This window comes from Stomoxys calcitrans, chromosome 2, assembly GCF_963082655.1.
Source record: "Stomoxys calcitrans chromosome 2, idStoCalc2.1, whole genome shotgun sequence".
Taxonomy (NCBI): Eukaryota; Metazoa; Arthropoda; class Insecta; order Diptera; family Muscidae; genus Stomoxys; species Stomoxys calcitrans.
In genome coordinates, this window is record NC_081553.1 from 197,134,767 (window position 1) to 197,206,855 (window position 72,089).

Here is a 72,089-nt window from a genome sequence, read left to right on the forward strand (position 1 = left end):
TTCTTTGTTTCTTCGCGTGTGTGGGGTTTGGCTCTATAGATACACAAGGAGTTCATAGATATGCTGCGCGAACGTGCTGACTCCATAGATCGTCATTGCCGTTGGCATGATATCAAAAAGAAATTCGAAATGGATCCCCGTTATCGTGCGGTGGAGAATTCCATGTATCGTGAGGATTATTTTCATGATTTTCTGCGTATCATGAAGGAGGAGAAGCGCCGCCGGGAGAAGGAGCGTGAAAAGGAACGAGAGCAGCGTGAACGTGAGCGCGAGAGGGAACGTGAAAGGAAATCGGAGCGTAAGAGCGATCGCAAGGACAAGGATCGTAAGGACAGGAGCCGCAGTCGCACCAAGGATCGTACGGAGCGCGATGGCAAGGATAGTAGCAGCAAGGAAAAGGAACGAAAAGACAAATTGGATAAAGACAAGCATGAGAAGAAGAAACACAAGGACTATGTTAGTAAAAAAAACTAAAACTTTGTTAAGTAGTTAATTTTTTTTATAAATTTTCTTGGTTTTATTTTAGGAGGAGGGAGAACATCATTCCGAAGAGGAACATTCTGCGGCCAGTGATCACAATGAGGAGGAACAGGAAGTGGAACGCCTGCAAAAGGAACGTGAACGTCAACTGCGTGCCGAACAAAGCATCAGGGAACGTGAGAAGGAGGTCCAAAGAACCTTGGCTGGTCATTTGCGTGATCGCGATAAGGAACGTGAATTGCACAAACGCGAAGAAGCTGTGGGCCATTTCAATGCCTTGCTAACCGATTTGGTACGAAATCCCGATTTTACTTGGAAGGAAGTTAAGCGCCAGTTGCGGAAAGACCATCGCTGGGAATTGGTGGAATTCTTGGATCGGGACGATCGTGAAAGGTAAGATATATAGAATTTCAAACCTAACAGAAAATTGGGAGTTTGTGGTTATTCATAATTTTCATATTGTACATCTTTTTATACCCTCCACCGTAGGATGGGGGTGTATACTAATTTCGTCATTCCGTTTGTAAGACATCGATATATTGATCTGAGACCAAACAAAGTATATATATTCTTGATGGTGTTGACATTCTAAGTCGATTTAGCTCTGTCCGTCAGTCTGTCGAAAGGACGCTAACTTTCGAAGGAATAAAGATAGGCATTTGAAATTTTGCACGAATACTTCCTATAAGTGTAGGTCGATTGGGATTGTAGGAAAACCGTACCACACGAAGGCGAAAGATTTTCGTCCTAATTTTCGGTCATCCTTTATGCTGAAGACTCTTGAGAGGTTGATAGAAACATAACAAACACGGCAGGCTTGTGATCAGTGGATCTAAAAAGATGGGCCAGAAAAGGAACACCTCGAGGAGGTGTACTGTCTCGTCTACTTTGGTATATAGCCATTAACAATATATTACTGTCTCTGGAAGAAAAAGGTGTAAAAGTGGTTGCGTATGCTGATGATGTGACAATTGTGGTTAGGGGAAAATTTTCCAGCACTCCAAGAGATATACTTCAGGAAGCTCTAAGTGCAAGAACGAAGTGGGCTACCGAATGTGGTCTAGGTATAAATCCTTGCAAGACAGAAGTTGTTCTTTTCAGCAGGAAATACAAGTTGCCCACAGTGGAACCTGTCTCCTTTGGAGAAGAGAATCTTTCATTTTCAGAAAGCGCAAAGCATCTGGGTGTTTTGCTGGATAGGAAAATGAACTTCAAATCCAACATTTGGAAAGGGCAAGAAAGGCCTATACACCTGCAAAAGAGCCTTTGGCAAAAGTTGGGGGTTAAGACCGCGTATCATGCATTGGGTATACTGTAGTTGCCAGACCTATTGTATAATGCTATATGGTGTTGTGGTCTGGTGGACGGCGCTTCAAAAATCCACCTACTACTCAATACTTAACCGGACCCAAAGGATGGCTTGTTTGTGCATCACAGCCGTACTGAGGACGACACTGAGGGTGTACTCTAAAGATCTAGAATTGGTCATATCGACCACTTGGAACTACGATATCATTGATAATAGAAGTTACATAGATTTCTATACGGATGGTTCCAAACTAGACGACCAGGTGGGCTTTGGGGTGTTTTCTAAAGATCTAGAATTGGTCCTTTCGAAAAGGTTACCCGACCACTGCAGCGTGTATCAAGCGGAGATCCTTACAATTAAGGAAGTCGTGGAATGGCTAAGATACAATGTCATAACGACGATTGGCGTTAATATTTTCTCAGACAACCATTAAATCCCTGAAAAAACGTATTTCTGAACACAAAAACCGCCCTCGACTGTCGCAGATCTCTCAACGAGATGGCTGAACAGTTCAAAATTAACCTGTTCTGGGTGCCAGGCCACAGAGATATCCCAGGGAATTCTAAAGCGTACGAGCTTGCGAGACTAGGAATTACCCTACATATTCCAGGGAAACTGGAATCTGTGGGTATGCCTCTAGCGACATGTAAGCAAAGTTTTCATGACCAGGCCCCAAGGAAAACGAATGACAGATGGTCACAAAGAGGGGGCGTGAGCATTCCAAAACTATGTGGCCTAATCTAGACTTGAAGAGGTCCACCGCTTTGCTGTCTGAAGAGGTCCACGCTTTGCTGTCTGAAGAGGTCCACCGCTTTGCTGTCATTGCCTAGAACTGACGTCTTAGTCATTGTGTCCGTCATGACAGTTCACTGTCTAATTGGAAAACATGCTGACAGACTGAGGGTTGCCAGTAATGACTTTTGCAGAAGCTGTGAGGACATCGAAGATGAAGAGACCATAGAACAACTTCTGTGTGTGTGTGCCACACTAGCCGTCACAAGGAGTTCCACGTTACGTTCTCATTTCTTTGAGAACCTGTCTGATTTAGCGGATGTGAAGATTCGCAAGAGAGGTTAGCATGTCCGCCTATGAAGCTAAACACCTGGGTTTGAATCCTGGCGGGGCCATTAGAAAAAATTTTCATCGGTGGTTTTCCCCTCCTAATGCTGGCAACATTTGTAAAGTACTATGCCATGTAAAACTTCTCTCCAAAGAGGTGTCGCACTGCGGCACGCCGTTCGGACTCGGCTATAAAAAGGAGGTCCCTTATCATTGAGCTTAAACTTGAATCGGACTGCGCTCATAGATATGTGAGAAGCTTGCCCCTGTTCTTTAGTGGAATGTTCATGGGCAAAATTTGCACTTGAACATTCGCAAGTTATTCAGCTTTTTAAAGCAATCTGGATGGTTCAGCGGCAGGAACTAGAAGGCATCTTCCTTCTTCTGTTCCTTTGGTATCACAATGGACGAAAATGTCTAAGTGAGTCGGATGGCAGACTGCCACTTAAACCTAACCTAATAGCATAGCAATTCTTATCGATTATCCTTTGTTTGCCTATTAAGACATATCGGGCAAAGAACTTGACAAATGCCATCCATGGTGAAGGGCCCGGCCGAACTTGGCACGCTGCTGCTACTTGTTTATATTCTTATTAAATACTTTTTTTACAGAATTTTCAATGAACACATCGATAGCTTAATGAAGAAAAAACGTGAAAAATTCCGTGAAATGTTGGATGAAATAACCACCCTTGAGTTGACCAGCATCTGGAAGGACATTAAGAAACTAGTCAAAGATGATCCACGTTATTTGAAGTACAACAACTCGGAGAAATGTGAACGTGAATTCCGGGATTACATAGTCGACAAACAGTTGGCGGCTAAAATTGCCCTCAAGGAATTGCTGAAGGAGTGTAAACTTATCACCCACAAGAGCCATGAATTAGTTAAGGAAAATCCCAATCATCTCAAAGAGATTTTGGATATTCTAAAAATGGACAAAAGGTATGAAAATAAATCTTTCAATTTTTTTCCATGTTTCTTTATAACTTTTCTCTTAGGTATCTGATACTGGAACATATAGCGGATGAACGAACCACCATAGTAGTAAACTATTTAGATGAATTGCATAAACGTGGTCCACCACCCCCACCAACAGCTTCAGATGCCTCGCGGCGAGTTAAGTAAAAAAAAAGTCATGGCCAGCATCGGCAGCATTAACTGACTGACCATATACATACATTTTATCTTCGTTCATTAGGAATTGTCTCCACAATAATATTTTGTGTTATAACAATTTTATTAAATAAGTTCCAATCAATTACAAAAAAAAAAACTATTAGGTTTATGTATCATTTATTGTAATGTATAATTTGAGATTATTTTCCTAACATTTGGCAATGTTTTTTAAATTATCTTAATAAAGAAAATACAAGAAAAAAATATTTTGCACTAAGAAAAACATTTTGAATTGGTTATCCTTTCCAGAAATTTTGGTTTCAATTAGTTAAGAAAGGATTCAGGGGAACCGATGTTGGTAGTCATCGACCAAAGAAGAGATAAAACACAAGGAATAAAGATAGAAGTCAGTCATAGTGTGGTGCACATCTGTAGAACGAAAGAAGAAGGGAAGGAGGAAAATAACGCGCAAGGCCAAAACTAAGGGAATCAATCCCAAGGCAGCCCGTTGAACGAACCGGATTGACCCGATGGAGTTCTTCATCGGCAAAGGCTGCCGCCTCAGTGTAAAACACATTGCTACACCAACAACGAAGGGAACCATGCGGATCAGAGAGGGGTTTTTATAATGTTCTGAAAGTCAACCAACTTCAGGCTTCTACAGTAGTCCATCGCAGTAAAATCAGGCGACACGGAGATCGAGCTATTTAACATATTGTGACTGGGAAAGTAGCCCATGCTCGTTTTCCTGCCCATGTGTTTATGGTCATTTAGTTTTAAGTCCTCAAGTACGTATTATTGAATTATTATCCATTTTGTCGCGAAACAGTGCATCGGCCTTTTTGTATGGCAAAAACAAAACGTCAGTGGAATTTTTTGGCAGTAATATTGGCAACAACACCACCCAGATGTGAGTTTCAACATTAGCCAAAGTGGACAACACCTAAACACAGGCTTTAGCAGCAGAGTCAATTGTGGTAAATAAAAAGGGCAACGCCAGCTTGAGAAGGGACAGTCAATTGTGAAGTGAAGCTGAGGCAATATTAGGTAAGTGAAGTAGGAAATTTTATAGGTTTATTATGGATTGCCACCCAACTTCAGTTGAGTTGTCAACGGGCAAATTTCTTATAGAAATTACCATTTCTGCATTGAATTGCCTACTTTTTTACTATTTATTTAGTAGTTGAACTTTCAAAACACTGATATCGAATGAAACTGACAAAAATGTGAAACTTTATACTAATATTTAGTTTATGATTTTTTTATTTCCTGGCAACGCATTTATAGTTGAGTTGCCATTTATAATCGATTCCTTAGTGTGTGCTGAGCCTGGGTGTCAGAGCCAGAAATTAAAATATTGGGTTGCCCAAAAAGTAATTGCGGATTTTTCATATAGTTGGCGTTGACAAATTTTTTCACAGCTTGTGACTCTGTAATTGCATTCTTTCTTCTGTCAGTTATCAGCTGTTACTTTTAGCTTGCTTTAGAAAAAAAGTGTAAAAAAAGTATATTTGATTAAAGTTCATTCTAAGTTTTATTAATAATGCATTTACTTTCTTTTAAAAAATCCGCAATTACTTTTTGGGCAACCCTATAGTTGCCAGCGTTTTGCCAGGTGCAACTAGATATGGGAGCCAGTGACCAATCTTCCGACCCACCACCTACGAGCACGTTCAGTTGACCTAGTACCACAGTCACGCCGTGAGTTACTCACGAATCGAAGATCCACATAGCCAGCAACTTGCCTTTGGCTTTCGGACATAAGAGCCGATGAGCCCGCGAACATGCCGCATCCGACCCACCCGCTTACGACCGCCCTCCAGTTATTTTAGTGCCGTAACCACTCTGTGAGGAAATCATATCACATAGCCAGCAGCCGCCTTTTTCCTTCAGACATAAGAGCGGTTTAGCCCGCGAACAAACCGCCACACCGTGATTTAGTGCCGTATTCTCGCCGTGAGTGAATCACGTCTTGGAGATACACGTAGCCAGCACCTCGCCATTGTCCAGCTGAACCCGCGAGTCTCGGAGATACCTCCCGGCTTTGCCCTTCAGACATTAGAGTCGCTGAACCCGCGAACATACCCTCGTGCCATCTTATTACGACCGCCACCCCGTGATTTAGAGCCGTATCTACACCGAGTGACTCACGTCTATGAGGTACTCATAGCCAGCGCTTCGCCTTTGCCCTGCAGACATAAGAGCCGCAGAGACCGCGGACAGACACTTGTGTCATCTGTCTACAACTCTCTTCTCTCTCCTTTGTCCAGCTGACTTCGCGAATCACGACTCAGAGATACCCCCGGCTTTGCCTTTCAGACAATAGAGTCGCTGAGCCCGCGAGCAGACACTTGTGTCATCTTTCTATGACTGCCAACCCCGTGATTTACGCCATGAATGAATAACGTCTCGGAGATACTCGTACTCAGAACCTCGCCTTTGCCCCAAATAAAGAAATACAGGTTAATTGTGGTAAACAAAAGGGCCACGCCAGCTTCAGAAGAGACAGTCAATTGTGAAGTGAAGCTGAGACAATATTCAGGTAAGTGGAAGGGGAAATTTTAGTGTGTGCTGAGCCCGAGTGTCAGAGCCAAAAATTGAAATAGTCGCCAGCGTTTTGCCAGGTGTCAACTAGATATGGTGACCGCGTCCAGTTGACCTAGTACCACAGTCACGCTGAGTTACTCGCGATTCGAAGATCCACATAGCCAGCAATTTGCCTTTGACCTTCTCACACAGGAGCCGCTGAGCCCGCGAATATCCTGCATCCGCCCCACCTGCTTAGGACCGCCATCCCGTTATTAAGTGCCGTAACCACTCTGTGAGTAAATCACATCTAATAGATACAATAAGCCAGCACCCCGCTCTTTTTCTTCAGGCATAAGAGCGTCTTAGCCCACGAACAGACACTCGTGCCATCTTATTACGACCGCCACCCCGTGATTTAGAGCCGTATCTACACCGTGGGTGAGTCACGTCTCGGAGATACACATAGCCAGCTGCCTTTGTCCTGCAGACATAAGAGCCGCTGAGACCGCGAGCAGACAATTGTGCCATCTGTCTACGATACATCTGTGCAGTCATACCACCCTTGCCAGTGGACCTACTGAACCGGTACAATGTCCACTATCTTGACTATATACAAACTTAAAAGCCGCAAGATCTACACTCGGCAGTCGCGGACAATCAGCGGTATCATAATATAGCATAGCATAAATACTGAAGTGCCTATGATGCTGAAGTAAGCAATGTATAATAATCATTGAGCTTTAACTTGAATCGGTCAGCACTCATTTATATGTTAGAAGTTTGCCCCTGTTCCTTAATGGAATGTTCATGGGCAAATTAGCATTTTAATAACCAATAACTAACCCGCAGCGGTCGGTCTTTTGGGCCGGAAGCTTGACCTATAGAAGCTTGACGGGGATCGCCACCTACACATGCAAACTTGGCTACAACAACAACAATGTTCTACACTTAATGCTTGAACGGGCACATCTGAATAGTCCCCCATTCTAAAATTGGCTTTTATCCCGTTGCATTGCAAGTCGTATTGCCGTTTACAAATATCCTAAAGTAATTTTCCTAACTAAGGCAAAGACACTGCCCAATATCTTGACTCTTTCCAAACTTAGAGAAGAACAATTATCGCTACTCTGGGAGACTGTTTGTGTTCATCCACATTATCTCCCTCTTTAAAACCTCCCAAGACTCCCCATCAATTATCCTGTTTCCCACCATGATTGCACACTCAGTATACCTTTTTCCATGGTTCATATCCATTGTCTTACAAATCTCTTAAAGTGATCTTCCCCCTAATCAACAGTTGCTTTACGCTCACAGATTGCTGCGGTAGTCGTTTCGGCGTGAAACAAGATCCTCCCCACATGAACTTTCGGCTTTTTGGAATTGCTTCCTAGTGACATTTAGCGCATAGTTTCCAGCTAGGGGTCCACCACGTGGCCTTACTTGGTTTGGCGGTAGACGAATATCGGCACATACGATGTTTAGGTGCTTCCCCATAAATTGCTGAGATTAGTCGTTTTGCTGAGGTAGTCGTTTCGGCGTGAAACGAGATCCTCCCCATCCGAACTTTCGGCTCTTTGGAATTGCTTCCTAGTGACATTCAGCGCATAGTTTCCAGCTAGAGGTCCACCACGTGGCCTTACTTGGTTTGACGGTAGACGAATATTGGCACATAGGTTACAGTTGTTTAAGTCCTTCCCCTTAAAAATTACGTATCATTTATTAATAAATGATGCGTCCAGTGTTTATGAGGGTATTATTCGAGGGTGTCGAGGGATCACATCGAGATTGATATTTATTTGACATATGTCCTGTATACTCCGAATCGGACTGCATTTGTCAACAGGCCAAATAAAATTCATAGTACTGAAAATTAAGAAATCGTGTTAAAAAATCAATTTTATTGAGCTCAAAAGCTAATTCGGAAATTGGTGTAGTAATATTATAGGGGCAAGGAGTGGTCTTGTTTGCAATTGGGTGAGTGAATCAAGTTACGTTTGCAGGTCACCGAACCAAAGAAGTTTTTAGGAAAAAATTAAATAAATCTACAACTTTTGATTTATTAATCCCAGCAGTACAGAATGTTCTAGACATTTGTATAGGAGGACAGAGGCTTAGAGTATTGCAACAAGTTGTTGTTGTTGGCTCCTATCTGTAATACAGGGTGTCCAGGTACTCGAATGCTACTTTTGGCATCTCCAATCATCTGGAGGTTATTACTTTAAAGCTTCTAAAGCAGCGATAAGGGCATTTTGAAGATAAGTTACTACCCCAACACCTCAGTCTAGTATTAGGGCCAGTATTGCCGTTTTTGGTAGGTTCCTACTAAAATTGGTAGGTTTTTATCCTCTTGGTAGATTAAATGATTGACCTCAATTTTTGGTAGGTTTTTTCAACATGTAAATACAAAGCTATCGACAGGGATAACTCAAAATTAATTCACTTTGTGTCTTGTAAATCTAGTTTAGTACATCGCAAAGCATTGGAACGCTCGATCAGCCAGTTTTGGTCTTGTGAAGGTGCAAAGTTTTTCGTCAAAATATTGAAAAAAAAAAAAACATTTTAAGTTGTTCATAATAATTTATCCATATTTTCACGAAAAATGTGCACTTTCACAAGGCCACAAATTGCCTGAAGGGGCGGTTCCAAGGCTTTCGCGATGTTCTAGTGAGTTTTTAACAATTGTCTTGGTTACAATTGTTGTCTTAATATTGGATCAAATATCTCAATATCGAAAAAAACGTGACCAAAGTCTGAGAAAAAACTGCAAGTCAAAATTTGGAGGCGCGATTTTAACCATAGTCATATGGTCTAGCGGACTTTTTTTGCTCAGTACAATTTCAAGAATCAGAAACGCAAAATCGCCCCAACCTACTGTAGAGTGATTTCAACAAAAAGACGGACGAACATGTCAAGATCGTCTATGAATACAGGCTGCGCCAAAGAAACACCCGTGTGGTGAGTAGGGCCGGAAGGGCGTCGAGATTGGGTGCGTCTGGAGGGGTTAGCCCCCAAGTTTCTATCTCTCTCTGCAGTCAGTTGCCATCATGCGCGGGTCTAGGAAGCAAAGGGCCTTCGCCGTCGAGAGCTTCTTTTCTAACGGTCGTTCACTTGTTGCTATGCAGCGTGCCTTCCGCGCTCGCTGCGAATTTCCTCCTCACAGACTCGTTCCTCTCCTTAATTCGTTTCTGTCGTGGGTTTACTCTTTTCGGGAGTGTGGAAGTGTCTCTAAGCCCCGAAATGGACTTCAACGGACCATCTGAACTCCGGAAAATATCGAATGAGTGAGGCAGTCAGTTGCCATCATGTACGGGTCTAGGAGCAACGGGCTCCTTTTCTAACGGTCGTTCACTTGTTGCTATGCAGCGTGCCTTCCGAGCACGCTGCGAATTTCCTCCTCACAGACTCGTTCCTCTCCGTAATTCGATTGTCGCGGGTTTACTCGTTTCGGGAGTGTGGAAGTGTCGCTCAACCCCGAAATGGACTTCAACGGACCATCTGAACTCCGGAAAATATCGAAAGAGTGAAGCAGTCAGTTGTGCGTTCCCTCGGATGTTCGGCTCGCAAACACGCAGCTGCTATGAGAATTCTTGACACAACTATTCGACAAATTCTCCATCATTTCTCTCCTAATTTCACATTTCCGGTTGCGTAAACATGCAAAACATGGGTTATTGGAGTGGTGTAAATCCCCAAGAGCAACATTCGGGCGCCATTGCCAACATACCGATTAATTGGACACGAATAGAGTGGACATGAACTTCAAAAATAATGATGCGCAGTGGGATCACCATTTACCTGAATTTTCAAGTAAGTAAATTTTTCTGACGCATCCTGTATAATTTGATATATTGTAATAGAATCGCAAAATAGCCTACTCTTCGGTGGTGGATATATTGGGTTGCCCAAAAAGTAATTGCGGTTTTTTTAAAAGAAAGTAAATGCATTTTTAATAATGAACTGTAATCAAATATACTTTTTTACACTTTTTTTCTAAAGCAAGCTAAAAGTAACAGCTGATAACTGACAGAAGAAAGAATGCAATTACAGAGTCACAAGCTGTGAAAAAATTTGTCAACGCCGACTATATGAAAAATCCGTAATTACTTTTTGGGCAACCAAATATAAAATATGAAGGATTTTTGGCCTGTAGAATAATTGGTATTTTTTGGTCGGATTTGGTAGGATTTTTCTTAAATTTTGGTAGGAAATAATTTCCTTGAGTGACAACGGTGATTAGGGCTGGCAATCCATAGGAAGGATGCCATCTCATTTGGCATTGTCAGGGGATTCTCGATCCAAATTTGATAACAGGCAAAACACTTCCCACTGTTTTCTCAAATATATTTTTTATTTTTAATATATTTTTTTTTGTTTCGTTTTGTTTTTACATGTAAGTTTTGTTCTGGTTGTTTCTCATATTAAATAATAGCTTAGAAATATTACGTTTGTTGTTGTTGTTGTTGTTGTGGTTTCTTTTAGGATTTCCAATTTAGCTGTTTGTTTTTAAATTAATAATTTATTGTTTTACATATATAGAATGAACAAATATTTATCTTCATTTCCTTGTTATTTTGTTTTTCATTTTATTTAAATATATAATAATTATGTTATAAGTATTAAATAAATATTATTTAGAAGTTAAGACAATTTGTATTTTCTTTTTTGAAGGCAAAACAAAATATCTAGTCTTTTCAAAAAAATATTTTCATCATTTAGGAACTAAAGGATTGTTGAGATGGAAGAAACAAAATTTGAAAAAAAAAATTGGGAAATGTAAAAAAACGTGGAGAAAGTTGCCTGTAGCAATCTTCCCTTATCGTCCGTCCCCATCCTTAGATCGTCTTGACTTTTAACCAATTCTATATGAATGTTATAATGAGCTTTTTTCCTTTTCATTTTCAGTTTGTTTTTGTTTAATTGTATTGATTGATGCTTAGGCACAATGTATGATTTTTTTATTTGTTACTAATAAAATACATTTCATTTAAGTTGATTTTCCTTTTTTTAAGGATGTTTGTGTCAAGTGTTTTTGGCTTTTTAAAAATTGGCCTATATTTATAGGGAGTATATTGGTTTTTATTGTTCTTGGTTAACTTGTATTTACATAGGGCTGGGTAACTTTTTTTCGGTTTCGATTGTAAAAATCGTAACCTATGACAAACTATTGGGTTGCCCAAAAAGTAATTGCGGATTTTTTAAAAGAAAGTAAATGCATTTTTAATAAAACTTAGAATGAACTTTAATCAAATATATTTTTTTTTACACTTTTTTTCTAAAGCAAGCTAAAAGTAACAGCTGATAACTGACAGAAGAAAGAATGCAATTACAGAGTCACAAGCCGTTGAAAAAATTTGTCAACGCCGACTATATGAAAAATCCGCAATTACTTTTTGGGCAACCCAATAGAAGTTGTTTTGTCCAAGAAACCAAGGTTCTGAAGGCAAAATCAAAACTTCGGGTTTTAGGAGCAAAAAAAGTTTGTCGTTACACCCGGAAGTTTGTTTTTTTTTATTTTAGACATGTGGCAGTCCTGTTATATAGTAAAAGTTTTATAACTGTCGTATGAAATTAGCATTTAACTCTCCTTCTCTTTTCCTTTGATCACTCAAACGAAAGAATATTATTATGAAAGCCTCTGTTACTAATACTACTACAAAGCAAAAAAAAACCCCTGCAGGAAGTTTGGGTTAAATTAACCCCTATTAATACAAATTACCATTCATATCACCAGTCATTCTAATCAATAATCAATCACAGAATACACTCGCTTAAATGTGTCCTTTAACACAAATTATCGGCCATATCACCAGTCATTGTAGTCTATTGCTTGTCTACTTTTGCGTTTTCTCTTTTCACACAACAAACCGGCGAATACACCGCCTTAAATGTATCTATGTTGGGGAAAGTTCGTTTTTTTCTTAGGTACGCGCATTCGTTGTTCACACACATCGTATAAAAAAAAACTATCAAGTTGGTTAGTTCGGGGAACAGTCATTGGTCACAAAAAACCGGTAAATTCACCAGTTTAGGACCGGTTCTATTGGGTTGTCCAAAAAGTAATTGTCGGTAATATAGTAGTAATATAGTCGGCGTTGACAAATTTTTTCAACGGCTTGTGACTCTGTAATTGCATTCTTTCTTCTGTCAGTTATCAGCTGTTACTTTTAGCTTGCTTTAGAAAAAAAGTGCGCGAAATTTTGTTTACATTTGTTTGTTTGGCGTCAATTTTAATATGGAGCCCACATGTATTGAAAGAAATTCATTTAACAAACCGAATCAACGCTTGTGATATGCACCTTAAACGCAATGAATTCGATCCGTTTTTAAAACGAATCATAACTGGAGATGAAAAATGGATTGTTTACAACAACGTTAGTCGAAAACGATCATGGTCCAAGCATGGTGAACCAGCTCAAACCACTTCAAGGCTGATATCCACCAAAAAAAGGTCATGCTGTCTGTTTGGTGGGATTGGAAGGGTGTGGTATATTTTGAGCTGCTTCCAAGGAACCAAACGATTAATTCGGATGTTTACTGTCAACAATTGGACAAATTGAATACAGCCATCAAGGAGAAGCGACCAGAATTGGTCAATCGTAAAGGTGTCATATTCCACCAGGACAACGCTAGACCGCACACATCTTTGGTCACTCGCCAAAAACTGAGTGAGCTTGGCTGGGAACTTTTGATGCATCCACCATATAACCCTGACCTTGCACCATCAGACTACCATTTATTTCGATCTTTGCAGAACTTCTTAAATGGTAAAACTTTCGGCAATGATGAGGCTATAAAATCGCACTTGGTTCAGTTTTTTGCAGATAAAGGCCAGAAGTTCTATGAGCGTGGAATACTAAATTTGCCAGGAAGATGGCAAAAGGTTATCGAACAAAATGGCAATTATGTATTTGATTAAAGTTCATTCTACGTTTTATTAAAAATGCATTTACTTTCTTTTAAAAAATCCGCAATTACTTTTTAGGCAACCCAATATGTTCTGCAGGGCCTGTATTGAAATAAAGACAATTGAACTGACATTTTTATAGGTAATAGAGAAGTTTGAAGGAAACCGTAGCGCAGAGGCAGTATGTACGCCTATAACGCTGAAATCCTGCCGAGAACATCAGAAAACAAGTAAAAACGTGTCAATTTCGCCGTGCTGAACTTTGGATACCCACAAGATGATGATTTCGATGGTATCTGCAATAACGGCCCAGAAGGTATCGCTTAGACAGCATGTAGTTATGTCTTCGCACTTGTAAGATCTTTGTCTCCTGATGGAGATGGTCCACGTGAAAAATAAGGAGACAACCCTTCGCAGTTCGAAGGGCGGCATTCTGACAAATCCACACTGGCGCTGCATAACTTACCACAGGCCGGCCAATTGCTTTGTACGTTGTCAAGGTTTCTTTGTCAGTACCCTAAGTGCTGTCGACAAGTGACTTGAGGACCTTGTTTCTACTTTTGACTTTATCGCAACTTGCTGTTGCATGTGGGAAGAATGTGTAAGAGCTGTCAAATGTGACGCCAAGTATTTTGAGACACTTGATGGTCGGAATCATTTCTCCATCGACCATCACGGTCAGCTCGGTATTCACCTCACGCGTATTTGTAATGAACAATGTGGCTGAAGATTTAGTGGCAGATATCTTCAGATTTCTTGTAGCGATATATGAGGCAAGTTTGTTGAGGTAGACGTTCAACCTATCGCAAATGTCAACAATGGGTGAGGGGTCTGATGCCATAATCGTACAATCGTCCGCATATCATACGATGTCTATGCCGTCTGGTGGGGGTGGAATGGAGGATCGTTAGAGGTTAAACAGTGCCGAAGATATCACGCACTCTACGGTGCTTCGACTTCTTATCCCTAATTTCCACAAATTACTGGCGACCACACAGATAATTCGCGACCCAGCGTTTCAGGCCTGGCTGGAGGGATGGTTTGGCGATGTCCTCAAATAGTTTGGCATGGCTGACCGTGTCGAATGCCTTCGATAGGTTCAGTCTCACGAGAACCGTCCTATCAAATGGGCTAAAGCCACGGCAAATGTGTGCGGTGATGGCATGCTATGCAGTCTTCGAAATCCATGATGATGCTCGGCGTATGGAAATTCTCCCACGATGCTCGGAGTCTTTGCTACTTGTGAGAGAAGGGAGATCGGTCTGTACGACTCACCCAAACTCGGGTCCTTTCCAGGCTTCAGTAGCTGCATCACTCTGCCCATTTTCCAGACATCGGGAACTATAAGAGTGTTCAAAGACAGGTTGAGGACCGTAATATGGTACTCAACTTCAGGTAAATTCAGATTCTTCAGCATCAGAATCAGCATTCGTAACTTCGCCCATGGTAAATTGTCATGGCTGTCCATCGGCTCGAAGACCACGGATACGACGGATGGCTCTCCTCCTTGCCCTGTCACACTCAGGAGGCACAATAAGTTGACGGTTGAACAACCTGGCGCATTCCTTCGCATCAGTCACGGTTACGTTGCCAAAAGTGAATGAGGTCCTGTCATCCCGTCTACCGGGGTTCGGGATGACTTAACAGTAGACCACAACTTGCCTTAAAATTTTTACAGGTTGTATAGGTTTGTCTGGAAGAAACATAGGCTATATAATTTTTTGATATCAGATGGGGGCGGACCTTCCGGACCAAAAACGCCACCTAAAACCAAAAGAGGACCGATGGGCACAATATGGTTATCAAAAGAACGGTATTGGAGACTATAAAACGAATATCGTATTAAAATGTTGGTCCAAGTACCCAGCGGGTGCCGCCCCAATCCCAAAACTCCTTCAAACAAATATATTAGACGTTCAATGAGAAGTATTCGTCAATAGATTACAAATATGGCACAAAAAAATTTGATCCAATTAATGGGAGGCCGCCCCACCCCCAAATACCTCCAAATGAGCATATTAGCCGACCTTGGCTGTATGGGACTTAAATGAAAGGTATTTGGGAGTAAATTGCGAACATGGCATTAAAATTTGCGTTCAAGTCCATGTGGCGCTTTCCTCTTAAAAATACATCAAATTGGTTAATTGACCCATTTTGGACATTATGGAACTCAAATGAAAGATATTTGATATCCAATTTTGAAGCCAAGTGTTTGGGGGTACGCCCTAAAGCACCCCCTAAACTGAAATTCATATCCGACTTCGGCAATTTAGAGCTCAAATCAACGGTATTTAGGAGTAAAGAACGAATTTGATATCTATTTTCGGGGCAAAGTACCGGTGACCACCCCAGCTCCAAAACACCCTCCAAACGGTTCATATTAACCGACCAATGCAATATGGGGCTCAAATTAAAGACACTTGGGAGTGTAGCACGAATTTGATATCCATATTTGAGTCGAAATGTTTAAGGCATCATCCCTCCCCTTAACAGTACTTCTCATTACCCTAATTTCCTAAAAACATCTCGGAGATTGGTGATGCGATTCGTTCGAAATTGTTTTGCACTCTTACAGTCACCAAAAGCAAAACATGGTTTCTATTGTTGTAGTCTGGTGCCTCGGGGGCCGCCCAAAACACGCCAAATGGATATATAGACCAATTACGACAATTTAGAGCTTAGAACGGACTCAATAACTGCATTAGAGAGTAGAGAACAAAGAACCGAGCAGAGGCAAACTTCTCACACATCATTGAGTGCTTTCCGATTCAAGTTTAAACTCAATGATAAGAGATTTTTTTATAGCCGAGACCAAACGGCGTGCCGCAGTGCGACACCTCTTTGGGGAGAATTTTTTACATGACCATGCATGGTATGGTACCTCGCAAATGTCGCCAGCATTAAGAGGCGAAGAATATCGCCAGGATTCGAGCGCAGGCGTTCAGCGTCATAGGCGGACAGAGGCTACCACGGCACGAATTCGATATTCACATTCAGGGCGAAGTGTCTCCACCCTAAAAAGATATTATGGAGTTAAAGAAGGCACAGCGGAGCGGGCCCGGTTCGGTTAGTGTTATATAAAAGTCAAATCGAATTTTCTTTATAGACAAAAGTTCAATCAAATTATCTCTAAAAACCGGTCGAATATAAAAATAAGTAAAAATCAATTTTCCCCTATTGAGAATTCTGAAGCATATTTCGCCCAATAGGTTTTTTTTGTAAATATCAACAGCCATTTATATTCAAACCATGTTTTATAGTCCAATTTTTAAAAAGACAAAATTTCTTTGAAAATCATCTTTTGTAGTTATTTTCCTTGTTTTCGTAAATCTATGCATTTTCGTGTTGTTCTTTTCATTATATTGTTAATTGATTTAATTAATTAGTTAATTACATGTACACTGTCTGTGTGTCTATGCATGTGTATATGTATATATATATATAGTATGTCTACATGCTATCATCACTATTTTATTTTATTTGTTCTATTTATATATACTATTTGTTTTTGTCTGTTTTGTTTTGTTTTGTTTAATGAAGACATTTCTTATTGTTTCTTATGGTAAAAATCTAGAGTTAATTATAGTTATGGATCGGGAGATATATTGGTTTACAATTATTTTCGATTGGTTTTTTTTCAAAATCTGATGTTGAATGGCTAAATGCAGAGTTTAGGGGAAAAAAGGAAATGAAATGAAAAAAGGAACACAAGGTAGTGGATAAAATATTGAAACTTAAAGCTGTCCAATAAAGAAAAAGTTTAATTACAAAGATTTTATCACAATGGGAAATATTTTGATACCCATAGAAGCTAGACAGAAGTTAAAATTGTGTGAAAAATCACAGATAGCAAGTTAAAAAAGCACAAACCTAATAAATTAAACAAATTGAAAATATTTTACCGCCCCACTCACAAAACATCCTCCAAACATGACATATTGGGTTGCCCAAAAAGTAATTGCGGATTTTTTAAAAGAAAGTAAATGCATTTTTAACAAAACTTAGAATCAACTTTAATCAAATATACTTTTTTTACACTTTTTTCTAAAGCAAGCTAAAAGTAACAGCTGATTACTGACAGAAGAAAGAATGCAATTACAGAGTCACAAGCTGTGAAAAAATTTGTCAACGCCGACTATATGAAAAATCCGCAATTACTTTTTGGGCAACCATATTTAGCGACCAATGCAATGTGGGAATCAAATGAAAGGTATTTGAGAGTAGAATACGAAACTTATACTCGAATTTGGGGCCAAGTCTCAGGGGGCACAAGTCTGACATTAATATTAGGCACCAAGGGTCTAGAAAGCTGCAGAAACAGAAAAAATCCACAAAGATGACATGCAGGTCGACCGTTTGCAAATGTAAATTTGCCCATGAACATTCCATTAAGGAAAAGGGGCAAACCGTATGAGACTCTTAGAGGTCGATTGCGGATGGCCACTCAATTATTGTTGCGTTGCCAGAAAATCAAATCATGAAATAAAAACTAGTATAAGGTTGAAAATTTTTGTTAGTTTCATTCGATATGAGTGTTTTGAATGTTTAACTATTAAATAAATTGTAAAAAAATATGCAATTCAATGCAGAAATTGACATTTCTATAACAAATTTACCGTTGGCAACTCAACTGAAGTTGGGTTTCAATCCCTAATCGAACTATTAAGGTCTTTGGAAGTGTTGTACGAATGTGATAGTAAAATAAAATACCATCTAGAATCTGCTAAAAATCGAACCAAAACGGATTTGATGGGATAATATGGGCCTCAAATGAAAGGAGAGTTTCTCCTCGGTGAGACAATGGTCTAACCAGCTAAATCAGGCCTCTACAGAACTCCAGTTGGGGGGTAGCGATCCTCGTCAAGCTCCATAGATGAGCAATCTTTTTCCCGTCCATAGGACCATTACCCGTGTTAACGTTATGGTCATTGGTTATTTAAAGGCAGCAATTACTCGCCTTGTCATATCGAGTGTCACAGGCACCCAGTATTAAAGCAATGATTCTTCACTCGATAACGTATACGTAGCATTCCACTAAACGCAACCTGTGGACGCACCCGCTAGCTCTGAGCCAAGCTTCTGGTGTATAAGAAGCAGACACGGTAGCAGAAGCAGATGATAGAGCTTGCAAACTCTTGATTTTTGCAACATTCCATATTTTCAATATTTCTAATAATAAATATCGATAGTAACGATACTTACTACTTTACTACAGAACATTTGCTCCACTAGCCAAACGTAGAATAGCGTTCCAAGCGCCTCGATATCCTGCGCTCATTTTATAATCTCTGACACCAAGTTTCGAGGTGCCTGCCACCACTTGATCCATCGGGCTTTTGGTCGTCCCGGTTTGCATGTACCACAGTGTTTGCCTTCAAAAAACTTCTTTGCTGGAGCGTCTTTATCCATTCTGACAACATGACCTAGCCTAGTATAACTATGTAACTAACTCATATATTTTACGAAGCATTTTTCTCTCAAACACTCTAAGCACTGCCTCGTCTGCTTTCATAAGTACTCATGCCTTGAAGTAACCAATGGCTACCCTGTTCGCGCGGTGATCGGGACCGGAACAAGCTTGCTCTTGTTTCTTGTTCTTGACGAGAATCGTTACCTTTACATGCAATGTGGCTACAACAACAACCATATAACAACACAGGATAGCTGTGACCATCACTTAGGCTGAAACATTGAGGTCTGACCTGTGTGGTGTTCATTGCTGTCACGAGAAGCTCTGCTGCGAGCTACCAGGCGCGTCCACAGGTTGCGGATAGTGGAATGCTCCATTCCTACTTCTATCGTATAAGCCTCTTGCACCATCTTACCAGTTTCAAATTCACACGGCCCAACGCTGGAGTCTTCAATGACACCTGACATTTCATGTATATCGTGACAGTTGTATCGGGCTACCGCACCGCATTGACATTGTAAGGTGCCATACCCGTCCAGAAGCCTGTATGATTCCCAGATTCTTTGGAACTCAATGGAGACTTCTGCATCCAATTTGGACCCATTCGTGCACCCAGAAATTATCACGAAAAAGCGCGATAACTCAGGTAAAGCTAAGAAAGGTCTTACAATACCTGAGAGAGCATCAAGGCCGATTAATGATCCAAACTCTGAGAGTCTTCTGAGAGAAGACTGATGGGCTGATGCTTAATTTTCCATCTTCAAGGTGCCAAAACTGAAATGGGAGGGGAATCTACTCCGATACATTTGATATTGGCATCCGACTGTCGGACAAATGTTCAGCCTTTTAGACAAGGTTCAATAGGGTAACTATGCACGAAAGCATTTAAGGTAGTAAGAAAGTGGGTGAATATGCTAGGAAAGAATCGGCCTTGTATGCACATAAATTACAAATTTAGGGGCTGATTATGGATGGTCGCGCAACTATAGTTGCGTGGTTGGGGGATAAAACCATAAAATAAAAATTAGTACAAATGTGGAAAATTTTTCTCGATACAATTAATGTCAGTGTTTTGTGCGTTCAGCTACCAAGTCAAGTCGTAAACATATGCAACTTAATATAAAAAAGGGAATTTCTATAAATAATTTGGCCATCGGCAACTCAACTGAAGTTGGGTTGCAATCCATAATTGATCTTTTATATACCTAGAGGCCGATAGAAGGCCACCGTGGCGTAGAGGTAAGCATGTGTGCCTCTGACGCCGAACGCCTGCGATTGAATCCTGGCGAGACCATCAGCAAAAAATTTCAGCAATGATTTTCCCCTTTCAATGCTGGCAACATTTGTGAGGTACTATGCCATGTAAAAACTTCTCTCCAAAGAGGTGTCGCACTGCGATACGCCGTTTGGACTCCGCTATAAAAAGGAAGCCCCTTATCATTGATATGAGAGAAGTATCCCCTGTTCCTTAGTGGAATGTTCATCGGAAATTTAGTAGTTAGTTGTAGAGCCGATTAGACTTGTGAGGAAGTGAGGCTATGAAAGAATTACTGTACGAGTACTTGAAAAATTTGGGATCATTTGGACTTTAAATCATTATTGGCTCGAAGGATGTTATATGAACTCTGTCATTGCACAGTGAAATTAGAATGGTACTTACGCGTTACAGTAAATAGCGGCTGCGGACTAACTTACCTTTGAACACTCTCCCCAAACGACTGTTTTTCTCCTTGCTCTCTTGTTGAAGGAGCTTTAAATTATCCTTGCAGTGTTTCAACTTAAAATTGACAGTTCGACGAATTTGAAGATTTTATTCTGAGCAGTTGAACTCAAAAAAAAGTTTTCATTAAGTCGGCAATTAGATTTTCTGGTATCTTATGGTTGGGAATTCATTCAAACAGTCGTAAATCATTGTCTAAGATTTTTTTTCACCTCCGAGAGAAGAATCATATTGAACTCACTTTTAAGGACATATTTGGCGCTCGACTAAATTACAAAGTCCTCTTCAAGCATATTTTCTATCGGAAGCCAATTTCGTACGGGCTTTCTATATACATATACTTGCGTTAGGACGCTATGGCCTGCCTCTACCGGAGGAGTACGAGGGAGTTAGAGCGTTCGATAAAAGGTCGCTGAGCAACATTCGATATTTAAAATTTTTTAATAATATATATCGATAGTATCAATACTATCGTTAATTTTCCATCACCTATATTTCAAACGAAAGTGAGAAGTAAAAATCAAGAGAACGACGATTTATGTAGAGGCAATAATAATGCACAGACCGATTAGAACCATATTAAATAAAGTCAGTTGGAAGTCATGACAGAAATAATTGTGCAAAATTTTAGCCCAATTGGATGGGAATTGCGCCCTCTGTAGGCGCAATGTGTCTTCAGCATTCGGTGTCGCATCGCTTATTTTTGTTCAATTTTGCAAAAAATCTAACTGGCCGATGGTATCGATAGGAAAAATATCAATCGATATTCAGACAAAAAAATAATCGATAGTATCGATAGTGCCATCGACATTTTGCCAGCTCTAGCTCAGCGTTAACTATCGATATTCCTTCCATTTGATGTATATTAGGTCTGTTCGCGTACTTTTCCATTGAACATTTCCAGAAGAGTAAGAACAGCCTTGCCTTTCTTTTGCTATTTATTTAAATTACACAACTGGTTTTCATAAAACAGCTGTTCGATGCTGGAAATCTCGGGTGGGGAAGAAAATCTCCAGTAGAAATTTGCAAGCTCTCAAGTACCATACTCTCAAAATTTAGCTGGCTCTCAGATATCCTCCCCTCTCTTCTGCTAGCAAATGAAGTACGCGAACGACTTCCAGAGCAAATTTTGCCCATGAGCATTCCGCTAAGGAACAGGGGCAAACTTCTCACATATCAATGAGTGCAGTCCGATTCAAGTTTAAGCTTTATAATAAAGGGCCTCCTTTTTATAGCCGAGTCCGAACGGCGTGCCGCAGTGCGACACCTATTTGGGGAGAAGTTTTACATGGGATAGTACTTCACAAATGTTGCTAGCATTAGGAGGGGAAAACTACCGCTGAAAATTTTTCTGATGGCCTCGGCAGGATTCGAACCCAGGCGTTCAGCGCCATAGGCGGACATGCTAACCTCTGCGCTATGGTGGCCACCGTAAAAACGCGTAAATTAGAGCGAGCCGAGCTTTGAATATCCACTACATATCTGGATAACTGTACAACAGCCAATCACCTATACTCTAAGAGAATGTTTGACACTTCTTCGAAACCTTGTTACATTAAAAGCGCGGTTGTGTGGATGCCACAAAATGAGCAGAGATAGGAAAACTCGTAACTTTTTTATAATTTTGCCTTTATTCCAAAGGTTTTGTATCAAAAAAATTTATATTTTTCATTTGTATTATGAAATTGTTGGTATTCTGAAATGTGAATCGTCATACAAAAAAAAAATCGGACCAGCCCGAACAAAATTTTGTAGAGCCGAGGTGACCAACTTTGATCAATGGGCCCTAAAATTTGCATATAAATTCGATAACATCTCATGTTAATCATGAAGATATCTCTATCCATTCCAAAATGGCAGACTTATTTGCACTTATTTTTGTCCACCCCACTGTGAGTCGTTGGATAAAAAAGATGATATCTGAAGAACGAACTTACAGAAAAAGTTAAAATTTTACTGAATTTTTCTGGAAAAATTATAAGAAATGCATTATTGCAAAAAATTAAGGTGAAAAGCAGAGATGAAATATTATATACGACGCATACAACTAAGCGGCAATTGAAAAATGTAAATGTATCTGTAAGCACCCGCAATCCCTAACAGACTATGACTGTAATTAGAGGCAGTTTTTGGCCATCCATAGGCATGGAAACTGTTGGCAGAACATTAGGTTATAAAAACTTGCATGAAGTTGGAAGAAGCCAAATGAAGTCGGTTGTTCTACATTTGAAGGTTAATGCAAAATTTGCGGAATTATTTAGAATATCTTGAAAAATTAAAACATTGTATTCCTCCAGACATCAAGAGCAATTACCGGCTTCTTACTTGTTTTGATGGAATGATTAAATAAAACGGATGGCATTCGTAGCTTGGTGCACGGTAAATTGTTATGGCTGTCCAGCGCCACGGATATCACGGATACGATGAATGGCTCCCCTTCTAGCCTTGTCACTCTCAGGTCAATAAAATGACGTATATCTACGAACAATACCTCACAAGGTATTTAAAACAGCTGTTTTCCTATGCAAGCAAAAAAAAAAAAACCAACCAAAACAAAAATCAGCTGTTGTTTTGCAAATTTTCACTGGAAGTCGTTCGCGGACCTTTGCTTGCCAATTTTTTAAAGAGAGTAAAATGGCTCTTACTCTCCTGCAAACATTGAAATACTTCAAAATAATATGCTCTCATATGCAGAGATTGAAATGGATTTATCATGTATCATTTTAAGAAGATAATGACTCGAAGTGCACCGATCTTTTAGCCGTTGGATGATAGTTCAATAGAAAATTTGTGGTGCAATATGGAAAATGAGATGGTCACACCAAAATTAAATAATATTAGGAAGCTTTGACGTGTTATTCAAGGGCCTGGCAAAAAAACCAAAGGAAAGGTACACGAATATAGTAGATTCATCGGAAGGTCTTTGTGAAGAAGTTTTACGCAGTTTTACTCAAATAAAATAATAATTAAAAATGACCTATGTATATGAAGACATTCGTACGAAAGAGATAGGTAAAATAAGCTATCTGAATGTTTTTTTTTTAATCTTAGTTATCATTGCTATTATTGGGTTGCCCAAAAAGTAATTGCGGATTTTTTAAAAGAAAGTAAATGCATTTTTAATAAAACTTTGAATGAACTTTAATCAAATATATTTTTTATAAACACTTTTTTTTCTAAAGCAAGCTTAAAGTAACAGCTGATAACTGACAGAAGAAAGAATGCAATTACAGAGTCACAAGCTGTGAAAAAATTTGTCAACGCCGACTATATGAAAAATCCGCAATTACTTTTTGGGCAACCCAATACTATGTGCAAAATTGTTGTTGTTGTTGTAGCAGTGTGCTGAACACCGAGGCGACAGGCCTTTGCCGATGAAGGATTCCATCGGGTCAATCCGGTACGTACAACCAGCTGCCATGGTAATGAAATTGTGCAAAATTGTAGCTAAATCGGACAACTGCAGCTTGTAAGGGCTCAAAAAGTCAAATCTGGAGATCGGTTTATATGGGGGCTATATCAGGTTATAGTCTGATTCGGACCGTACTTAGCGCAGTTGTTGGAATTCGTAACAGAGCACGGCTTGCAAAACTTATACACCGATTTGAACCATACTTGACACAATTGTTGGAAATCATTAGAGAACACTATGTGCAAGCCAAATCAGCCAAATCGAACAAAAATTGCGTATTCCAGGGGCTCAAGAAGTCAAATCTGGTGATCGGTTTATATGGGAGCTACATCAGGTTATAGACCGATTTGGACCGTATTTGGCACAGTTGTTGGAAATCGTAATAGAACACCGCATGCAAAATTAAAGCCAAATTGGTAGTAAATTGCGGCAAATTGCGGTAAACAAAATACTATGTACAAAATTGTTGTTGCTGTTGTAGCAGTGTGTTGAACACCGAGGTGGCAGCCCTTGCCGATGAAGGATTCCATCGGGTCAATCCGGTACGTACAACCAGCTGCCATGGGAATGAAATTGTGCAAAATTTTAGCTAAATCGGACAACAACTGCAGCTTGTAAGGGCTCAAAAAGTCAAATCGGGAGATCGGTTTATATGGGGGCTATATCAGGTTATAGTCTGATTCGGACCGTACTTAGCGCAGTTGTTGGAATTTGTAACAGAGCACGGCATGCAAAATTTTAGTCAAATCGGACAACAACTGCGGCTTGTAAGTGCTTAAGAAGTCAAATCGGGAGATCAGTTTATATGGGCACTATATGGGGTTATACACCGATTTGAACCATACCCGCCACAAATGTTGGAAATCATTAGAGAACACTATGTGCAAGATTTCAGCCAAATCGAACAAAAAATGCTTATTCCAGGGGCTCAAGAAGTCAAATCTGGTGATCGGTTTATATGGGAGCTAATCAGGTTATAGACCGATTTGGACCGTACTTGGCACAGTTATTGAAATTCATTGGAAAACACTATGTGCAGCCAAATCGGACGAAAATTATGGCCTACAGGGGATTCCCTGTAGGCCATAAAGAAGTCAAATCGGTAGATTCGTTTATGTGGGGGCTATATCAGGTTATAGACCGATTCGGACCTTACCACAATTGTTGGGAGTCATAACAGAACACAACATGCTAAATTTCAGCCAAATCGGACAAAAACTGTGGCTTCAAGGGGTCAAGAAATCAAATCGGAAGAACGGTTTATATGGGAGCTATATCCAAATCTGAACCGATATGGCCCATTTGCATTCCCCAACGGCCTACAGCAATTAGAAGTAATGCAAATGCAAATTTTGTCCATGAACATTCCACTAATGTTTAGCATGTCCGCCTATGACGCTGAACGCCTGGGTTCGAATCCTGGCGAGGCCATCAGAAAAAATTTCCAGCGGTGGTTTTCCCCTCCTAATGCTGGCAACATTTGTGAGGTACTATGCCATGTAAAACTTCTCTCGAAAGAGGTGTCGCACTGCGGCACGCCCTTCGGACTCGGCTATAAAAAGGAGGCCCCTTATCATTGAGCTTAAAACTTGAATCGGACTGCACTCATTGATATGTGAGAAGTTTGCCCCTGTTCCTTAGTGGAATGTTCATGGGCAAAATTGGCAATTTTTTTTTACATTCCACTAAGGAACAGGAGCAAACTTCTCACATATCAATGAGTACAGTCCGATTCAAGTTTAAGCTCAATGATAAGGGGCCTCCTTTTTATAGCCGAGTCCGAACGGCATGCCGCAGTGCGACACCTCTTTCGAGAGAAGTTTTACATGGCATAGTACCTCACAAATGTTGCCAGCATTAGGAGGGGAAAACCACCGTTGAAAATTTTTCTGATGGACTCGCCGGGGTTTGAACCCAGGCGTTCAGCGTCAAAGGCGGATATATGCTAACCTCTGCGCTACGATAGAAGTACCTTGCAAATTTTCAAGCTCCTAGCTTTACGCGTTTGACCGCTATCGTGATTTCGACAGCCGGACGGACGGACATGGCTAGAACGAATCAGAATATCGAGACGATCCAGAATACATATATTGGGTTGCCCAAAAAGTAATTGCGGAATTTTTAAAAGAAAGTAAATGCATTTTATATAAAACTTAGAATGAACTTAACTCAAATATAAATTTTTTACACTTTTTTTCTAAAGCAAGCTAAAAGTAACAGCTGATAACTGACAGAAGAAAGAATGCAATTACAGAGTCACAAGCTGTGAAAAAAATTGTCAACGCCGACTATATGAAAAATCCGCAATTACTTTTTGGGCAACCCAATACTTTATGGGGTCGTAGATCAATGTTTCGAGTTGTTACAAACGGAATGACTAGAGTAGTATACCCCCATTCAACGGTAGTGGGTATAAAAAGCGGTCATACAATGCCTGTAAATCTGTGAACAATTAAGATATGCTTCCAAAGAAAAATATAATTTTGTATCAGTTAAAAGTTTTTTCTTTTCAGCGCTGCTATTTTTTTGGGCGCAGCTGTATATGAAAATAAATCTTCATGGTATAGTATACCATATAGGTAGTAGTATACCCCCATCGTATGGTGGCGGGTATAGCCCGCGGTCATACAATGCCTGTAAATCTGTGAAAAAATTAAGATATGGTTCCAAAAAAAAATATAATTTTTTCTCAGTTAAAAGTTTTTTTCTTTTCAGCGCTGCTATTTTTTTGACCGCAGCTGTATATAAAAAATAAGTGTTCATGGTATTTGTTATAATGATTTTTATAATTTTTATTTATTAAAAATTAGTCTCAAATTGTAATAATACAAAAACTAAAGTAGAAACTAAGCATTAAAAATAAAAGAACTAAAATAAAAATAAATTGTCATCGAATTGTAAAGAAAAAAAAAAAACTCTTATAGGTAGAGAGGACAGCATTTAAAATGCTGACAACTTTTGTTTGAATGAAAATTTTTTTTATAAATATATATTAAGCAAATTTATGTGTTTGTTAATTTAAATCTTAGCAAATATGCTAAACAAAATTGCAAATAATAAAATAATTAATTAAATGTTTTTGTTTTTGTTTTGTTTTTTCTTGCTTTAATGTGGAAAAATGCAATGCACAAAAAAGGAGTTTAGGGGGGAAAGGGGGACAAGAAAGCTAAAACTGAAACTGAGACATTTTCCTTTGTGGATTAATAAATTAAACATAAAAATTGAACAAAATAGACTTTAGTTACTTTTTCCGTGTCTTCTGGAAGAGGTAGTGCTGAATAGGATAAGAGGTTTATAAAGAGAACGAAACAAGAAAAAATAAAAAAACATAATGTAGTAGAGATAGCTAATAAATGTTGAATTACAAGTAGAGTTAGGGTTTTTCTTTTAAATACAATGGTGTTTAACGCCTTTTTGCTTTGTTGTTTTAGGGAGTTGTTGTTGTGGTTGTTCTTCTTCTTCTTGTTGTTGTTATTATTAATTAATAATAATAATAGTAATAATAATGTAAGTATGTATATATAATATATATAACTATAAATATAATTTAAAGTACTTCTTATTTCTTTTGTTTGTTTTGTTGCCTGTCTCGTTTTTTTTTTTGTTTCTCTCATGTTAATGTTCATATATATATATAATAATTATTTATTATTAATATATGATTTAGTGGTTTTTCTTTTCGCGCTTTCTTTTGTTTTTGTGTTTTTTTATATATAAAGTACTTTCTTTTCGCCTTCTGTTTCAATTTATAATGTGTGTATGTGTAGGTGTATGTATATATAGATCGTTTTTCTTTCGTTTCCAGCATTTTCATTTCATTTTAAATAATTTCTTTTTAATAATATCTATTTATTTTTTTATATATATATAAATATTTATATAACTTGTTATGGTTGCCTATTGTTTTTTAATTTTGCCCTTCATTTGTTATTTTTTTTTCTTATATAACTTTAGTTGTTGTTTTCGTTTCCTTAAATAATCATAATCATCAATTATAAGAATGAATATATTTATACTGAAATAATATTTCGAAAAAAAGGAGAACAAAACAAAAGCAACACTTTTTTCCTTCAATTATTAATTAAGAAATCATTTTTAACAAAAATCAGTGTTGCTGCTTTAATCAGTTACCCTTGGTGGCCTCTTTGGCAGCCATGATGAGGGGGGTCAAACTGGCCAAAGGTCGGGCCAATTTTAAAAATGGATGCTATACAACAGACAGAAGCAATCATTTTGAGTTTTTTTTTTAGATTTTCTTGTTAAATTTCAAGTTATTTGGCTTACCTTTAGCAACTCCATTGCACTTGCTCGTCGATCCACCTCCACTTCTAGGCATTGATCGAGAAAGTCTTGAAATACTGTTGATAGCTTTTCTTTTTCTTTAATTTCCGGCTTGCCATTCGTAGCAATGAGGTACAAGGCTTTTAATGGATTCTCATTCAGATAAGGTGGTTCACCCTCGACCATTTCGATGGCCATAATGCCAAGAGACCATAAATCCACCTAGTAAAAAGTGAGGGGGAAGAAATTAGTAAACAATCCAAACATAAGCGAAAGTCTAAAAAGGCATATTTTTAAGTTTGATACAAAGTTCACTTCAATATAAATAAAGTTCAGCAACGCTTATATATAGCAAGGGAGTGATTAAAAGACCGATTGTAAAAATATGAAACACATTTCCCCGAGATAGGAAAAATGCAACAATGGCGATTTTGAAAATTATATTGAGGTGGATAAAATAATGCGAGGTGCAGAGTCTGCACCAAAGCTAGAAGACTAGATCGAATGCCTCAAAAACCTGTTGTTCGCTAAGCAAAGATTTCAGATCATAAGCGAATTAGAAATCAGAATGTTTTGCTGATGTCCAGGTACTTGCGAATGCTATGGATGTTTGCTTACTGAATATATTGTAAAAAGAAGAGTATGGGATTAATAAGAGTTTGCATATTATATTCCGAAGGAATATCTCGAAACATAGTTATAGGTACTTATTAGGTTGCCCAAAAAGTAATTGCGGATTTTTCATATAGTCGGCGTTGACAAATTTTTTCACAGCTTGTGACTCTGTAATTGCATTCTTTCTTCTGTCAGTTATCAGCTGTTACTTTTAGCTTGCTTTAGAAAAAAAGTGTAAAAAAAAGTATATTTGATTAAAGTTCATTCTAAGTTTTATTAAAAAAGCAGTTACTTTCTTTTAAAAAATCCGCAATTACTTTTTGGGCAACCCAATATTTACAAGGAAATTTTGCTGGCACTCAGGATAGATACAATAGTTCATCGACAAGGACTGTCGTCTCAGTGTACAACACACTGCTACCGGGCCGAATCTTATATACCCTCCACCATGGACAGTATTTTGAAATTCTTTGCGAGGTTTATCTTTAAAGGGCAGAAGCTAAAAATGATAATGAGATGTTCTATCATTCCGTTTGTAACACCTCATAATATTCAACTAAGACCCCATAAGGTATATATATTCTTGATCGTCTCGACGTCCTGAGTCGAACTTGCCATGTCCGTACGTCCGTCCGTCTGTCGAAATCACGATAGCGGTCGAACGCGTAAAGCTAGCTGCTTGAAATTTTGCACAGATACAAATGGGCCATATCGGTTAAGATTTAGATTTAGCTTCCATATAAACCGATCGCCCGATTTTACTTCTTGAGTCCTTACAAGCCGCAATATTTGTCGAAATTTGCTGAAATTTTGCACGTAGTGTTCTGTTATGACTTCCAACAAATGTACCAGGTATGATCGAAATCAGTCTATAACCTGAAATAGCTTCCATATAAACCGATCGCCAGATTTTACTTCTTGAGCTATTACAAGCCGCAATTTTTGTCCGATTTGGCTGAAATTTGCCACATAGTGTTCTGTTATGACTTCCAACAAATGTTCCAAATCGGTCTATAACCGGACATAGCTCCCATATAAACCGATTTCCCGATTTCTCTTCTTGAGCCCTTACAAGCCACAATTTTTCTCCTATTTGGCTGAAATTTTGAATGTAGTGTTCTGTTATGACTTCCAACAGCTGTGCCAAGTCCAGTCTGAATCGGTTTATAACCTGATATAGCTCCCATATATACCGATCTCCCGACTTGACTTCTTGAGCTTTTACAAGCCGCATGTTTTGTCCGATTCGGCTGAAATTTGGCAGAAAGTGTTCTGTTATGGCTTCCAACAACTGTGCTAAGTACGGTCAAAATCGGTCTATAACCTAAAATAGCTCTCATATAAACCGATCTCCCGAATGGACTTCTTGAGCCCTTACAAGCCGCAATTTTTGTCCGATTTGGATGACATTTTTTATGTAGTGTTTTGTTATGACTTTCAATAACTGTGCCAAGTACGGTCCAAATTCGTCTATAAGCTGATATAGCTCCCATATAAATCGATTCTTGAGCCCCTGGAAGGCGCAATTATTTTCCGATTTTGCTGAAATTTTGCATACGGTGTTCTGTTACGAATACAAATCTATCATGTTATAGACTGATTTGGACCGTACAACCGGTCTCTCGATCATCGTTTTTCGGTTCCTGGAAGCTTTAATTTTTCCTGGTTTGACAGAAGTTAGGTATGTAGAATATAATTATGCCCTTCAACTAAATTTATTTGTATAAATTTTTAGAAGAATCCACGGTGGAGAGTTCCCAAGATTCGACCCGGCCGAACTTAGCACGTTTTTACTTGTTTTATATACATTTCGATAAGAATTTCCTCTTTTAGGTGCTCAAGGAGTCAAATCGAGACATAGGTTTATATGGGAGCTATATCAAGTTATGGAGCGATTCGGGCCATACTAGCCACAGATGTTGGAGGTCATAGTAGATGTTAATTTATTAATTTCAGAAGAAATCGGATAAGAATTGAGACCTGTACAAGCTCAAGAAGTCAAATCGGGAGATCGGTTTATATGGAAGCTATGTCAGGTTACGGATCGAAACGGGTCATACTTGGCATAGATGTTGGAGCACATTTCAGAAGCTCGTTTGCAAAATTTCAGCCAAATCGGATAAGAATTCCGTCCTCTAAAGGCTTAAGAAATCAAACCGAGAGATCGGTTCATATGGGAGCTATATCAAAGCATGGAGCGATTTGGACCATTTACAATATCAACCGACCAACATTAATAAGAAAATTTCAAGCGCCTTACTTTACTTTTTTGAAAGTTAGCGTGCTTTCGATAGACAGACGGACGTAAATCGACGGGTAAATCGACTTAGAATGTCAAGATGTTAGGTTAGGTTGAAAAGAGGGTGCAGATATTAGTCTGCCCCATGCCACTATATCAAAGCATGGAGCGATTTGGACCATTTACAATATCAACCGACCAACATTAATTAGAAAATTTCAAGCGCCTTACTTTACTTTTTTGAAAGTTAGCGTGCTTTCGACAGGCAGACGGACGTAAATCGATGGGTAAATCTACTTAGAATGTCAAGATGCTAGGTTAGGTTGCAGATATTATTCTGCCCCATGCTACTATGGACATACACCTAAGCCAGTAATCGGTTTGTTGTGCGAAAAGAAAATATTAAGTTAGCAATTCCGTGCAACTTACAAAATCCTTAATTGTTTTCGTACCACACGCATAAGTTAGTTCATGTCTCGCGTCCCCATCTAAGTACCGGTGTCTGATAGCCGCGAAAACCTGGCAATGGCAATATTCCAACCAGGAAATACTCCAACGTCTCATTAACTTCCCCACATGCCCTATACATGCCATTGCTTGCCGCACCGATTTTGCATAAGTGAGCTCGTCCTATGTATCCCTTTATAACACCAAAATCTATACCGACCTCTTTCTTACTTCCTTTCAGTAATAGCCTCGTCCTCTCATGATCCTGATCAGCCCATAGGATTTTCGCCGTCCTACCGACTGTTTTGCTGTTCCACAGGGTTACATGAGCGTTTGTCGTTCACGCCCTTAAATCGGACTGCGTAGAACTGAAAGGCTTTTGGTTAACGAAATTTGTCGAAGGCAGTACTCTGACCTTCACTGCAAACTGGTATCTTCGTGGTACGGACGGTAAGGTACCGTGCTGGTTGTTATTGCCCTCATGGTCATTTTACTGTTCGTAAAACAAGCTGCTGATACGACAGTTGCGATGCAGAAAATACTACAGAACTTATTTCTGATGACTGAATAGTTGTAACCTATCTGAAGCGCAACAAGACAGCAGGAGCCGATAGTTTGCCAACAGAACCTTTTAAGAACACAGGTAAAACACTTATGAAGCGTATTCCACAGATAGTCTGTGCAATCTGCTTAGAAGAACGATGATTAGGACCCAGGTGTTCAACATTGTAGATGAACATTCTGACCACTGCGCCTCTTGCGGCGCAAAAGTTAAATCGCGAAATCGGACTTGGTCCATTTACAATCTTAACCGATGTATTTACTATGAAATATATGAGCGAAATTCTGGGGGGACTTGCTGTATTCGTACAAAAGATAGTAGGCTTTCGACAGACTGAGAGACTTACACAGACAGCTTAATGTGAGAGCGATCAATACACAGCCCTTTCAATTTGTTTATGGTAGGTCAGGTTGATAAGAGGATGCAAACCGCCACTTTGTTGCTACGGACACAAATCTAAGCATTTAAACTAATAAAAGTAAGCTCGGAAAGTCTATTCTAGGAATTCTGTTTTCCTCACATACACCTCTTGCAACTTTGGCACTGTTGATCTTTAAAATATTTTAACATAAAAAATATTAACTTTCTGTTATACTCACCTTGGGTCCATACTGTTTCCTCGTCACAACTTCGGGAGCCATCCAATAGGGTGTACCCACCATGGTGGTCCGCTTCGATTGTTCCGGTGATATTTGGGCACAAAAGCCAAAATCAGTCAGCTTAACGGAGCCATCGAGACCCAATAGAATATTATCACTTTTAATGTCACGATGTATAACCTGATTGGAGTGCAGGAACTCCAAAGCCTGTAACACTTCACGGCACACGGCGGCTATTTGACCCTCATCCATACAGGTTTCGGTCACCACATCGGTGAGCGAGCCACCCGGTAGGTATTCCATAACAACCCACAACTCTTCCGACACTAAATAGCTGTCCAAATAATTGACCACATTGGGATGCTTGTTTTCTCGCATCACCAGAATTTCATTGATGATCAGTTCTTTTTTGGGCTGTTGCGAAAGATTCATTTGTTTAATGGCCACTTCCATGCCGGTGGAAGATTCAATGGCTGTGTAAACAGTGCCCGAGGCACCTTGACCGATCTTCTCCATTTTTGTGTATTTACGATTGGGATCGCCCACCGAGACAATGGTGCGTAGTTTTTCTAGAATTTCTTCGTCGGACATTTTCTTCTTTTTCGCAGCTCCGGATCGTTGTTGTGTAGTAGTAGTTGTTGTTGTACCCGTGGTGGGGGTCACCGTTGCCGCAGTGGCAATGGGTGTGGGAACAGCTGCCGCCACCGCCGCAGCAGATCCTGCCGTCAGATTATTTGTATTCGCATCGTTGGCATACAAGTCTGTGATTGTGACCGTTGGCGTGGAAGCAGGAGCAATGACGGCACCATGATGGTATGTGGCATCAGGTGTAGCCGGTGTTATGGTAGTTATTGTCGATACCGCACAGGCCACAGGTGCAGCGCCATCATTAGCATCCACCCCCAATGTTGATTGGTGGTGTATCGTTGCAGTTGGCGTAGGCAGAGGCGGTGTTGGCATTGTCACCGAATCAATGTACGACGACGATGAGGAGGGACAGTATATGGGTGGTAATGTGGTCATATCATCATGATACGATGGGAACGATGAAAAGGAGGAAGCAGAAGAGTCATGATTAGTTGTTGTCGTTGTGGCATTGCAATCGATAAATTGTAATTGATTACTAGTACTAGGTGTAGCATTAAGAGATGTTGCCACTGCTGCTGATGCTGCAGCAGCAGTCGTAGTTGTTGGTGTTGTGGTGGTAGTAGTACAAGTTGTCGTTAGTAGATTAAGATTAGTAGTCGTAGTAGCAGTCGAGGGGTCAGTTTCTAAAGCTGTGCTTATTAGATCAGCCTCATAATATCCAGCTGCTGTTGTTGGTGCTTCTTGCAACAACAGACAACAACAACAAAACAATGAAATGTGTCGTAGTAGTAGCAGTAAATGGTAGCAGTGGCACATGTATATTTTTTTTTGTTTTTTTTTGTTATTTTTGTTTTCGACATTGAGTTTGATTTAGTTTTTGATTGCATTGGTTAGCGTTTAACAAAAATATTAGTAATAAATAAATAATAACAAAAGAACATTTGTTTATTTATTAAGTTAGAATAGAATTAGCATTATAATAAGTTATGCATGTTAGAATTTGGGTATTAGTAATAGGAAAAATAATTGAAACGATCAGTAAAGACACACATTGCTCATTTTCCACATCCACCCCGACTATTTTGCAAAGAAAAATACTGCGACATCGATCTACTAAGGGGTATAGACTTTAATCTCCCGAAGACCCACTTCTTTCTTCTTTTAAGCAAAATAAGATTTTCTATGTGGAAAACTTTTATTCAGCCTGGCTGAATAAGGTTTTCTTTGGGGAAAACTTAATTCAGCCTGGCTGAGTAAGGTTTTCTTTGGGGAAAACTTAATTCAGCCTGGCTGAATAAGATTTTCTTTGGGGAATACTTAATTCAGCCTGGCTGAATAAGGTTTTCTTTGGGAAAAACTTAGTTCAGCCTTGCTGAATAAGGTTTTCTTTGGGGAAAACTTAATTCAGCCTGGCTGAATAAGGTTTTCTTTGGGGAAAACTTAATTCAGCCTGGCTGAATAAGGATTTCTTTGGGGGAAAACTTAGTTCAGCCTGGCTGAATAAGGTTTTCTTTGGGGAAAACTTAATTCAGCCTGGCTGAACAAGGTTTTCTTTGGGGAAAACTTAATTCAGCCCGGCTGAACAAGGTTTTCTTTGGGGAAAACTTAATTCAGCCCGGCTGAATAAGGTTTTCTATGGGGAAAACTTTAATTCCGTCTGGATGAATAAGGTTTTCTATGGGGAAAACTTAATTCAGCCTGGCTGAATAAGGTTTTCTACCTTTAACATTATCCTGCCCTATACTCATTGCAACTCCTATATGCATTCATTATGTGTCTTTACTAATCGTTTTGGAGTTTATGATAATTATCAGAAAAAACAACAACACTCACACAATAAAAATATGTCAAACCATTCACAATCGACTTACTTGCATTATTTTTATTCTTATCCAATGTTGAATTGGCTGCTACCGCATGCGTTGGTGTCTTAAATTGTGGTTGTGCCACATTATTATGTTGCGGCGTTGTTGGTGTGGTCGCAGGAGCCGCCGTGGGCGGTGGTATAATGGGCGTGACAGCAGGTTGTGGCACAACATCCTCAATGGGTCGTGTATAAATGGATTTCGTACGTTCGGGCCTCGATGCAATAGGTGGCGGTGGTGGTTGGGGCGTACCGAGTATATCATCTTCATTTGCCGATGAATGCTGGGAGGATGATGAGGCGGTGTTGCCACCAAAATTATATGAATGCGATTGACTAATTGTAGCATGTTGTTGATGTTGTTGCTGCTGTTGAGGCGATTGATGGTGAAGTGCTGCCGCATGAGGCGATTGTTGATGATGATGGTGATGATGTGACTGCTGTTGTTGTTGCGCCTGCTGATGATGATGGTGATGAGGAGGAGTATGATGATTACCAACTAAACCGCCCGAAGTAACTAGACCACCTGAACTATTTAAGCCACCGGCACTACTGGAATTTGAACCACTGCCACCACCACCGATATTAAGGCTACCAATATTGACACCAATTAAATTGCCACCACTATTGGAACCATGAAGCTCGCTATCGGTTGGTGTACTGCTGGGACTGCTGCTACTAACTCGACTTAAAGATGAACCTGCAGAGAAAGAAATTTTTTTTTAGGGAATGTACCCAGAGACATTGGTGTGAATTGTAAATTTTTGGCATTTTGTATGGATTTCGTATAAAAAATCAATTTCGAAAATTTTATCGTCTATTGGCCATACTTTTGAAAGCTTGGCTAAAATTTATTTAGTCCTATCAGTGCATATTGGATCTGCTACATAGAATTTTAAAACAAAGTTTTACTGGATAGTTATCGATATCATGCGATAGCAACTGATAACAAGTGATTAGTACTGTTTGGTACTAAAAAAAAAGAAATATTCTTATAAAAAACAAAACCTGGAATTTTTCAGAAATGGATAAATAATCGATTACCATTTTCGATTAATCGATTAGCTATCAATTAGCTGCTAACAGACACCGGCACTTTAGTGGGGACGATAGCACATAATGTGGACTCCGATGGTGTTTCTAAATAAAAAAGCCCCATACATATACTATACGGCTGTTTAATGTTAACCATGAATGTGTTATCGACTGTTATCACATGCTATCGTATCTTTCCAGAGAAAAATTAAATTGAAAACAAAAAAAAACGCACTTTTTATTATATATGCCGAATTTTATTGTGGTACTGCATTGTTCGATTTGATGTTATCGGCTGTTATTGAATGATATCGATAACTATCCAGCACAACTATGCCCTAGAATCCTATCGAACACATCTGTCATGCAAAGGATAGAATGAAAATGAAGCACGGAAGAGAGATATATAGAAAACCGGTACCAGGATAGCTGTGAGCACCAAACAGGTTGGAACATTGAGGTTCGATCTGTGTGGTGTTCATTACTGTCACGAGAAGATTAGCTGCGAAATACCGGGCGCGTCCACAGGTCTCATTGAGAGGCCGGGCGGCACCGGCTCTTGCACAAATACTACATGTTTATGATGCTCGATATGACAAGACAAGTTATTGGCGCATTTAAATAACCAATGACCACCTTGTTCCCGCGGCGATCGGTTATTTGGACCGGATAGAGCTAGCTCACACAAGAGCTTGGCGAGGACAGTAACAGAAAATGTGAGTTATCGTTTGCTATCACAGAGTTTCTAGTGTATGATTTTTTAGTACCAGTTCAAGTCAGATATATTGTAAAGATTTTATTGCATATCATTGGAGTGGATAGTTATTTAAGTAGATACTTATCGATATCATGCGAATGCTGCCGATAACACATAATTTCCATTGGATTGTACTAAAGTAAACATGGTCGAAATAAAGGGTGATTTTTTTGAGGTTAGGATTATCATGCATTAGTATTTGACAGATCACGTGGGATTTCAGACATGGTGTCAAAGAGAAAGATGCTCAGTATGCTTTGACATTTCATCATGAATAGACTTACTAACGAGCAACGCTTGCAAATCATTGAATTTTATTACCAAAATCAGTGTTCGGTTCGAAATGTGTTCATTCACCGTAACGTTGCGTCCAACAGCATCTTTGAAAAAATACGGTCCAATGATTCCACCAGCGTACAAACCACACCAAACAGTGCATTTTTCGGGATGCATGGGCAGTTCTTGAACGGCTTCTGGTTGCTCTTCACTCCAAATGCGGCAATTTTGCTTATTTACGTAGCCATTCAACCAGAAATGAGCCTCATCGCTGAACAAAATTTGTCAAAATTTGAACACATTTCGAACCGAACACTGATTTTGGTAATAAAATTCAATGATTTGCAAGCGTTGCTCGTTAGTAAGTCTATTCATGATGAAATGTCAAAGCATACTGAGCATCTTTCTCTTTGACACCATGTCTGAAATCCCACGTGATCTGTCAAATACTAATGCATGAAAGTCCTAACCTCAAAAAAATCACCCTATACGTGTCCATGCCTTACACATGACTTAAAATGGGTAGTGTTCCAATAAAATCAGGGTCATTGATTACCAAAGGACTCGTAGCTCTTGATAAATGTCAATACCGTACAAGCCATACAAAAGCAAACCCTCAAAGTTTTTGATCGTCATTTGAACGTACAGCACGTTTACATTGAAATTTTTAAGATCTGGATTAAAATAAATCCAAAAACAAAACCTGTCTGTTTTCACTGCGTTTTTTGGAGATTTAATTGACATACACAATCATACATGCGTATACATGAATGCGCATATCACACACATTCAACACAATTCTTAAAAACAATTGCATATTTAGGTACTTTCATCGATTATTCAGCCAAGAAATCGGGTTTATTTAGGATTTAAAGAAAATCCTGCTAAAATTGGATTTATTTTTGTATGATAAAACCCGCAAAAACACAGGATTTAGCACTTGAATCTCGAAAAGGCCATAAATCCGGATTTAGTGGCCAATGTAAACGTACTTTTAGTACTATGCAGGGCAAATCGCGATTAATATGTTATGATTATCTGTTATCGCATGATATTGACAACTATGCAGTAAAGCTTTACACTGCAATTCTATGCAGAGCATCTTATTTGTACTGGATAAGACTAAACACAGCAATTATTGAACCATGTTATCCAGAGTATAGCTACTCTTGACAAATTTCGGTAACATACGATAACAAAAATATGCTCGCAAACAGGATTAACCAAAAGAAGCATGTTGAAAGGGATCAGCCGATTTAAAATTTTGGACGTAAGACGTTATTTGCCTTTAATATTGTACACTTGATCTTTGTTCAAGTACTTTTTTGTTTGTGTTTTCTGTAATTAGTGAAATCAGATGACATTTTCTACCGGCATATTTGACAAACACAATGTCCATAGGGGCCTTTCCACTTTTTGCTTTCGCCAGATAACAACACCAATGTATTTTGGTTTTTTTCTCGTTACAACTCACTAAAATATATCTTTTTTTTTTGGAAAAATGTATCACTTACCCGAATGTGTTGTTATGGCATTTGTCATGTATTTGGAACTTGGCCTCTGTTTTGTGGTATTATCAAACCACTTGAGCACATCCAAAACAGCTTGGGGATTTTTCTTCTGTTCTTGTTTGCTTATATTCGAATTCATAAGCAACCGTGCCCAGGCTTCCGGCATACCCTGGAATTAAATGAATCACAAGAAGTCGCAATGAGTAGTGGCAGAGGTAAGTGGCCATATGACACGATCAGCTCTTTGCATTTATTGTTTTTTTTTTAGTAAAACAAAAAATAAAACAAAACTCTATAAACAAAAAGTAGAAATGATTGTCGCAGAAGAGCGTTGTCTTGTCTACGACGTTGTTTTTGAACGACACTCGGAAAAAGCTTTAAATTCACTACATTCTGCCCTAAAAGGTGGCCATGAATACGCACAGCTCTAAATGGCTACTTTCTATTTGCCAAAAATGGATTTAGGGGGAAGTGTATAGTATATATATATTACAATGCACAGTGGTAAAACATTTTTTGTGAAATAAAAATTGGCTAAATGTAATGATGGTATATAATGGTTATATGCCACATATGATACCACAGCTATGAGTGAGGACACTATATCATAACTGCTAAACATAACACAGAATTGAGAGATGAATTTTACTATAAAAGATACACGCTATGAAAAATATGGTAAAAACTAATTACAAATCGCCAAATATTTTACATCCCTATAGAGAAAACGCTACAAGGGAATCTGTGAAACATTTTAGCTTTATAATATGCACTCAGGTATACAAGAAAACCTATATAAATAAACAGTCGTTTAAGTTGTGTAAATTGATAACAAGAGCTCAATTTTTCCACCAAACTACTATGAGCCCAATTATCAGTTGGTGTCATATACAAAAAACTTGACTGAACAACGGTGCAGTAAGAGCCGATAGATGACCAGCTGAACTATTTAAAAACAGAGACGACACATTGATAAGGCGCATTTCTTGGCTCATCTGCGCAGTCTTGCTTCAAAATTAAGTTTCCATCCCGTTTCATCATTGCGATTTTAGACCTGGTATACTAGATATGTATACACTCTGCGCCCAATCTTGGAAAAGACTCAGGAAAAATAAATAGACATTTGCCGTTTTGTAATTTACTACAGAACAGCTTTGGGCTGCCCTATATGAAGAGAAAGTGGATACAAAGTAATCATTAAGGACTACTGACTTGCTTGGTTACGCAGATGCTGATCACCGAATCGTTGTACTCCCGATTAACCGGCAATCGAAGTAGCACGAAAACTGTTTTCAATGTTGGAAAAACTCCTTATACTCCCTGACAAGCTTCGATGTAGCATGACTCGAACCCAGAAAATTCACCGTTACCTGACGGTGACTGTCTGAAAGGGTAAAGAATTTTTGCTGCAAAAGTACGCGAACAGAACTATAATAAGTTTGTTTATATACTCAAAATTTTTGCACAAATTTTTACTGGAAGTCGTTGGAATACTTTAGGGGTGTTTTATTTACCCATTAATTGGATTTTCTCGTTTATTTTGTATGGGGAAAATGCTATCCCTGTTTAGCTAAGCGCCTAATCTTATCGCCGCTTACGATAATGCGAACAGATGAGGAAAGTTTTTTTATTTTTGTTTTGTTCCTGTTAATCTTAATGTCAAATGCTTGATAACACAGCTGTGATTTTTTCCCAAAATCTTGAGGGAATGTTCTATTTGATTCGATATTCCACACATAACCAACAAAACAGTGTTAAAAGAATGAAAATACAAATATAAAACACATTTGAAGAAGATAAGTTGTAAAGGAAAGTTTATTTCTAAACCCCGTTGATATTTCAATTTACCGCATTTGCTACTCAAAGTAGTTTTGTTGGAGGTAGATTATTGTTGTTGTGCTTATGGCGCTACGTCTTAATTGTACCATGACTATTACTCAAGATATATTTATTTACAGGAAGTGGCAGTTGCCCAACAACAAAATATTGAGTGTAGTTTCTGTCGAAATCAATGATTGGTACAACTCTGATTTTGAGTATGTTCTTAGTTCGCGCCATTTTTTGTTGTTTGTGTGAGTTATGATTCTTAATTACAATACACACACACAACCAAAACTCGTTGACAGATAGTGCACTTCGCGAGGAAAAATTGTACTCAGCTGTTTACGGTACACTCCCTGGTAATTATTTCATGACTATCACCGTTTATTAAAAGACATGGTGTCATCATTCAATTTGAATGACAAAACTTAAGGAGGAAGGACACAACATATTTATTCACTGATTAAACGTTCTCAAGTAGTCAAATCGCTTAGGATTTTAATAAAAACACATTTATGAACTCCGAGAAACGTTTATTAAAAAACTTAAATGACTTTTTTTGTTGGGTTTGTTGATATGTAGTTACGATATTTCAGATGTGGTGTCAGTGTTGCCACTCAAGAAAATTATTTCCTACCAAAATTTAAGCAAAATCCTACCAAATCCGATTAAAACCTACCAAATATTCTACAAGCCAAAAATGCTTCATATGTCTCTATAACTACCACCGAAGAGTTGGTCATTTTCCATTCCATTTGCAACACAACAAATTTCACGCTACAAAGTTGTTGTTGTTGTTGTCGTTGTAGCAGTGTGTTGTACACTGAGGCGCCAGACCTTGCCGATGAAGGAATCCATCGGGTCAATCCTGTACTTACAACGGGGGCCATGGGATTGACGCTACAATGTTCTATATGCTCGCCTTGGAATCTGGAACACTTGGAGCAATGTAACTTAGGCACCGGTGTAGGCAAGCTGTGGTCTACTGTTAAGTCACTCTCGAACCCCGATAGACGGGATGACAGAACCTCAGTCACTTTTGGCGAAATAAGCGCGACTGATCCAAAGAGATACGCCAGGTTGTTCAACCGTCAATTTATTGTGCATCCCGAGAGTGACAGGGCAAGGAGGAGAGCCATTCGCCGTATTCGTGGTCTCCGAGTCGATGAACAGCCATCACAATTTACCGTGGGCCAAGTTACGAATGTCATTCATGGCGCCAAATCATCTAAGGCGTTGAGCCTCGACGGGGCTCTGGATTCACCTGGAGTTGAGTACCTTACTACTGTCCTCAACCTGCCTTGAACACTCTTATAGTTCCCGGTGTCTGAAAAATGGACAGAGTTATCCCGCTACTGAAGCCTGAAGAGGGCCCAAGTTTTGGGGGAGTCGTACAGGCCGATCTCCCTTCTCTCACCAGTGGCAAAGACGCTTGAGGTATTACTCCTCCCGAGAGCTTGAGGCATTACTTCTTCCGAGTTGAGTACCTTATTACTGTCCTCAACCTGCCTTGAACGCTCTTATAGTTCCCGATGTCTGGAAAATGGGCAGAGTGATCCCGCTACTGAAGCCTGGAAAAGACCCGAGTTTGGGGGAGTCGTACAGACCGATCTCCCTTCTCTCACCAGTGGCAAAGACGCTTGAGGCATTATTCCTCCCGAGCCTCGTAGGAAATTTTCCATACGCCGAGCATCAACATAGATTTCGAAGACTGCATAGCACAACAACAGCTTTGCATGCCATCACCGCACACATTTGACGTGGCACTGGACCTATCGAAGGCATTCGACACGGTCAGCCATGCCAATCTATTTGAGGACATCGCCAATAAGTCCCTCCAGCCATGCCTGAAACGCTGGGTCGCGAATTGTCTGTGTGGTTGCCAGTCATTTGTGGTATTTAGGGATAAGAAGTCGAAGCACAGTAGAGTGAAACAGGGAGTTCCCCAACCTCTTAATCTCTACCTATCCTCCATTCCAACCCCTTCAGATGGTATAGAGATCGTATCATATGCGGACGATTGTACAATCATGACATCAGGCCCCCCACCCATTGTTGATATCTGCAATAGGTTGAACGTGTACCTCAACGAACTTGCCTGCAAGAAATCTGAAGATATCTGCCACCTAATCTTGTTTACTACAAATAAGCGTGAGGTGAATACTGAGCTGACTGTGATGGTCGATGGAGAAATGATTCCGACCATCAAGTGTCCCAAATTACTTGGCGTCACATTTGACAGCTCTTAAACATTCTCCGCACATGCCACAGCAATTTGCGATAAAGTCAAAAGTAGAAACAAGGTCCTCAAGTCATTTGCTGGCAGCACTTGGGATGCAGACAATGAAACCTTGTTGACCACGTACAAAGCAATTGGCCGGTCTGCGGTAAGTAATGCAGCGCCAGTGTGGTCTCGTCAACTTTGTGACACGCAGTGGAATAATTTTCAGATTGCCGCCCTCCGAACTGCGACGGGCTGTCTCCTCAGTTCTCATGTGGACCAACTCCATCAGGAGACAAAGATCCTACCAATGCGAAGACATAACTACATGATGTCCAAGCAATACCTTTTGGGCTGTTATCGCAGAGACCATCCAAATCATCATCTTGTGGATAGATATCCACCCCCCAGAAGCCTTAAGGTAGATCTACAATACATGACCTAGAGCGTGAGATTCAGCGCTACAAGAGAGAACCTCTAGATCAAGCGACATATCAAGCAGGTCTAGATAACATGCATGCAGACACGGTAGCAGATGCGGTAAATGGCTACCGGGTGAATGTAATCCTTGGAGAACGACCGCCTCCCATTGCACCTGAAGAAATTGACCTCCCCCAGCAAAACAGAGTGGTTTTGGCTCCATTACGCTCCGGCAGATGCAGTCGCCTCAACTCCTACAGAGCAAGGATTGAAGCCGACATGCAAGGTATATGTCCCGATTGTAACCAGGGACCGCACGATACACGTCACCTGTTTAACTGCCCAGCCCACCTTAGTCGCAAAGTTCCTGAGTCTTGACACTCAACAGAATCAAGCAGCCGAAAGATAGAATACAATAAACTGCTACAACAACAACAACATATATTTAATTTACAATCCAAGTTTTAAATAGTGTAAAAATTATACTTTATTATGTTGTCTAACATTTATTGAAAAAGAAAGGTATGTATAAGCATTTGTATATCACACATATAGTATATTATATATACACATAGAAATGTTTTTATTTTATGTAAGCATAATTTCATGTAAGCCTCTTTAAAGTCATGAACATTTAAAAAAGCATAACTAAAAGCGATCTATATATACGGTGTAGCAAATCAAAAGTAGGAGTTTGGTGGTGTTTGGTTGTGACCAAGTGTTGATGGAGTAGAACAGAAACTAATTGAGATGCAAATGTGATTTTCATCTATACACAGGAAAGGAAACTCAAACCTAAATTAAAACATTTGCAGTCATTCCCCCCAATTTTGTGTCATTAAACATGAGCGGATTTCATTTCAGCTGATTTCAATCAGCTGATTTCCGAATGGGGAGAAGCTGATAAATGACACAGAGTTAACGGGATTGACCGTTAATTCAAATTATAAGATAATAATGAGAAACGAAACTACTATCCTTTATGTCTTAATAATGTAGTGTGTGAAGTCTAAGAAGATGATGGAGAGAAAGAGAGAGGGAGAGTGGGAGAATGTTGTGTTGTTGTATTACAAGTACCAAATACTTACTTTCATTGGCAGCTTGAAAATTTGTTCGAAAGACAAAAGTAGTAGAGAAAAGTTGTTGAAAAAAAAAGAAAAAAAAATTCAACAAATAATATACAAATAACAGGAAAGAAATAACCTTTTTTGTTTTTGTTTGCGGTAGGAAGGAAATTAACATTTTGCTTTGGTTTTTATCTTGTTTTGAATTAAATTCAAATTAGTTTTTTCTTTTTGTGTTTTTCTCAGGCAAATGCTTAAAAACATAGCAACAGTTCTAATTACAACAAAAAGGAAAAAAGGACAAACGAACAACAATATGTTAAATTAAAGTGTTGCTGAGTGTGCCCATTTGCCATACAAAAAGTCGGAAGTTTCTTTTGTTTCTTCAAGTAGTGGAGATAGAAAACGAGGCGAACGTAGTATATACAACACTTTAGCAAAGGAAGAAAAGAGCAAAAAAAATAAAATCATACCAAGCCAGCAACAACAGCAGCAGGAAGATTATCGTATGAAAAAAGAAAACTGTGCATAATTTAGCCAATGTTAATGTGCTCCGAATAAAACTTTTTTATATTGAAGAATTTAATTTAAAAATTGAAGAGAGTCTTGTGGAATTCTAGATGCATTTTTATGCCCTACACCACTACTGTGGTAAAGGTATTATAACTTAGTGCAATTGTTTGTAACACCCAGAAGGAAAAGAGGTGGGCCCATTGACAGGTATACCGATTGACTCAGAATCACTCTCTGATTCGATTTAGCTCTGTCCGTCTGTCTGTCTGTCCGTGTTAATTTGTGTACAAAGTACAGGCCGCAGTTTTCATCCGATCGTCTCAAAACTTGGTACAGGCCTGTTTTACGGCCTAGAGACGAAGCCTATTGAAATTGTAAAAAATCGGTAAAGATTTGGATATAGCTGCCATATATTGGGTTGCCCAAAAAGTAATTGCGGATTTTTTAAAAGAAAGTAAATGCATTTTTATTAAAACTTGGAATGAACTTTAATCAAATATACATTTTTTACACTTTTTTTCTAAAGCAAGCTAAAAGTAACAGCTGATAACTGACAGAAGAAAGAATGCAATTATAGAGCCACAAGCTGTGAAAAAATTTGTCAACGCCGACTATATGAAAAATCCGCAATTACTTTTTAGGCAACCCAATATATATTCGTCCATTTTGCAGTAATAATGCAAAAAACTGATCATTTGTTTACCAAATCTCTGGAAATACGGCAGGAAGAATTTCCTCTTGACTCTCGACATTAATGGTGAATTTCATTGAAATCGGTTCAGATTTAGATATAACTCTCATATATATATATATATATATATATATTGCCCGATTTTCACTCCTAGAGCCACTGCAAGCGCATTTATGGACCAATCTTTCTAAAATTTTGAACAACGCTTTTCTCCACGTTTACCACAATATCTGAGAAGTTTAGTCGAAATTGGTTCAGATTTAGATATAGCTTTTATATATAGGGTGATTTTTTTGAGGTTAGGATTTTCATGCATTAGTATTTGACAGATCACGTGGGATTTCAGACATGGTGTCAAAGAGAAATGTGCTCAGTATGCTTTGACATTTCATCATGAATAGACTTACTAACGAGCAACGCTTGCAAATCATTGAATTTTATTACCAAAATCAGTGTTCGGTTCGAAATGTGTTCAAATTTTGACAAATTTTGTTCAGTGATGAGGCTCATTTCTGGTTGAATGGCTACGTAAATAAGCAAAATTGCCGCATTTGGAGTGAAGAGCAACCAGAAGCCGTTCAAGAACTGCCCATGCATCCCGAAAAATGCACTGTTTGGTGTGGTTTGTACGCTGGTGGAATCATTGGACCGTATTTTTTCAAAGATGCTGTTGGACGCAACGTTACGGTGAATGAACACATTTCGAACCGAACACTGATTTTGGTAATAAAATTCAATGATTTGCAAGCGTTGCTCGTTAGTAAGTCTATTCATGATGAAATGTCAAAGCATACTGAGCATCTTTCTCTTTGGCACCATGTCTGAAATCCCACGTGATCTGTCAAATACTAATGCATGAAAATCCTAACCTCAAAAAAATCACCCTTTATATCTTCTTCCGATTTGCATTAATATTGCAATAAAATGGTAATTTGTTAATCGATTGTTTCGAAATTTGGCATTAAGGATTTTCTTAATATTGCTGCTGAATTTCATAGAAATCGGTTTAGATTCAGATAAAGGTGTCATATATGCATATCGGCCGATTTTCACTTCTAGAGTTACTGCACGTGCATTTATTGACCAATCTTGACAAAACGTTGTACAAAGATTTATTTGAAGACTTCCACAATGTCTGGGTTGTCATATCGAGCATCAAAGGCACTCAGGATTTGTGTTAGAGCCGGTGCCGACCGGCCTCTCACTGAGACTCTCCGCCCGATACCGCGACTGCATGGAGTATCCCACTACCAGCAATCTGTGGACGCCCGGAAGCTCGCAGCTGAGCTTCTCGTGAGAGCAATGAACATCACACAGATCGGACCTCAATGTTCCAGCCTGTGTGGTGCTTACAGCTATCCCTTGTCGGGGTCTGAATAGTGTTACATGGCTTATTTGCCACATGTTTTTCGATTACCATTAGGAAAAGAGAGTGCAGATATTAATCCGCCCCATGCCACTATGGACATACACCTAAGCCAGTAATCGGCTTGCTGTGTGCTTAAAACAAAAAAGTAACCTCGAAGAAGAAAATTTTAAATTAGGAATTCCGTGCCAGTTACAAAATCCTTAATTGGTTTCCATACCACTCCCCCAAGTTGGTTCATGTCTGGTATTGTGTCCCCACCAAAGAACCGGTGTCTTTTAGCATCGAAAACCGGGCAATGACATAGGAAGTGCTCCAACGTCTCATCATCTTCCCCACATGCCATCATTTGCCGCATCGATTTTGCATAAGTGACGTCGTTGTCCTATGTGTTCTGTTATGATCAGTGTTGCCACTCAAGAAAATTATTTCCTACCAAAATTTTAGAAAAATTCTACCAAACCAGACCAAAACCTACCAAATGCTTTAAACGCCAAAAATGTGGTATAGCGTGTATTTTTAGCCACTGCCGAACAGTTGGCCATTTTGATATTCCATTTTGAACACATCAAATAACCAGATTTGGCCAAATTTGTATGCAGCTGCCACATATGCCCTGTTTTCCGACTGAAGGAATTGAACGCACATTGAACCAGCATTTCCTACTCTTACCTTACTTTAATTGGCTATGACAAAATATTTGTTCCACTAGCCGAACGTAGAATAGCTTTCCAAGCGCCTCGATCTTCTGCACTAATTCTAAAATCTCTTACACCAAGTTTCGAGGTGTCTCCCACAACTTTATCTTTCTATCGGGCTTTTGGCCTTCACGGTTTGCCACCGTATTTGCCTTCAAAAGACTTCTTTGCTGGAGCTTCTTTATGCATTCTGACAACATGACCTAGCCAACGCAGCCGTTGTATTTTGATGTGTGTAACTATGCTATCGTCGCCATACAGCTCGTGGTTCATACGTCGCCTATATTCTCCATTATCGCAAACTGGTCCATGTATTTTACGAAGAACCTTTCTCTCAAATACTCCAAGCACTGCCTCATCTGCTTTCACAAGTACCCATGCTTCAGAACCATATAACTGCATACTTAGTCCAAAGTAGTATCTGTTTGCCAGTATTGTTCTTCGCTTAATCTCAAAACTGGTGTCATTCGTTCCGGTTACGACAGTGCCGAGGTAGATAAAGTTACTGACTATCTCAAAATTGTGGTTCCCACAATTTATCTGCTCGGTTTTACAAGGCATATTGGGAGTTGAAACCATCCATTTCGTCTTATCTCCATTTACTGCCAGACCCATTTTCACTGACTCTCTTTCAATTCTTTCAAAGGCACTACTTCCGGCGACCTACCTATGACGTCAATGTCGTCGGCATAGACGAGTAGCACGTGTTCTCTTGTGATTAGTGTGCCATATCTATTCACATCTGCATCTCGTATAATCTTCTCCAACAGGATATTAAAGAGATCACACGATAGGCTGTCTGCTTGTCTGAATCCTCGTTTGGTATTAAATGGTTCGGAGAGATTCTTTCCTATTCTTCATCCTGCAGTCTTATTAATTTTGCAGAGATACCAAACTCAGAAATGGCTTTAAATACCTTTCAACGTAAAGGAGTATCGAAGGCGGCTTTGTAGTCAACAAAGAGAAGGTAGGTGTTGATTTGTCCTTCTCGGGTCTTTTCCAGTATTTGGCGCAGTTCAGGACCAAGTCTAAAGCCCCATTGATAGAGCCCAATTATTTCATTAGGTTTTAATCTTTCACACAGTACGCTCGAGGGTATCTTGTATGCGATGGGGAGGAGACTTATCCCTCTGTAGTTGGCACATTCCGTCTTCTCTCCTTTCTACTGTACGTGACATACCCGATGATTGGAACCGTATGCTGAGGTTCTTCTGTGTTCTTCTATCCAGATTGCGCAGATAAGCTGATGCATACGCCTTATCAGCGTGGCGCCTCCAGTCTTAAATAGTTCTGCGGGTAACCGGTCGGCTGCTGCTGTCTTGTTGTTCTTTAGTCGGGTCACTGCTACCTGGAACTTATTCTGACTAGGAGGTAAACATTCTATACCATCATCAGGGATTGGTTCTTCTTCGCCAACGTCGGACACTAGCAGTTGAGTAATATGTTCTTTCCATATCCTCAGGATGTTATCTGTGTCAGTTACCAGATTTCCTTATTTGTCTGTGCAGTAGGATGTGCCTGCACCAAAGCCATCGGTTTGATGTTTAATTCTTTGGTAGAATTTCCGGACTTCATTCTGACTCCTGTACATCTCAATTCGCTCACACTCACGTCTTTCCATTTTCTTTTCCTTTCTGCGGAATAGACGTTTCTCCTTTCTCCTTTTCGCCCGATACCTCTCCTTCATTCGGCGCGTTGCTACTGATTGCAGGGTTGTTCTATATGCCACATTCTTGGCTTCAGTAGCATCTCGACACTCTTGGTCGCACCATGGGTTTCTTGGAGGAGGCTTCCCAAGTACGGATTTCGCGCCATTTTCAATGGAGTGGCCAATAGTTTGCCACTGTGCCATTATATCATCGGAACAAGGAGTGCTTCATCAAGCAGTTGGGTCAGTCAAGTGGAGTATGTCGCTGTCATATGTTGTGTTTGCAGCTTTTCAATGTTCAGCTTCCGTGCAGTGTCAGATCGTACTTTCCTCGCCATGTTCAAACGGGTGCGAACCTTTGCTGCAACAAGGTAATGATCCGAATCTATTTTCGCTCCACGGATCGATCGTACATCTAACACGCTGGATGAATGCTTCCATCTATCACAGCGTCATACACAGATTTACTAAATTTAGAAGAGATCCCTTAAACTCGTACCTGTTTTAGTTGTTGTTGTTGTAGTAGCAGTGTGTGGTACACTGAAGCGGCAGCCCTTGCCGATGAAGGAATTCATCGGGTCAATCCGGTACATACAACCGGCTGCCATGGGATTGCCCATGCCTGTTTTAGTCAATATCAAAAGTTACGCCCTTTTTCTGAAATTTGAAGCAGTGAGATCCCTTGTAACAGTAACATCCATGGTTTTATTCCTAACGAAGAGACGACATGAAGTGAATTAGTTTTGAGTTATTCTCGGCAATTTTTTCTGTAATTAACTTGGTATTTACGTATTGGTGGTATGATATTTACGTTGGAAAAACCTACCAAAAATTGAGGTCAGCCTACTAACCTACCAAGCGGATAAAAACCATCCAATTTTGATTGGAACAGCAACACTGGTTATGGAAAAACAGCAACACTGGTTATGATACCGAAAGCTATACTGACCTCCTCCGATCTGGATCACCCCATAGAAGTTTCACCGTACCACAGAGTTATATGCGCATTCTTCGCCTACGCCCTTAACTCGGACTGCGCCGATCCGAAAGGCTTCGGGTTAACCAAGTTTATTGACAGCAGTTCCCTGGCCTTCTCTGGCCTTCACTGCCAAATCGTCTGCTTTCTCATTCCCCTTTACTCCGCTATGGTCCGGCACCCAAATAATGCGGATGGTGATTACCATTAGTGTGCAATAAAAATTTCGCTTAAACTGGTGCTTCCATCTCCATGAAATTGCGTTTTTGAAAAGTGTGGTAAGTGGAGTAACATGTTTTATGAACCTTCTTTCAATAAATTCCATTTTTTGTGAGATTTTTTTTCCTTTTTAAAATTTCTTAAAGGTAACAACGCTGCAGCGACATCTTTTTTTCTTGATATTTTGAGACACTCATACTTAAAGCACACTCTTCATTTAAATTCTCTTTGACAAGACCCCTGAGAGAGGTTAAGAGAAAATGTGTAATAGATGACAAGCTAAAGCAAGGGGCCTACATACGTGGGGAAATTTCATACCGCAAATATATATGTATCCATTTCTTTATGTATACAAATAACGTTGCGGTGAATCTTTAAAAAATATGAATATTCAAGTGCCTTACTCATTTAATTAAACAAAAAAAAAAAAATCACCAATTAATACCTAATAAATGTATAACAATGGGTTTATATGGTAATATACAATGGCCGAACATATTAATTAGAAACGTCATAATCAAATTTTCAATGCAATATTTTTCTGGAGGTCATACATACAAATGGAAATTTGTAAAATAAAATAGTATTGTATAGTATACATAACAAAATGCTAACTTTTTTAAAACTTTAACAATTTCAAATAGATATACCTAACAAAAATTTATATCTTCCTAATATTAAATGAAAGACTTACCGTAAATTCTCCTGTAACAGCATCGAATCCCACATGAACGGTATGTTCGAAATTCGTCGGATAAGATATATTAGGTTTAGAATCTTGATGTGAGGGCTTAGAGCCTTTGATTTTATTTTTTAAAGTCTTTTTCTTGCGGTCAGGATCATCAGGTTCTGGATGGGAAAAGGAGGAACATTTAATAAAAAAAATTTTGATTTTGATATGATATGTTAGTAAATACCTTTAGGCAATGGCCTCATGTCCACTGGGGGTCCATCTCCACTGCCTGCTATAGGGCCACCAACACGATCGCCTCCTCTATTGCTGGTCAGGCGCACTGGCGGAGCTGGGGGTTTATCTTCCTCGCTAGACATTGTGGAAGCGCCAACAACGACAACAAATCACCCAGAACCAAATTTGGAATTTGCTAACGCTGGAGCTTAAGAGAGGAAAGGTGATTGCTGCTTTTTCCTTTACAAAAAATCACTTAATGACTGCAAAAGAAAGCAAATACAAATGCTGGTAAGGCTTGGTTGTTTAGGTACAAAATAATACAAAATTATTAATAACTTTATGGATGAATCTACAGTTTACACCTAAATAAGCAATAACTAGAAAATAATGCAAACATTCTACTTCTAATAAATGTCTGCTTTATCTCTACGTTGAAAATTCTTGGACGATTTATTCAGAGTTTGTGTCGTCAATGTTTATTATTATGACGACGACTACGACGATGTACTTGATGGTGGCATTTAATGGCGGTGGTGGCGGCAACAAATCGCACCAAGAAAACAAAAATATAATTTCTTTTCTGTTATTGGGTGTTTATGAAATGTTCCGCATGTGTTTTTATATCAATATTTCATTTTCTTCATTATCAGTTGAGAGGGCCACCGTCACCGAAGCTGTTGCCGTTACCGTTACCGCGCCTTGCAGTCGTATTGTACATTCGATTTGGCCGACTCTCATCATACTTCATGTCATTTGAGCAGAAGTAATGACTGAATCCACAAATACAAAAGTAATTATACAATCGAAACACTGTGCTGGACAAGAATGATTGGCGATAAATTAATAATGCTTATCGATGTGATGTGACAAACGTCCAATGTTTAGCCGTAGCCCAATCATAAGTGGGGAAAGCCAAATATTTTATGTAGAAGTTTTGAAGGTAATAAAATAACAAAAAAAATATATATGGGGTGGAGTCACTCGTAATACGGGATTGAACAAATCGCTTGGCTCGCCATGAAGGGTATACTAACGATGTCATTTTGTTTGCTACACCTTGAATATTACTTCATAAAGTTTATATGACGAATGCTCGATAACTATCGAAAGAGTAAATATTGCACCTTGAAATTTTACAGAAATGATTTTCGTTAGGTTGGTTAGGGGTGAAGTGCATAAGACTAGCAACCTCGGTTGCTAACCCTTTCGCATTAGTAAAAAGAAGAGAAACAAGACAAAGGCCAATAATATAGAGAGATCCACAATCGTAAAGTGTACATCAGTATAACAAACAAATTATAGTCCGATTCGGACCATAAATGAATGCTGAACATTGTAGAGGTCATTGTGTAATATTTCAGTTCATTCGGATAAGAATTGTGCCTTATAGGGGATCAAGAAGCAAAATCGGGAGATCGGTTTATAAGGGAGCTGTATCAAGCTATTGATCGATTCAGACCACATTAGACATGTATGTTGAAGGTCATGAGAGAAGTCGTTGTACAAAAATTTTTGCAAATTCGGATGAGAATTGCGCCCTCTAGAGGCTCAAGAAGTCAAGATCCCAGATCGGTTTATATGGCAGCTATATCAGATTATTAACCGATATGAATCATGCTTAGCACAGTTGTTGGAAGTAATACCAAAACACCACGTGCAAAATTTCAGTCAAATCGAACGAGAATTGCGCCCTCTAGAGACTCGTGCGTCCACAGGTTGGGGATAGTGAAATGCCTCATACGGAGTAGCTGCAACGGCAGTCGCAGATAATCAGCGGTTTCTAGCGTAGTCTTAATCAGAGGACGGGCGGTTCCGGCTCTTGTAGAAATACTGAGAGCTTATGATGCTCGATAAGTCAAGGCGAGTTATTGGCGCTTTTAAATAACCAATGCCCACACTGTTCCTTCGTCGATCGCGCTTGCTTACCTAAAGGAGCTTGACAAGGATCGCCACCTCCACATGAAAATGTGGCTACAAGAAAAACAAACAAAGAGTGGAAGGGGAAGCATCGTTCAAGGAAAAACAAAAATTAAGACCACCCATAACTCTAGGTCTTCTAGACCGTCCTTAATTTCTTTTTGTCATTACACAACCTGCAGAAATCCGCCTCCCCTGTGTCCAGCACGATATTAAAGGTGGAGCTGGCAAAATATCGATGGCACTATCGATATGTAATTTTTTGACTGAATATCGATTGACATTTTTCCGATGGATACTATCGCAAAAGTAAAATTTTTCGCAAAACTAAACAAAAATAAGCAATCCGACACTGAATGTATCCTTTAAGATACATTGTGCCTATAGTGGGCGCAATTTTCATCCGATTAGGCTAACATTTTGTACAATTATTTCCCTCATGACTTCCAACTGACTTTATTAACCTTGGTTTTATTTGGTCTAATCATTGATTTTGCGATCTCCCGATTTCTATATTTTATTTTCGTTTGAAATATAGGTATATAAATTAACGATAGTAACGATACTATCGATATTTATTATTAAAACTATGGAAAATATCGAATGTTGCGATTATCGATAGTTTACCAGTTCTATTCAAAAGGCCTAGCGTTGCAATGGCTAGTGAGGAATTCGATTATCCCTCCAAAGGTCATGATTCTCAGCCCCTGGATAAGCCTTGTCTTGTTTCGCGAAACATCCGGTATGTGCTTTGCTTTCACTGCAGTCCTAGGCACCAGCCCACACCTCATACCACGAGGCCTAAGGAAATCTTTAAAGACTCCCGTCGCGGCACCCCAATTCAGCGTACTCCTATCACTGTATACAGATGGTCCTGAGAAAGGCGTGATAACCCCAGCTTAGAGATGTTCATCCCGTCAACAAAGAAGGGATACTGTGGCAACTAATCCGTGACACCACGCTGTGCCCCCTCGATCATCTGACACAACTGACAAGAGCCGTATGCCATACCTTGTAACCATAGGTAAGAACCAAGCGAATCAACATCAAAAAAATCCAGAGTACCGTCCCCAGTCTCCTCCTTACTATTGAGTTGCGAAAGGAGTAGCCCCCATTCAGGCCTCTTCTGATCCCGAAGTCCTTCTTCTTGATCAGTTCCTCACCAAGAATTACACTCAGGTACTAGGACTCCGGAAAGAGCGCCACTTTGAACCAGTTCCCCTTAAAATCCTAGGATTCGTTTTCTGACGGAAGTAACAGCTTTGTCTTTTGCACCCCGGTAGCCGAGTTGGTAGTGTGCTCGGTTGCCAGAGCAGGGGTCGTGGGTTCCATTCCCACCAGAGGCCTTGGTTTTTTTTCTACTGTGACATCACAATGGATTTAAAATTATCTGAGTCTAAAGGAGTGCCACTCTAACCTAACCTAACAGCTCAGTCTTTCTGGTTGTTGTTATTGTAGCAGTGTGTTGTACATTGAGGCGGTAGCCCTTGCCGATGAAAGACTCTATCGGGCCAATCCGATACGTATAACTGGCTGCCATGGGATTAAGTCGTTCTCGAGTTTATGCCAAGCCGATTGACCTCCCCATGCTTCCGGAATGACTCAGCTGGGGAGCGGTTTTTCGACACCAGCGGACAAACCCTAACGTGGAGAAGAAATATAAAACTCCTTAGTCCATTACCCCTCTGAATTTTGAAGTACGCAATAAAAAAATCCGAGTTGGAACATCGCGAATAGCTTAGCATTTGAGAAGAAATAAGATGTGCGGAAGCATGGAGAGGATGTATGTTGTGGTTGGGGTTCCTAGATAAACCTGTTTGGTCCCAAAACCAGCCGGCGAAATCTGGATATGGACCTTAGTCTGCCCGTATGGGAGAGGGAGGCTAAAGGCCACAATAATCTGAATCGATGAAACTCTCACCGACTGGAACTTTTAAATCCGCCAGGTTCCCTAGATTTTCGTCTTGTGCTTTAGTTTCCTCCTCTGTTCTTCTTTCGTTCTACTGCCTTGAACTCTACTTAGGTGGATGCAATCTTTGTCTACTTTTTTTCTCTCTCTTAATTTTAATTAATTCTTTCACATATAAAATATCTGCGCGATAATCTAATTTCTATGTTGTGATTATCTCTTTGTATCGCCATACTTCATGACATGTAACAACCTTTAACGTATTTGCCAAATTAACTTTTCGTCAAGGCCAAACTTCATGTCCCTTATACTTGCAAATAAATAAAAACGTTTGTATAAAAAGCCCTAAATGGTACACATAAAATATTCACATTTCCCTCATAGAAACATTTGTTAAAGTCAATAGACAAAAAAAAAGAAATACTAACTCCCTCCCCTTCTAAACCATCAGACACAAGAAATCAAGTCATTGACAAAAGTATTCCCCTATCTTATAGAAGCCACATTGAAAATTTTGCACATGTTCTCCATTCGTTGTGCAGTGGCGGCGATAAGAAGTTACTACTTGCTTGCTCTCTTTCTCTCTCTCTCTCTCTCTCATTATGTGTGAAGGTTTGAGAAGTACTTGAGTAGGGTTCAGAAGGGGTACTCGACTTTGTTTTTGTTGTTGCTTTTTTTCATTTATCATGTTATCACATGCTGTTGCACGTATTCAAGAGATTCATTCAATGAAGAAACACAGCCGCATACACACACACACCAGCAGCAGCTCAATTGTTGTCACCCGCCCCAAAATATGCGCCCATCAACGTCGTCATCGTGGCCACAACGTGCAACGACCAACAAACGAGGTTTTTTCTTGCAAACGAGAGTATGACGACGTCAATGATGAATCATCGTTAGCTACAATCATGGTGTGATTGGGGGTGAATGTAGAAAGGAAAACGGAAAGTTTGCAAAAAAAAGCACATTCCACTTGCGATATCGTAATGAAATTTTAACAAAAATGTAATGAGAAAAAATTTTAATATTTTATCGAATTTAATATAACCACTGTAAACTTCATCATCATCAAGTGGTCATTAATCAGCACTAAGTTATGACTGAGAAATATAACGGAAATGTATTTTCATTGATACTTTAATGGAATTTCCGTTTTCTTACTCATTGAACTTTAAAATGAGTTGTGTGATTTACCCATACAGAAAGAACACAATATGGAGTTGTCTTCAAAGATAGGTAGGTAAATAAAAATTTAAATAATTGTTGAGTTTTCGCTTTCAATTAATTAATCTTTTATAAATTTACTATTTTTTCTTACAATTTCTTGCCCAAATATTCCAGTTCTTCTGTTCGTTCATGCAAATATGGGCAATGAAGCGATTACCTTGCCAGACAGTTTAGATTGAAAAGTCGGCTGTGACAAATGATACCATATTTCTTAAGCGATTACTATGTATGGAAACATATTCGACATTAATACCATTGGAAATTATGATATCGCGTCTGTTAATTAGGAAGAAGTGTGATGATATATAAATAGCTTGACAAATGTTATTTTTTAAATTTTCGAAAGGTTTTTGTGGGTGTATGTTAGAATGCAAAGCGTTTCAGTAAATATTCGAATTCTCGCGTGCCTGTCAATCGACGCAATAATTTATTGCCACAAGTCTCACACGGTTAATCGCACGCCAATCTAGATAATCTATACTTTATGGCAATGTTCCGCCACTAAGCATCAAAGTGTTTTTCTTCGCCTTTTTTGTTTTTGTTTTTAGGGCAAATGTTAAAATGGATCGGGGCCCGAAGCATCACCTCAAAGTGCATCAATAAACTTAATGTGAAGACTCAAAGTAAAGGAGGTACTCTTCAAATAAAGGCTATAAAAGAAAAAAAAAACAACTTTATAAACGAATCCATAAAAAATAGAGTAGGAAGCTACAGACACGCGTGCACATACTGGGATGAAAATTAATTCCTTTCTTTTTATATAGACGTTCATAGTTTCCAATAGAAGATGGAAGATGTACAAATACCAGCAATATAAATAAAGACATAGGCATTCTCAAAGCATCCAAACACTATGTATGGACGGAAGTATGTGATGGAATGAATGAATGGATAATACCTGTGTATGATGACTGCCTATGGGCACTAAGGAGTCCATCGTTGTCTTTAAATAAAAACAAAATGAAAATACGGCAAAAAACTCACACATACACATACACGCACACCACTAATAGAACTAGACGCCTTAGGAGCAAATAATAATACCAGAGAAACATAAACAAATTAAAAAATGCAAAGCACCAACAACAAAACCAAAGAAGATGTGATGTGTCTCTTGATCTAAAGATGGCATGCAGAAATTGTAAAGAAAATTGGTAAAAATGGCAGGCCAAGACATATTGTTTTAACCAACTACACGGAAAATAATTTTTTATAAAAAATCGTTTTTTATAATGCAAGATTTCGCTAAATTTCAATTTTACTATTAAAACAGCATATTGTAGCCAAGGCCAATTATTTCTATAAACTAAGGCAAAAATGTAATTTTCACTATAGCACTGGCTAGCTATCGATATGGTGATTTTTGAAGAGCTCCCTACCTCATTAGGCTACTTCGTCAAAGGGGTTATTAATTTCATATGTTGTCCATAGTAGAGGTGTGAGCATGAGTCGTGAGTTGTCGTGTCACGCGTGAGCCACACGATTCGTGAGTGAGATCCAATTGAATTAATGTTCTTTGTGCGCGATCGTGCGTGAGAAACATCATCACGACGCACGAAGCGAACTTGGATTCTTATTCGGCTTGTAGTCGGTTTTTTTTTTGTCTAAAAGCCAACACGCAGGGGGTGTCCCCTATGAATGCAGTGCATTGCGTTGGGGAGAGGAAATTAGGAATTGGAGGGGGGGAAAGGATGTAGTGCTTATTGACATTTGTCTTAAATCTTTGGATGTCAAAGAGGACATACGAACGGTTCGGGCGAAATAAGATTTCTCTCTAATGCATTGTGGGGTCCGCTGACCAATCAATTACAAACGTGTGTGAGTTCCTGGAATGTCTAGAAGACGAATATCAGAGGAACACACCGATAGAACAGCGCCAAACAACCCACATTACGACGATGATCAAGGTATTCAATAGACTTGGATACCCCACTGTCCCCAATCAACGCCATCGCTCTCCTCTGTACACGGTCCAGTAGCTCCAGGTATGATTTTGAAGCTCCATCCCATACATTTTCGGCCTTATGAAAGTGGTGTAGATGTTAAGAATATCAGACGGAGTGAAGTAATTCTTACACCGTTTAAGGAAGCCTAAACACTTGAATGCTTCTTTCGACACTTTAAATACATGTTTAGCCCAACGGACATCACTTTGTATTTTCATGGCCAGAACATCAAGAGCTACTGATTGCTCAACATTTATACCGTTGAAAGACAAAGAAAATCGTAATGGGTCAGCGAATCGTTTGTGTGACAACAAGCAGTACAGAGTCTTCTGTGCATTAAAATCTACTCGATTCATTCGACCCACCCAGAAACGGCTTGTTGTGCGCTCTAGTTCCGAATAGTACCCCCGAAGAGATCTTTATCAGGAATTCTCTGATGCTAACAAACTCCTTAATCGTTTTCTATTCTACGCCCACAAGTGCCGGAGCTTGTTGGCTGTAAAAGTCGAGCATTGACTTAGAAAATGTCCCAACGACATCTGCTACACATGTCCAACATACACACGCTGTCAATTGTAGCACCTATTCTGCATAAGTGCACCAGTAGTACTGTGTGAGCTGTAATGATACCGAAAACTATACTAACCGACTTCATTTTTTATTTTGCCAACACACAGGGTATGTCACCCCTATAAAGTACATTGGCATTTGTTTTGAAATTACTGTTGGTCGTATGTGGGGGAAAGACATTTGCCGGAAGTCGATTTCACCTTCGTACTGTTCGGTTGAAAAACGGAGTTTCCTGGGAATGCAGGGTTCGTTCTACAGACAAATCGACAACAAATTATTGAGCGTCCCTTCTTCTTGGTAATAACTTCATTTTTCTTTCACAAACCTGATCCCCCATAGGGAGTTCAATTTCCTACCTACCGTTTCACTTATCCAGAGTCCTACATGAGCTTTCTTTGCCCACAACCTTAACTCGGGATATCCCCGAAAGAAACCCCATTTACCCAGTTTACTAATGGCTGTCCCCAGGCCTCTACGACCAATGCGTCTCTTTATTTTTCCGCTGCTACGATATAGCTCGAAACTAAAAGACGGTATCGTGCCCACCTGAGAAATTACTTTATTCTCCATCTTATACTCCAAGACTTTCCGTGACCTTACCGTCATGTGTTTTATAGCCTTGACGATCTCTAGAAATCCTCCTTAACACCACACACGCTTTCGTGATCACCTGCGGGACCTCATCGCTCACTCTATGCCAAAACATGCTTCTGTAGAACCAGTGGACTATCCTTGAATTCGGGCGCTATTTTAAGCCCACGGTTTGTCGACTTAGCGTCACATTCAAGCGCACTGACTCTAAGTATTTGAACTCGTCCGTCTTGTCGAATTGACCCACTTTCGTTTTCCACTTAAATAAGCAAATCCCAGTCTTTTATGAGTTATTAAACCCGACACGAGGTGGCTATGAGCACCACACAGGTTGGAACTCTGAGCTTCGATTTATGTGGTTGGGATCTACCGGGAGCGTCTAAAGGTTGCGGATTGTGGAATGCTACGTATACGAAGTAGCTGCAATTGCAGTCGATATCGAGTGGAGGGAGGAGCCGGTTGGCGCCGGTCCTCTTAAATACTGAGTGCATTTGATACTCGATATGACTAGGCGAGTTATTGGCACCTTTAAATAAGCAATGCACGTGAATGATGTTCGCTCACGAAAAAAAAATGTTATTCACGCATCAAGAGTGGGAATGTCCACCTATGATACTGATGCCAAGCCCTGGCGAGAACATCGCAAAAAATTTGTCAGCAATGGTTATCCTAATGGTGGCGAAATTTTTGAAGCACTCTGTTAGACTCGGCTATAAAAAGGAGGTCCCTTATAATTGAGCATAAACTCGAATTGGGCTGCAATCATTGATATGTGAGAAGTTTGCCCCTGTTACTTTATAGAATGTTAAGGGCAAATTTGCATTCGGACGTTCACCAGGGTCATGAAGAACTCACGAGAAAAACAAGAGTGACGAGAGTCTTTCTCTCTTTCGTGAGTCGTGATTTTTCTCGTGACTTTCTAGTGAGAATCACGGATACGACAACTCAGGGCTCACGTGCCCACCTCTATTTGAGTCCTGTATTACCAAGATCAATTCAAATGCCCTATATATAGTCTTGATTATTTGAGTCTCGTACTGCCAAGATCAACCTCGGATGACAGGTCCTTAGACAACTCGCAAATGCCTTTCATTTCGGTAAACTGTTAGTCCTTCATCACCGCTTTGGGCGGTTATTGTAATGTCATATTCTCCCTCTCTTCTACCAAATATCTTTCTTTATTGCCATATTGTCGTGATTGGTATCCGTTTGGAGTTCTGGGAGTAGGGTCTGCAATCAGACTAATTTAGGTAGTTTTTAAAAAGTATCCCTGAATAATTTAATGAAGTTTGCAAACATTTTGACTACGAAATGGTTAATGGGGTCTTTCCATCTTTTGTTTTTAAGCACTGACGCTGCCTTTTTTATTTTGTGGAGAGTGCAAAAAATTGTATTGTGCATTTTTTTAAGTGTACTTTTTAATAAACCCCAAACAATAAAAATCATAACACAACCATGAAGTTGTTAGAGAGTCATGTTGGGCACAACTGCCTTTATAATTAACAAGCAATAAAATTCATGACAACATTGACATTTTTAATGAAACAAAAATTTTAGAGCCTTTCATTTCTTGTATCTGCAGCCACAACTTATCGTGTTTCCCTCGTACTTTCTTAAGTGAAATAAGCACAGGGGAAAGGAAAGGTGCACAACTGCAAGAGACGCAGCAGATAACTTACATGTGGCATGAATGTGGTGGCGGCTATGTGGCACTATGAAAAGAAGGCAATCAAGCAAAAATATAACACGGGGGTACTTATACATTAAGTGTGCGATTCAAGCACAATGTTGGTTTCTGTTGGTAAATAAGAAGGATATGAAGCAAATGTGAAGGGCAAAGAAGAGCGGTTAACCTGGCACAACACAAACAAGGTGGGGGGAAATGCATGCACATGCCACTATGTGCATGGAAAAACGTGAATGAGTTGAAAATTATGGCGGAATACAGTGAGGTACAACAAAAATTTTATTGAAAAAAAAAATTATTTTATTAAATCAAAATTAAATGGCCCGAATGGCAACGAAGACAGATGGTCACAAAGTGCGGTAGTTGTTGTAGCCACATTTTCGACGCCCCCGGTAGGTCGCAGCTAAGCTTTTCGTGACAGCAATGAACACCAGCCTGCGTGGTGCTCACAGCTGTCCCGTCCCGTGCGGTAGTAATTGGCAAGAACAGAGGTTCTGTCTGAAGGACAGAGGACTTGTCTGAATTGGCGGATGTAAACATTTGCAAATGTTGGGCTTTTTAAAGCGACCCAATTGGTTCAACGGTAGCATCTTCCTTCTTTGCTGCTGTGGTATCATATTAGCGAATATGTCTTAAGACATGAATGTTGAATAGAATCGAATCGCCACTTACACCACTAGCAGGGACAACATAAAACCTACCTCCTGCCCGAATATGAATCGAATGGCCCATACATTTCCGCTGATCCTGTCCGAAAATAAATGGAATGCTCATACTTTTCCATGTGGTCATGGTCATGGAGGCCATCGTAGCGCAGAGGTTAGAATGTACGCCAATGTTGCTGAACGCCTGGGTTCGAATCCTGGCGGGAACATCAGAAAAATTTTCAGCGGTGGTTATTCCCTCCAAATGCTGGCTACATTTATGAGGTACTTTATCATGTAAAAACTTCTCCCAAAGAGGTGTCGCACTGCTGTACGCCGTTCGGACTCGGCTATAAAAAGGAGGTCCCTTATCATTGAGCTTAAAATTGAATCGGACAGCACCATTGATGTGTGAGAAGTTTGCCCCAGTTCCTTAATGAAATGTTCATGGGCAAATTTGCATTTGTATGGTCATTGTATATACAGATATTTTTAAAGTTGTTTACAAAAAGTTTTATTTCCGTACCATATCGCCAAAAATGCCTTTTGTTAATAATTGATTAGCCAATCTTCTAATGTATACACCCCATTAATTACTGGCAATAAAAACAGCTGACTCGGTATGTTAGTTGGATACTAAGAACCGTTATGAGCTTTTTTGATTAATTTACCCACTGTACAAGTTGCCAGTCAGTGCCACTGCTGCTGAATGTTGGCGAAGGAGTAGTAAACTCTAAAGTGGATGAGAAAGAATAAAATATCCACATAAAACATAACAACAGCAATAGAATAACAACAATGACAACATGAAACATAGGTAGGATCCACTATGGAGAGCATTATAAGGTAAGTGCAACAAACATATAAAGTTCTTGTCTATTTCGGATGAGTAACAACAACAAATGTGGGAATGTTTAAAGTGCAGTCAGACTACTGTTCTCTGCAGCTGCCACAATGCAGCTACAATCCCAACATAGTTTTGCTGTAAGTGGTGAGGAGTCCAATAAGACAGTGTGCTTTATTCAGGTTGTTGGTTGGTACGTGTTTTGTATTAAGAAACTGAAACTTTTATACAAAAATAATAACAACAACAGCAACAAGATAAGCAATACCATGGAAGGCAAAGAACTACAACAAACCTAGAAAACAATTAAAATAAATTTAAAAATAGCAAAAAAACAAAAATGAACATGAAAAACACCAACAACTACAAAAGCATACAAATACAAAATTATGGTTGCACCAGCTTATCCACCATTGCAAGTCTGTGCATTTTGTTAGTTCTGTTGTTTGTAAAACAAAAAGACAGACAGACCCACACAGATAATCACATACACATACACGTGTTACAATGTAGCAAATAAAAAACACTTAGCCAGACACTAGATCAGTGGGTGGTTGGTTGAAGGTGGATGGGGTCTGCCGAGAATGTAGCTTATAGGATGTTGGGGTTTACTGCATAACATACATTTTTGAAGATAAAACGCAGTGGAATGGAAACAAAAAAGTTAGAAACTTTGCAAATATAGTTATTATGTAAAGTTAAAGAAATACTTATGCCTACTTAGAGGTTTATGTGAAATTTCCAAATTACCAGAGATGGGAGTAAGGATGAAGGCAAAATGTTTGAATTATGTATACATGTGCATATGTGTAGTAACAGTGGCGTAGGGGCGGGACACAGAAGTTGACGTGGCCGTCTATGATGTTTAAGTTTCGGATTCCAATCTCTACTAGAACAACAAAAAGATGGTGGTGACAGTGTTTTTCACCCAGTCAAGTTGATCAAAATGGTTAGGACGAGATAGCAGCCTTGTAGAGCTTTAATTGACGCATAATTTCTAAACGCATGTCGTAGAGCTGGTAAGACTATTTCTTGGTCTTAACATTCCAGCAGGTAATCATAGTAAACTCTTAGTAGCCAGCAAGTTGCTTTAACAGACAGTGCTAATATTAATTTAAAAATCTGTAGTTTTCTGAATGCTACCGGATATTTAGCTGGTTAGGAAAATGCTTCCGGATAAGTGAATCAGCGGCGGTATATTTTCTAAGGGAATAGTTGGATTCTTGGTTATTAATTGTTGGTTTCCTCTGGTCCTTGATAAAAATCGCAAACAAGTCACATCAAAGATTCCGACTGAATGAATCGAGTTTGAGCTGCCGAAGCAGAACGACGGTCTCTGCACAGACAAGTAAAAAACCATATCTACAAAGCCTTGTAAAAAGAGCATCGGTCGGAGTATTAAGGCAGCTATAGACAAGAAATAAGAAAACTTTTAGGGATTGAGAGTGCGGACTTAGACCCGAATTTCGTTACTTCTAAGCCTGACTTCCTGGAAGAAGAGTTAGAAACCAGAAAACTACTACGCTGGTTTGACCAGAAGAAATGCTTGTAAATTTGCTCATTAATACTCCATTAAAAAACAGCAGGTGCTGTCCGGTAAAAGTTTAAGCCCAACGATAAGGTCTTCCTTTTTATTGCCGTATCCAAACGGCATGCCGCAGACGTACACCATTTAGATGAGAAGTTTTATATTATCAGAAGGCGGGCAACCAAAGCTAAGAAATTGTTAATGTTCTCGATAGGATTTGAACCCAGCTACACAGACGGACATGCTAACATCTGAGCTACGGCGACCAGAAAGTCATTTTATGTAAAAATCGGCCGTAATTACTAAAAGTACCTAGTACTAAAAGTAACTAGTACTTAAAATAACTATTACTAAAAGTACCTAGCATTAAAAGTACCTAGTACTAAAATACCTAGTTCTAAAAGTACCCAGTACTAAAAGTACCTAGTACTAAAAGTACCTAGTACTAAAAGTACTTATTACTAAAAGTACCTAGTACTAAAAGTAACTAGTACTTAAAGCAACTAGTACTAAAAGTACCTAGCATTAAAAGTACCTAGTACTAAAAGTGCCTAGTACTAAAAATACCTAGTAGTAAAAGTACCTAGTACCAAAAGTACCTAGCATTAAAAGTACCTAGTACATAGAGTACCTAGTACTAAAAGTACCTAGTATTAAAAGTAACTAAAAGCACCTAGTACTTAAAGTAACTACATAGTACCAAGAACGTACCTAGTACAAAAAAGTGCCTAGTGCTAAAAGAGTACCCAGTACTAAAAAAGTACCAAGTACGAAAAAGCAAAAGTACTAAAAGTACCTAGCACTAAAGAAAATACCTACTATAAGTAAAATTGTATAGGCAATTTGCACGCATAGAGAAGGATTATTCCTGAGAAAGGTTATTGCTAGAAATAGATTTGGAAGCCACAGCCCTGTAGAAAGAGCAGACCTCAAGTTTGTCGACTGAACATTATATGTATATGAAGATTAATTGGAATAAAAGAAATCGAAACAAAAACCGCGTAAGAGAGATTAAGTTCGGCCGGCCTAACTTTGTATACCCACCACCACAAGCCACAATCGGACGGACATGGCTAAACCGTCTCGGATTTTTACGACGATGTTGTTATTGTTGTTGCCACATTTTGATGTGGAGGTGGCAATCCTCGTCAAGCTCCTGTAATTGAGCAAGCTCGTTCCGGTTGATCGCCACGGGAATAGGGTGGTCATTGATTATTTAAAGGCGTCAACAACTCGCTTTGGCACATCGAGCATCATAAGCACTCAGTATTTATGCAAGAGCCTGTGACGGATAAGACTCTCCGCTCGATACCGCGAATTGCCCGCGACTGCCGTTGAAGCTTCTACGTATAGAACATTCCGTTATCCGCAAACTGGGGACGTACGGTGGCTCGCAGCTAAGCTTCTCGTGACGGCTATGATGACCCCACAGATCATCATAGCCGTCAAAGTTTTAGCCTGTGTGGTATTCACAGCTATCTCGCGCCATGCCTAATGCTTGTAACCATATACGTAAACTTCTCTACTAAGTGGTGTCGCTCTGCGGCAACCCGTAGGGACTCGAAAAAAGCAAAATTGCATGTGTGTGAAGTATAGGGTGATTTTTTTGAGGTTAGGATTTTCATGCATTAGTATTTGACAGATCACGTGGGATTTCAGACATGGTGTCAAAGAGAAAGATGCTCAGTATGCTTTGACATTTCATCATGAATAGACTTACTAACGAGCAACGCTTGCAAATCATTGAATTTTATTACCAAAATCAGTGTTCGGTTCGAAATGTGTTCATTCACCGTTCAGCGATGAGGCTCATTTCTGGTTGAATGGCTACGTAAGTAAGCAAAATTGCCGCATTTGGAGTGAAGAGGAACCAGAAGCCGTTCAAGAACTGCCCATGCATCCCGAAAAATGCACTGTTTGGTATGGTTTGTACGCTGGTGGAATCATTGGACCGTATTTTTTCAAAGATGCTGTTGGACGCAACGTTACGGTGAATGAACACATTTCGAACCGAACACTGATTTTGGTAATAAAATTCAATGATTTGCAAGCGTTGCTCGTTAGTAAGTCTATTCATGATGAAATGTCAAAGCATACTGAGCATCTTTCTCTTTGACACCATGTCTGAAATCCCACGTGATCTGTCAAATACTAATGCATGAAAATCCTAACCTCAAAAAAATCACCCTTTATAATTCGAATGTAAAAGGTCTAAATAAGAGACACCTATATGTGAAATAAGAGGCACCTATATGTGAAATTTTGAACTAATTTTCTATAGGAAAATCATTTTTTAAAAAAAGGGTCAACCATGGGCATATGGACAAAGATTTAAAATGTGGACAGTAGATAGGTCTTGGGATGGTCAATCTGGCAATGTAACATTAAAGACCTATAAGATAGTTTAACTAGGTTGAATAAGGCCACTATAGCCACATGGAAAAACATGGCAGCACCAAATTTGTACATCTGACGGTTCTAGGCATGATCTATTCAGCTAAGGAGAATAAGGTCTTTTATAGAAAAATATTTGTTCCTGGTGGGAAATTTGGCCACCATGACCACATTACAAAGGTGGCTGTTCCAAATTTGGACAGCAGACGATTCTGGGATGGTTTATTCTGTAATATAGGCTTTTATCATTGAACTAGGTCGAATATGGCCATTTATAGCAAAAATGTGTTCCTGGAGAAAAAGTGGCCAGCTTAGAAAAAGTTGGCAGACGGTTCTGGGGATGTTCTGTCTAGTAAGGTAAGCTTTTAGTTCCACAACAACATTTAACTAGGTCGAATAAGGCGATTTATAGAAAAATACTAACTCTAAAAGAGAAGTGTGAACACCATGGGAAAAGATGGCAGTTCAAAATCTTTATCTTTATCTGGTAATGCAAGCATATCTGGTAATGCAAGCATATAGACTCGATTTGACTTTTTACAATACATCCATATGAGTTGAATGACTAATGAGTTCGTATAGAGATAAATCGTTTAGAGAACTACCCCGAAGGGAACAAGGGTGGACAGTAGATAAGATTGGTCGTTTTTTGGGGAAATCAATAGGGTTTCAATATACATAAATGAATAAAACTTTTCAATTTTGATTTCTTTTTGGCAAAACTACTGCTGTATGTTATTCAAACATTGCTGATCAAGCTTTCCAATTTTGTTTTTTAAATTTTCGACAAGCCTAAAACTTATATTCTTAGTCACTCAAAAAAGTCAACTTTATTATACACCAGAGTAAAAGCCCCTAACCCCCCCTTTATATTTGCGCCTAAGGTAATGTCCGCATTGTCGAATTGTTGTACTTAAAACACACATACAGCAAATTTAAAAGAGTTTGCGGCTTGCAAGAATCGTTGTTCTTTTCTTATGACAGACAGACAGACGGTCGACACCAACTACACACAGTATTTTGTATCAATGCAACTGTGGTGTTGATGTTGTTCCTGCTATTTTGTCGTTATTACTTTGGAACATCGTTGCCGCTTTTGTCGTCTTTGTCACAGTGTGAAATAATGTTACCGGAACTTAATACACCTTCAATAGACAAACAGACAAACGGACACAGTAAAACAACAGACATTTTCCTAGTTACTACGCTGCTATTGCTGCTGCTGCTGATGATGTTGATGATACTTTTATGCATGTATAGTTTCTTATTCATTAAAAAAAAAATAAAACAAAAACGGATGGATATTTGAAAAGGTACAAAAAGGTGAATGGGAAAATAACGGAGGGGAAATGTTACTAATATAACTAGTATACACACATGCTTTCTTGGAGCTCTAAAGAGGCCAAAAGAGGGCCTTAATGTGTTTCCATATAAATATCCAATTATTGTGGCCTATTTCAATAGCTATGCAATAGAATTAACTCATTGAGATATTTGATACGTTTTGAAGGTTAGTTTAAGTAAAGGACCTGAAGCTGAATGTAGGCGGGTCCATTTCCTTCGAAGCTATAGTGATTTTGTTCTCATACACATCACGCCTTTCAAATTGAGCGTCTTAGTATTAAAATAAGAGCTGTTGCTGCCAGGCCTCCCATTGAACTCTGTATTCGCTACCGCTGGTTTTCGGCGACTGCAGGACACAGCTTGTAACTTGCAACAAAGATTCTCGTGATAGCGATAAAGGCCACAAAAATCGAAGCTCAGAATTCTAGCCTGTGTGGTGCTCAAAGTTATCCTGTTACGGGTATCATCTGGTTGCCGGCCATAGCGGAATAAGGAAGTTCAGCTGGATTGACATGAGACCGATCACTGCGCAGGCACATAATGGCCATTGGTTATTTAAAGGCACAAAAAAACTCGGCTTGACATATTGACTATTATAGTAAAGCTGGCAAACCATCGATATACGCAAAATTCGCTATTTTCGATATTTCTAATAATAAATACCGATACTATCGTTAATTTCCCATCAGTAAAAATCAAGAGATCAAATTATCTAAAAGAAGAATCAATGCACACCACAAAATTTTAACTGAATCGGATGAAAATTGCGCCCTCTATAGGCGTAACTTATCTTAAAGCATACATTTAGTGTCGGGTCGCTAAAAAATCGATATTCAGACAAAAAATAAAATATCGATAGTGCCTTCGATATTTGCCAGCCACGAGAACATTATAGCCATTGGTTATTTAAAAGCGAAAATCACTCGCCTTTTCATATCGAATTTCATAGACACTCAGTATTTAAGCGAGATCCAGTACTTCCGGCTTCTTAATGAGACTATCCACTCTATACCTCTGATTGTTCGCGACTGCAATTGCAGCTACTCCGTATACGTGGGAGTGGGGGCGCCAGGTAGCTCTCAGCTGAACTTCTCGTGATGACGATGAAGTTAATATTAAGGCATATTAAAAGACTGATGGTGTATTGGGACTCAAGTTCCCGACTAAGTTATATAATCTGTCTCAGGCGAGTTTATGTTGGAAGAGGACAATAGCAGACATTATCATCTTCATCCAACATAATCTAAACTGTCTCTGGATTCTCTTATAGCCCCCGATGTCTGGAAAATGGACTGAGTAATCCTTGAAGCTAGGAAAAAATAGAGTAAATGAGAATCCGTTGTCCCGCCAATAGCAGGCAATCCCATGGCAGTCGGTTGTACGTACCGTATTGACCCGATGGAGTTCTTCATCGGGCAAAGGCTGCCGCCTCAGTGTGTAATACACTGCTACAACACCAACAACGACCTAGCACCATTTCTGACCAAAGACTACTCTGCTTCCGAAAGCTGGGACTACAACAAGAACGCTTGCAGCATTATTACTCCTGAAACTTGTTGGAAATGGAATTCGATCTGTTGAATGTGTTAAAGCCCGGTTCCGAATTTTGGCGATAAGGGAGAAAATTTAAAGATATTCTTTATGCCACCAAATCTTCGGACACATTGGCCTCTATGTGGACGGCAAAAGTACACCAGCAGCTGAATCAACTATCCCAAACTAATTCGCGCCCATGACAGCCTTTTGCACGTATACGATTGACCCGATGGAGTCCTTCATTTGGAAAGGTTGCCGCATTAGTGTACAACATACTGCATCAACAACTACTTGGCTCCATATTGGAAGCATTTACTAGTCTTCCGTTCATAGCACTGCAATTTGTGATAATTGCAGTTTTATTTTAGAACTATACTGGACAAATCAAGATCAATCCCATGGCAGCCGGCTACACGTACCGAATTGACCTGATGGAGTCTTTCATCGGCAAGGGCTGCCGTCTAATTATACAACACACTGCTACAACAACAATACATCAAGATTAAACAGTTATTATCATTTATCGACATTTAACGATATCGATAACTTTGCAGCACAACTGCACAGGTTAAGTAAAACGCAATGGAAAAAACCTGCCAAGTGCTGGGTAACGAAATGCGACAGTATGTCACCTTAGCTTTCAAGTGAACCCCTTCATCAGTAAAAGATCCTTTCCGTGCGAAAGAGTCTAAGTGTAGTCTAAGCGGTATTTATTGGGCTATTAACGCTGCAGTCATCGAAATCAGTATCTTGTGAATAGACAAGCACCTACCAGATATGTCAGGTTAAATTTTTATGATCTAGAGCGAGAGATTCTGCGCTACAAGAGAGAAAATCACAACCAAGTAGCGCATTAGGCAGGCCTGAATAGCATTCAAGAGGATACGGTAGCGGAAGCGATAAACAGCTCTTGTACACAGTTGTTGTTCTGTATACAGTCCTCCGTCCACGGCAGCTGAAGAGGTTACTTCCGCCGCATAGTTCTGAATCAATCACGTTCTGGTAGATACAGTCGCCTCTATTCCTACTGCTACTGGACTAGGATTCTAGCTTATATGTTGGACGTGTTTTCCGCTTGTAAACTGGGACCACAAGTCACCTTTATCTGCAAAGCCAATCCTAATTGTCTTAGCATCAGATCCATCAGAGTTCCAATATGTGGGCATTTAGCAGAAGCAAAGTAATTTTCATGTTGGCAATTTAAAGAGACACTACACATGTTGCGAAGGGTTTTCTCCTTAAAAGGCCCCATTATCAAGGCCCAAATGAAAATTCCGCCACTGATACGCGACAGACGACCACGGCAGACAACCAAAAATCCAAATACGCAAAACTGTGACAAAACGTGCGTCTGCCAGCTACATGTAGTAGCTTCCAAAATGGGTGGACGTCTGAAAACTTAAAAGAATATAAAACCGCAGTGTAGCCAATGTATGCGCGAGTGTGTGTTTGTGTGTGTGTGTGTGTCTGTGCATATATGTGGGTGTTAAGATTATTGGGGTCGGACGTGATAAGGTAAGATTTGGAGGAATAACAAATGCCTGCTGTCCCCGCTACGGCAAAATGAAAAACAATTTCAAACATTTTTAGTAGACATGTCCATAATGTTTTATGGACTATTTAATACAAAACGATGATGATTAATTCGTTAATGGAATTTAGCAAAGAAACACACTACCTCCCCACTATGAAGAGTGTGAACAAAAGAAAATCAATTTAAAAGGGGTTGACAACACTATCGGAAACACACAAAAAAAAACTGAAAACTCATATCAGTCGTGTTGTCGCTGGTGGAACAAACATAAGAACAACAAATGAACATGGATGAGCATACACCAACCAAACCATATTTTCACACCAAACACCATGACAGCTGTTTAGCAGCCCAAAAAGAACGAACCACAAACCATAAGGAAGAACAAGAGGACCGCAAAAGAGAGAATTGACAAAAACTAATAAGAAAAAAAAAACGGAGAAAGAAGGCACCTATGATGAAAACTCATAATTTTTCCTTCTATATTTTTGCGGACTTTATTAAACAAAGAAATTTCGGGCAGAGAACTTTAAAGAAAATGCAGAAAATTTTCCAACGCGCTATGATTTCTACGAATGCTCTGCATTTTTACCTTTTTTTCAGCTGTTGTTTCGTATATCTTCGCCTTCCTGCCTTGCGGGCACCCAACACACACACTTCTTTTTCTTTCTTTTTGGCTACTTCTGTCTCCTCTTGTAACGAGATTGATTTTTGTTATTTGCGAGATTGAAACTTTTAGTTAATATTTTTTTGCACTTAATATTGCATTAATTGGACAATATAAAACATATTTCTCTAAAATTTTCCTGGCTCCACCACAAACACACTGACATATGTACTTCACTAACACTTCATGCACATCACGGTTTCTTTTTTTTTTCTTTCTATTTTAATGGCGTTTTTTTCGTCGTGTAAATGACTGCTGGTGTTTCATGCACATATTCCTGTGAATTCAGCACAAATTGTCGCCATTCGCATATTTTAAATAATAGGCTTTTTACCAACTATCGCTAAGATTTTTTAAACAATTTTTCACTTTTGCTTTATAATGCATTTTTTACACAATGAATCCACTAGGGATCTAAATGTCGACTTTCGACTAATCGATTAATCGACATTTTGTGTTAAAAAGTCGAAAAGTCAAAGTCAATT

The 72,089-nt window shown here is 39.3% G+C and overlaps 2 protein-coding genes across 4 annotated transcripts in view; one reads left to right on the top strand and one right to left on the bottom strand.

The window, feature by feature from the left end:
- The window catches only part of LOC106081779 (transcription elongation regulator 1), a 21,456-nt gene extending 17,204 nt beyond the window's left edge, over window positions 1–4,252 (top strand). The window contains exons 6-9 of the mRNA XM_013243975.2: window positions 40–456; window positions 527–873; window positions 3,461–3,793; window positions 3,850–4,252. Coding sequence (XP_013099429.1) covers window positions 40–456; window positions 527–873; window positions 3,461–3,793; window positions 3,850–3,976 — 1,224 coding nt within the window. The 3' untranslated portion in view covers window positions 3,977–4,252. The remainder of the gene's footprint in view (window positions 1–39; window positions 457–526; window positions 874–3,460; window positions 3,794–3,849) is intronic.
- A 22,574-nt stretch (window positions 4,253–26,826) lies between these two features.
- Window positions 26,827–57,862, bottom strand: LOC106081787 (serine/threonine-protein kinase Pak). 3 transcript variants are annotated; one of them, XM_059362512.1, is made up of 8 exons: window positions 57,699–57,862; window positions 51,271–51,523; window positions 51,048–51,202; window positions 38,720–38,885; window positions 35,145–35,837; window positions 32,686–34,010; window positions 28,227–28,445; window positions 26,827–28,149 (listed from the first exon to the last, which is right to left on the bottom strand). In XM_059362512.1, the coding sequence occupies exons 2-8, from the start codon at window positions 51,401–51,403 to the stop codon at window positions 28,066–28,068; spliced, it is 2,775 nt and encodes a 924-aa protein (XP_059218495.1). In that variant the 5' UTR covers window positions 51,404–51,523; window positions 57,699–57,862; the 3' UTR covers window positions 26,827–28,065. The 3 variants fall into 3 exon arrangements, with proteins under 3 accessions (XP_059218495.1, XP_059218494.1, XP_059218496.1); XM_059362511.1 differs by lacking the exon at window positions 57,699–57,862 and adding an exon at window positions 51,666–51,766; XM_059362513.1 differs by lacking the exon at window positions 57,699–57,862 and adding an exon at window positions 51,666–51,760 and having other exon boundaries at window positions 26,834–28,149; window positions 32,686–33,446.
- Window positions 57,863–72,089: the final 14,227 nt, after the last annotated feature.

Coding starts and splice junctions, on each gene's coding strand:
- LOC106081787 (XM_059362512.1), bottom strand. CDS start 51,403: ATGTCTAGCGAGGAAGATAAACCCCCAGCTCCGCCAGTGCGCCTGACC. Junction 34,011..35,144: donor TAAGAATAAAAATAATGCAA/GTAAGTCGATTG, acceptor TGTTGCAAGAAG/CACCAACAACAGCAGCTGGA. Junction 28,150..28,226: donor GTGCAATGGAGTTGCTAAAG/GTAAGCCAAATA, acceptor TCTGTTGTATAG/CATCCATTTTTAAAATTGGC.